The 72,089-nt window shown below is 43.0% G+C and overlaps 1 protein-coding gene across 1 annotated transcript; it reads left to right on the top strand.

Moving 5' to 3' along the window:
• The first annotated feature begins 61,155 nt into the window (after window positions 1-61,155).
• On the top strand, window positions 61,156-64,789 carry EGR1 (early growth response 1). Its single transcript, XM_063447241.1, has 2 exons — window positions 61,156-61,690; window positions 62,443-64,789. The coding sequence occupies exons 1-2, from the start codon at window positions 61,471-61,473 to the stop codon at window positions 63,720-63,722; spliced, it is 1,500 nt and encodes a 499-aa protein (XP_063303311.1). The 5' UTR covers window positions 61,156-61,470; the 3' UTR covers window positions 63,723-64,789.
• Window positions 64,790-72,089: the final 7,300 nt, after the last annotated feature.

Below are 72,089 nucleotides of genomic sequence, written 5' to 3'. Positions count from 1 at the left end.
TCTACTTATATCACAAATATACATTATCACAATTTTATGTCTCGTAAATGGGATAAAATTTATTCTACTCTTCACTGATAATGTATTTTTAAAACATACAAAATAGACAAATAACATTGCCTTCTGCAAAATAAATGGAAAAGATAATGGAGATTTTGTTAAGCTTATAAATGGCTATACATTGATTCACATTTCTTGTTCTCCAGTTTCTGGCTGTTGATGACAATGTACAATGTAATAGAGCAGCGGAAAATGCTAGTAGAATGCTTGGTTGCATAGGGAGAGGTATTAGCAGTAGGAAGAGGGAAATGCTCATGCCATTGTACAGAACACTGGTGGGACCTCACTTAGAGTACTGGATACAGTACTGGAGACCATATCTTCAGAAGGATATGGATACCTTAGAGAGAGTTCAAAGAAGGGCTACTAAACTGGTTCATAGATTGCAGGGTAAAATTCACCAGGAAAGGTTAAAGGATCTTGACAGGTATAGCTTGGTGAAAAGACGAGACAGGGGAAATATGATAAAAGCATTTTTTAAATACATAAAGGGGAAACAACACAGTAAAAGTGGAGACTATATTTAAAAGAAGGAAAAACTACCATAATAAGAGGACATAGTCTCAAAAATAGAGGGACCAAGGTTTAAAAATAATATCAGGAAGTATTACATTACTGAGAGGGTAGTGGATGCATGGAATAGCCTTCCAACTGGAGTGGTAGAGGTTAACTCAGTAGAAGTGTTTTAAGCATGCGTGGGATAGGCATAAGGCTAAGCACTTGCTGCTAGTAACAGATCTAGAATTAATATACTATAATGCCCAAAGTCTCAATTCCTACGCATATGCAATAATAAAATATCTGGGCTTACAACAAAAATTATGTTAGTCAGTCTTTAAACTTGGCTTATTCATTTGTTCAAGAAATCTTGGTTTATTAGAACTTTCTTTTAGTAAATGTTCTTTAAGATAACCCTTCTTTCAGCATGTTATCAATCTTTGTACACAAAGCTAAAAGACACTTGTTACTTATACGTGAAACGATAGACATATATATTCTATCTACATATTAACACAGACACTTTCCTGATATAGGGAAACTAATAGTAGGATAATTTTAGTAATTGTAACTTTTTTGTTCATAATATATGGGAATTAAGGAAGACAGCATGTCTTTAAGATAGGATGAGCATGACACAATACACGGGCATATGACCTCACTGATATGGTAAGGGCAGAGTGAGGGCAGGAGGAGGCGTGGGTACTAAGGACAACCTTCTTTTGTTCTAGGGGCCATTTTCTTTTAGGGCATTTCAGCTGACAAATGAAAGCAATATACATGTAACAGCCCGTGAAGCTTTGAAATAACATGGTGCAAAAATAAAAAAATAAATAAAAATAAATAAATAAATAAACTCACGGAATGCAAACAATATACCTACAGCCATTAATCACTTTTCCTCTTCACAATCTAGCTTAACAACTTTGCATATTCCCTCTATCCACATTGCATAGCAATGCAACAAATCACACTTGCCTTTACATTTTTAACTCGTCCAAATAATTCTCTATTCCTGCATCAGATTCACTTTCCTAACCTTTGTAATAAACACTGAGCTACATCTCTGGCTCCTTATCTTATACAACAGTCTTGGAGAAAATACTTTGTTCCATTGCTAAATCTTATTAGTTTCTGAATAATTTTACTGAACGCTGAACTGAAAAACCAGGAATGTCACCCCTCCCTCTCCCCCCTCGCGTCTCACAGAAGGCAAGGAGAGAGCCAGCATGAAGTTTTTTAACCATGTCAGCGCTGGAAAGACAGTTACGTTACAATTATTGCAAAAGCAAAGGGACACAAAAACACAACATTTAATAATACTCTTTAGTGAAACTCAATACAAAACCCCCACCCTCTACCAGGGTAATGGCTAACACAAAATACAAAAAACAATTATTATAATATACATACATTCTTAACCCTTTGTGATCTAGTTCTTCCTCAACCCTACCTTCGTGCTGAATAGCATTGCTACTCTGTACCAGTAAGCTTGCTTTCTTCTCTGTCAGTAATCTACCACATGAAGGCACAGCAATTTTACACACTTTAGCAATCTCTATCTTCAACTAGATCACACGCGCTAGCCAGCCCTTATTGGGCTTTTCTAACCCTGTTCCATTCCCCTCCTATACAGGCGTCCCAGATATAGGGGGGAAAGGTTTTAAACAGTGTCTACAATGGTGGACTGACACTCGAGAGGGGTGGGTCCCCCCCCAGTGCGTCTTTCCAAAACGTAGACTAGTCACTAATTGGAGGTGAGAAGTGTGTGACCAATCACTTCTCTCACAATAGAAATAGGAGAGGATAGAATAATAATATAGGAAGTATAGAAAAGGGAAAAGGCAAGGAAAAATCCTTAGAGACAGACACAGGAGTTCATGAGACTCCTAATTAAACAGACAAGACAACAATACAATTGAAATACAGTGCATGCATTACAGTTCAAATGAAATCAACAATAATCCCTTTCCTTCTACATGTGCTTACTCCAAAGTCACCTTTCTCAACCTCGTAGTGTCCCCGCTCGGAGAACGACTTTCATAAGTCTCACTACCAGCGGCCACGGAAAACAACTGACACCGGTCCGAGTTCCGTCAGCCTCCCTCTACACAGCAGTCCACAAGAATGTGGCCACCTCTATCCTCACTCCCGTAGTGCCCCTATAAAACCCACTTATAAGTCTCACTACCACGTGATGCGGAAAACAAGCAATGCCTACTTGAATCCCCCCAGGAAACAGAGTCCCCTGCCACAAGACTAAGTCCCCTACCACAAATAAACAGAAAACTGGAATTCCACCAGCCCCAGCGCTCAGGGTTGTGGTTACCAAAGAAAACCGGAATCCCCCCAGCCGAAGCTGTGGGTTACCAAAACCGGACTCCCCCCAGCCGAAGCTGTGGGTTACCAAAACCGGACTCCCCCCAGCCGAAGCTGTGGGTTACCAAAACCGGACTCCCCCCAGCCGAAGCTGTGGGTTACCACGTGCACAAAGAAGCTAGCTAGGCTCTCAAAGTGACACAAGAAGGATCACAGGAAATTATGAGTCTACACAAAATCCACAGTTCCAACAATCCTCTTTTTCCCTACAGCCCCAGCCACGAGGCTCCTAAAAGAGTTAAACAGGAAAAGATGACCCCCAGGAACACATCCACAGGTCAACCCCCCTTTTTCCCTACAACCACAGCACCGTGGTTCCTAAAAGGGGTAAAACAGGCAACAGAAGACCCAGGCAAATCCCCTCAGGTCCACCCCCCTTTATCCCAAAAGGGGTAAAATACAAACAGATAGACAGACACACTGAAGACCCAGGCAAATCCCCTCAGGTCCACCCCCCTTTATCCCAAAAAGGGGAAAACAAGCAAGACAGAACCCCAGGCAAATCCCCTGCAGGTCCACCCCCCCTTTATCTCAAAATGGGGAAACAGGCAAACAATTCAAACACAATTCAAACACACCCAGGCAACAGATAGACTAAAATGCAGGTAAACAAGTGAGTAACGAGACACCGGGCAAGATATTACCTGTCTTTGATGTCCTCCCGGGAAGCAGTCACAGACACGTGGACGGGTCAATCAAAGGGGCCGGAACATACCGGTGGCTCTGCAGAAGTCTCTACCGTGTACTTGGAGGTGATCAGTCTCCCTTCCTACCCCCAGGATTCCCCCGTCCAACAGCATCTTCCTTAGGACGGCTCACCGGCCAGAGGCCATAGCCCGATGCCCCACGTTGGGAGCCAAGTTGTTATGGTACTTTTTGAAAGTAAACCAAAATGTTCAAAGTCTATCTGTTCCTGTCCAAATCTGAGATGATTAAATTGCGTATACGCAGAAGTAAGCTCACACTGACACATGGAGTTCAGGTTGAAAGCACTTCAGAAAATTTAATACAATCTGGTTGGAAAACAGTTGTGCAGATCTTTTTAAAAGCAAAATGACATCATCATTGAATATCAGATAATAACAAATAAACATCATTGATTGGATTAAACATTATGTGACTAACTTCGTGTCCACCCACCAATATTATTAATTGGCTCAGGGGTTTGAGTGACCAGCTAGGTGTCCTCCCACCGGGAGGTGGTATTGTTCTGGACAAGGGTGTGGACAGAAGGCTCAGGCGCCATCTTTCCCAGCATGAGGTTTACTCGGTGGAAAGGGGGGCTTGAGCGTCATTTTACACAGTCAGTGATATCAGGCCTCATGTCCAGGTGCAAGGTCTCTTATGAATAGAACATTTCATTACTACTGTGTTCTCGTGGCCTTCAAACTATACTATCTTACAAGTCTTAAGGAGTAGCCAGCACCTCCTGGTACTTGTCCTTGTAGGAAACACGGTCTTTGTCTACTGTATTAATTGGGTTGAGAAGTTCAGTCACGTAAGGTAGTTTTAAAATGAACAAGTTAAGTCATGAGGACAAAATGGAGGATTTGAAGAAGTCAGGTTAGGAGGACAAAATGGAGGATTTGAAGAAGTCAGGTTAGGAGGACAAAATGGAGTTAGTACAATAATTCAATACAAGTACAATAATAATTTTTAATAATTCCACATCAATACGACTGTCCCTAAGTGTGTAGACAAGTTGCCAAATCTGGTGCGGCAGGGGTTCCAATTCAAGGAGGAGATTACTAGGCCAAGATTCACCTAAAAGTGCTTACATTTTTATTTAAATTTTAAAAACAAATAAGGATAAAATTAAGAAAAAATAAAAAAAAACATACAAAGTAAATAAGATAGTGCAGTCCTTAGGCCTCGATTAAATAGAATTTACTAGGGAGAGGGAACGTGGAATTATCACTTCTCTGGAACGTTTTCTGTTGGTGGAAGCCTGTGGAAGGTTAGTCTTGTATGAAAACACTATATTCACATATATTGTTCATAAATATTATCTCTATAGTTGAATGTCTTGGCTGCATTCACTTGTTTAACTCATCCTCTTTGTATGACCTGTTTCAAATCAATATGACATTTTTTTCTCCTTGATTTCTGTCATGATTAGGCTACATCTTCGAACCCAAAGTAGTGTGTGTGTGTGGTATGCAATGTGTGTGTGAGGGTTGCAATCTATGTGTATGTTAGAGGAGAAATGTGTGTGTGTGTGTGTGTGTGAGGAGTACAATGTGTGTAGGGGTGCAGTGTGTGTGGAGGGGTAGCAGTGTGTGTGAGGGGTGTTGTGTGTGTGAGGGGTGCTGTGTGTGGAGGTGGGTGCAATGTGTGTCTGTGTAAAGGGTGCAATGTGTATAGGGGGAGGGTGCAGTGTGTGAGGGTGCAGTGTGTGTGAGCGGTGCTGTGTATGTGTAAAGAGTGCTGTGCATGTGTGAGGGGTTTAGTGTGTGTGTGTGTGTGAGGGTGCAGTTTGTTTGAGGGCTGCTGTGTGTGAAGGGTGCAGTGTGTGTGTAAGGGTGCAGTGTGTGTGAGGGTTGCTGTATATGTGCAAAAGGATGCTGTGTATGTGTGAGGGGTCCAGTGTGTGTTTTTGGGGTGCAGCGTGTGCGTGTGTGTGTGGTCCATTGTGTGTGTGAGGTGCAGTGTTTGTGTTTAGGGTGCAGTGTGTGCATGTGTGTTGGAACCAGTGTGTGTGTGAGGGGTGCTGTGTGTATGGGGGGTACATTGTGTGTGTGTGTGTGTGTGTGTGTGTGTGTGTGTGTGAGTGTAGAACAGTGTGTATGTGTGTGGTGCAGTGGGTGTGTGAGGGGTGCTGTGTGTGTGTGGAGGGGGTGCAATGTGTGTGGGGGGGGTGCAGTGTGTGTGAGGGGTGCAGTGTGTGACTATGACTTGAGAATATATATGTATTTACATTATTTTTTTATCTAAAATTTAATACAATTAATATTTTTTATTTACATTTTTTTTAAATTAAAAAAAAATAATCTTTGTATCCCTCCTTTCTTCTTACCTATTGACTGGGAGGGAAGACATTACAAGGCAATGCCTGGTGGCCCTAGTGGAGATGCCCTGGTCGTCCGGTGGGGAGCGGACTCTAGCCTGCAGCTCCTGAGGCTAGAGTTCACTCTCGCGAAAACGGAGCATTGTCATGGTAACTACGGCGATGCTCTGCTCTTGTGATAAGAGAACCCCGGAGGAGCTGGATGTAAGAGCTCCTGGGTCCTCTCTCCCTCCCCTGCCGGCTTTCAGCAAAGTGCCTGTGGGCCTAGATTCACTACTGATTGCTACATGCATTAAATTCTATTTAATTTAAAAAAAAAATAATTGTAAAAAAGTAAATTGAGCTTAAATGCTTTGAGTATAAATAATGATAAATAATATTATAAGATATTTTAGTATCATTAACCTCTTCACTAACAAGCTCCTTTTGATTTAAAAATATTAGTATATCATTTATTTGAAGCAAGGGATGAATAGCTAGTATATAAACATATCATAACACAACAATTTTGGGTAGATTGCTATGCAGACAAACATAAAATATTAAATTATGTACATTTACACAATTTTTATTTTTCACTTAGTTCATCCTTTATAAAATATATTTGGGTAATGAAAGACTTCAGACAGTATACAGTGTTCACATAAGGTCTAAAATGTTAGTATAAAAGCAAAAGTGAAATGTTACTGTAGGTGTGACAAACATATATAATTAATTGCAGTCAAATATGTTGCTTATAGGTATTTGTAAGGAGCCTGAAGGCATTACTCAGGGCCGGTGCAAGTATTTTTGCCGCCCTAGGCAAAAGTAAAGTTTGCCGCCGCCCCCCCCCCCCGCCCCCCCCATATGAAATCACAATGCCCCATGTTAACTAACGCAAGTGCTGCAGTGCCGCCGTGTTTACATTAAAAGGCCTGCAGGGACAGGCTATAGACACCAGAACCACTACATTAAGCTGCAGTGGTTCTGGGGACTAAAGTGTCCCTTTAATGTGAGGTAAATTAGAGATTAGTGCCACGAATAATATACTAGATTGACTACTTACAATAAGATGAGGATGGTGATGGGCTCTAGCTGCAGTCTGGCTCCACTCGTCTGGTGTAGAACAGGCTCTCTGGAGGCTGTTTGTGTTCTGGGAGAACGGAAAGCAGCTCCATTTTTTTTAAAGGCCTTTTACACAGCTCATGGTCTGGGCCCCAGGGTCCACCTTCATGTTCCACTGAATAGTTTGTTCACAGGAGTAGGGGATGTCCTGATATGTGTGTAAGGAATGCATTGTGTGAATCTGTGTTTGTATGTGTAAGGGCTGAAATGTGTGTTTCTGTGTATGTACGGGATGCAGTGTGTGCGTCTGTAAGTGGTGCATTGAGTGTGTGTAAGGGGTGCATTGAGTGTGTGTAAGGAATGCATTGTGTGTTTCTTTGTGTGTAAGGGATGCATTGCATGTAAGGGTTGAATTGCTTGTGTGTGTGTGTGTCTGGGTGTGTAATGCATTGTGTGTTTTTCTGTGTGCAAGGGGTGCATTGTGTGTGTGTGATGGACGTCAATCTCTCCCTCCTCCCTTGTCACTCTCTTCTCCCCCTCTCCCTCCCTCGTCACTCTCTTCTCTCCCCCCCTCGTCACTCTCTTCTCCCCTCCCCACTCTCATTCCCCCTCCTAACCCCGTCAATTCCACTCCCTGTCAATTACTTCCCCCCCACCTTGTCAATTTATTTCCCCCCCTTTCAATTTATTCCCCCCACCCTGCCTGTCCATTTATTCCCCCACCCTCCCTGTCCATTTATCCCCCCCCTCCCTGTCCACTTATCCCCCCCTCCCAGTCCATTTATCCCCCCTTCCCTGTCCATTTATTCCCCCCCTGTCCATTTATCCCCCCCCTGTCCATTTATTATCCATGTCCATTTATTCCCTCCATCCCTGTCCATTTATTTCTCCCCCCCTCCCTGTCCATTTATTCCCCCCTCTCCGTTTATTTCTCCTCCCCCCCTCTCCATTTATTTCCCCCCCCTCCCTCCCTCTCCATTTATTTATCCTGCCCCCCCTCCCTCCCTCTCCATTTATTTCCCCCCTCCATTTATTTCTCCCCCCCTCCATTTATTTCTCCCCCCTCCCTCCATCTCCATTTATTTCTCCCCCCCTCCCTCCCTCTCCATTTATTTCTCCCCCCTCCCTCCCTCTCCATTTATTTCTCCCCCCCCTCCCTTTATTCCCCCCACCCTCCCCTACCTATGTTGTAGCGTGGCCGAGCTCTGTACTGTCCGCGGGTACAGGGAGCTTTTGTTTCCTGTACCCGGCTCAGTGTTCACTTCCTGTTAGTCCGTCCGGGTACAGGAGACAAATGCTCCCTGTACCGGCGGATCATACAGGGCTCGGCCACGCTACAGTGAGGGAGTGACAGGAGGGAGCGCTGAGCGCTTCCCTCCTGTCAGCTCCTCTCTTCATGCTGCGCCCGGGCGGTGCGCCCTCATGGACGCACCAGCCCGGGCGAAGCTGCAGCCGCCTGAGGCGCTCTACAGAGCGCTCAGGCGGCTGCAGCATTAGGGGGGCCGGCGCTCCTGGCGGCGCCCCCTCCCAAGGGGCGCCCTAGGCGGCTGCCTAGTCCGCCTTAATGGTAGCGCCGGCCCTGGCATTACTAGCAGTGTAGTGTACTAAAATGTAGAAAGAATGTCTACGTTTCAGTATACTTAAAGTAAATAAAGTTACATAATATATTAACAAAAAAGGTATTTAACATGGCTATATATCTTTACCAATCACTGTACTGTTAATGTATTGCTGACATTGAAATGATACCGTCCACTCACTCCTCCCTGACTGTAGTAATGATATGACCCATTGCAACTTCTTGTACTGTTTGAAAGCAGGGGGTGAGCTTACATTTCAAGCAACTTTATCAGTGACTAGTGGCTTCTGGCAGAAAACTGTTTTCCCCTATGGCTGGCAATCATAACTAGTGTATAATTGAGAGTGAGTGAGGCTCTATGGACTAGATTTACATGTTTACTCAATTTGTGTGTTTAAGTGGTTATAGCGTTATTTCACTACACAGTGAATTATGAAAAAGTTATAAAACTTCTCCAGTTAAGCCATGTTTCCAACTTATTATTATTGCAACAAAAATCTAAAAAGGTGTCTATTTCTGTCCATTGCTTGGTGATGAACGATTTCTGATTATTTGTCAAATTAATTTTAAAAATGACCTTCCGCCAAAAAGAATAATAAATGAATCAAAGGAAGTCCAATAAAATGTCTGCTACCACTAGTGCACAGATATTGGACATTCTAGCATACACAACAATAGTGTAATAATGATAGGGATGGTTGAGACGCCATTAAATTTTTCTTTATTCAACTTATTAATGTTTTATCATTAAACTCAAATGGCAAAATTGAGGATTAAATAGATCATTTTAGCAATTTTAGCCTCAATTTTTTGGGAATCAGAATGAATTTTCTAATATCCAATGTTTATTCAATAAGCCTGACTTAGCTTAAAACTAAACTATTTGGGGTAGTGTTAAGTCCTGTATAAAATTAAAGTCTCCAGATTGTTTTTATTTGCCAGCATATATTATCTGTCCCATGTACATTACGTAAATTAAAATACATAATTTTATTGAAAATAATATCAGTTCATCCTGCCTTTCTAATTTGAATTTAAGTAAAGATCAGGACCCTGCTTAACACAGACTTATGGGAAACCAAAAAAAGCTTAGAGAGGATAGGTCACATTAATATTATTTTCTAAAATCATATATCATATATATATAAAACTAAATAAATTAGCACCTTTAAAATCAACACACTTTCTATGCTAACTATAAATAATGAGAAGGTTATAAAATGCCTAATGATTGGATTACCATAATGTTGAGCCTATACACCAGATTTATGAAGATAGGTTAGAACAGTTTGATAGAATACCATAGATGTTTGTCTGGGTTTTGTCATAACTAATAATGTTGACCTATTTTCAAACATTTAAGTTAGGGAATTATCATATTTTGGATTTATTTGAGATGAACTAAAAACAACTAATTCTACATTTCTCAAGGCATACCATTGGGAAACAAATATAAAAGAAGCAAATGAAGAGGGGCGTGGCCTGAACGGGAATGGAGTAGGTCGCATCTCGAGCCTGCTCCGCGGCCCCAGCTCACACTTGCACCCATCAACGAGCACTTACCGAGCCGGGATGGGTAAATCCCGGAGACCCCACACGCCAGGTCCCTCACAAGCCGCTTCCCCGGGTCGTTAACCTCTATCACTTCAGCTGGAAGGCTATTCCATGCATCCACTACCCTCTCAGTAAAGTAATACTTCCTGATATTATTTTTAAACCTTTGTCCTTCTAATTTTAGACTATGTCCTCTGGTTGTGGTAGTTTTTCTTCTTTTAAATATAGTCTCCTCCTTTACTGTGTTGATTCCCTTTATGTATTTAAATGTTTCTATCATATCCCCCCTGTCTCGTCTTTCCTCCAAGCTATACATGTTAAGATCCTTTAACCTTTCCTGGTAAGTTTTATCCTGCAATCCATGAACCAGTTTAGTAGCCCTTCTTTGAACACTCTCTAAGGTATCAATATCCTTCTGAAGATATGGTCTCCAGTACTGTGTACAGTACTCCAAGTGAGGTCTCACCAGTGTTCTGTACAATGGCATGAGCACTTCCCTCTTTCTACTGCTAATACCTCTCCCTATACAACCAAGCATTCTGCTAGCATTTCCTGCTGCTCTATTACATTGTCTGCCTACCTTTAAGTCCTCAGAAATAATCACCCCTAAATCCCTTTCCTCAGATGTTGAGGTTAGGACTCTATCAAATATTCTGTACTCTGCCCTTGGGTTTTTACGTCCAAGATGCATTATCTTGCACTTATCCACATTAAATGTCAGTTGCCACAACTCTGACCATTTTTCTAGTTTACCTAAATCATTTGCCATTTGGCTTATCCCTCCTGGAACATCAACCCTGTTACATATCTTAGTATCATCCGCAAAAAGACACACCTTACCATCAAGACCTTCTGCAATATCACTAATAAAAATATTAAAGAGAATGGGTCCAAGTACAGATCCCTGAGGTACCCCACTGGTGACAAGCCCAAGCTTCGAATATACTCCATTGACTACAACCCTCTGTTGCCTGTCACTCAGCCACTGCCTTACCCATTCAACAATATTGGAATCCAAACTCAAAGATTGCAGTTTATTGATAAGCCTTCTATGTGCAACAGTGTCAAAAGCCTTACTGAAATCTAGGTAAGCAATGTCTACTGCACCACCCTTATCTATAATTTTAGTTACCCAATCAAAAAAATCAATAAGATTAGTTTGGCATGATCTCCCTGAAGTAAACCCATGTTGTCTCTGATCTTGAAATCCATGTGTTTTTAGATGTTCAACAATCCTATCCTTTAACATGGTTTCCATCACTTTCCCCACTACTGAAGTAAGGCTTACTGGCCTATAGTTGCCCGACTCCTCCCTATTACCTTTCTTGTGAATGGGCACAACATTCGCTAACTTCCAATCTTCTGGGACTACTCCTGTTAACAATGATTGGTTAAATAAATCTGTTAATGGTTTTGCTAGTACACCACTAAGCTCTTTTAATAGCTTTGGGTGTTCTGGGGGACAGAGCCCCGGTAGAATATGGCATCGAACGAGCCCACAGAGCGCTGAGACCTATGTCCACTGAGGGACCACCGAGAGATGTAATCTGCTGCCTGCTCTCCTACGCCTTAAAAGACGACATCATGAGAGCGGCGCGAAATCAACAGCACATCGCTTTCAGAGATGGACAGGTATCGCTCTATCAAGACCTCTCCGCGCTCACGCTGGAGGCCAGGAGGGCGCTACGCCCGCTAACTGCCATCCTCAGAGAACGGAGGATCCCTTACAAATGGGGCTTCCCCTTTAGCCTGCAGGCGAAGGTCGGCTCTACCTGGCACATTATCCGCTGGCCCGCGGACGTACCGCGCTTCATACGAGCCACTGGCCTACCCGCAGTGGCAGTCCCCAACTGGGTCCTGGAGCGACAACCACAGCATCCACGGTCCGCTAACGACAGGCCGGGCACGGGCCTCACAGGCAGCGGGTTTCGGCGGGGCGGCCCGGACAGCCACGAAGAATAATGAAGCCCTACTCTACAGGCCACTAATCACCCTCCCTGCTGCCCCGACCGCTGCCCTGCCCCCACGTCGGTGACCTCCCAGCCACTGCAGGATGAAACCACGAGACGACTCCGGTGGCCTGGCCACCAACCCATGGAAGCACCTGTGGGAGTTGGACGCCTTGCACGGACACTACCCCCCACTGGTCCGACAGAAGCCGCGGCACATCTTGGTATGTACTCTACCCCCTGACCCGCACCCGAAACCCGGGGTTATGGCCCACACTAGGAAGGGGTGGCCTAGCCGCAACCTCACATCCATTGGGGGTACCCCCCATGGGATAGACTCTGCCTGAACATGCCACGCTAAGACTAGCTCAGCCGCCACGGCCCGGGACCACTAGCTAACTTTGGGTGGGGGGTGGAGTGAGGGTGGGATCCGGGGGTCTACCACCAAGCAAAAGTTTTTTGTTGTTTTTTTATTTTTATTTTTTTGCCGGCCCGCCGAGAAGATTTAATAAGATTTAGCCGGTTGGGCCTGTTTGATAACCCGGACTCATGCACCTTCAGGACTGCTATGGGAGTCTCAGGGATGGGGGGTTGTCGCTGGGGTGGGGATACGGGGAGCACACGGGGGTGGTGGGGTTGGGGACCCGCGCTCCACAATTGTTTACTGTACATGTTATATGGTTTTAATATGTTTGTTGATGTTTGCTTAGGCAATGTACGGAATGTTTAGACATAGTAGCACACTGACGTAGACTCGGGGGCCCTTGTCACCTTGGTAGCTCGCCCATGGGTGGCGGAGGGGGGGGATGATTGGAGTGGGTGGGGTTCCCGGGGTCGGGTGCATGCTCGGACAGAATTACCGCCCGACGCGACTGGTGAGCTGGGAGCCAAGGGAAGAGCTCGCCACGACATTTACAGACGACCCAGACCAGAGGGACCACATACCCCACGTAACGGACTCACTTGTACATATACTCGGAGGCCACTGAGGTGACTCTCCCCTTAGGGACCTGACACCGGTAGGCGACAAAACCCGAGACGAGTCAAAGTTGCCCTATTCTCGGACAGACTTTCCCCCTTCCTAGACTTCGGACTAACCCTATCCCTCCTTCCCTCCCCCTATTATCTACGCACATCCACCTGCACACACACTTCACACTACACACCGCCAGCGATGGGTTCCAACTATAGGCCGACGCCACTGACCCTATGGTCCAACAATGTGCGAGGCCTCAATATCCCAGAAAAGAGGTCCCAACTACTCCGCACACTGTGGACTGAACGTGCCTCTGTGGCGTTTCTACAGGAAACCCACTTCCATGGCGCGGACGCTCCGACTGTTAGAAATGGCCGATACCCCACAGGATTTTATGCCAATCACCCAGATGGGAAAAAGGCTGGGGTGGCAATCCTACTCTCCAGCACGGTCCCATTCGTCTGCTTAGAGCAGAAGACAGACCCAGGGGGTAGGTACATCTTTATTAAGGGAACAATCGCACAGACCACATACACTTTTGCCTGCTTGTACACACCTAACAGACGCCAACACGTCTTCCTAGCTAAAACACTTGCCTCACTAAACAAATTCAGGGACGGCCTCCTGATAGTGGCGGGGGATCTCAACATGCCCCTGGACGCTAGGTTAGATACATCCAGAGGTGAAACCTCGATACCAGGCCACTGCATACGCTCAACAGGGAGGGCGCTGGCCCGCTGTGGCTTGGCTGACTGCTGGAGGGTGGCGCACCCGGACACCAGAGACTACACCTTCTATTCGGCTGTCCATCAGCGCTACAGCCGAATTGACTATATCCTAATGGCACAGGAGGCCCTGCCACTGCTCCAGCGAGCCCACATAGGGCTTATAACGGACTCTGACCACGCCCCTGTTTCTGTACGCATCCAGTCCCCCCTACATAAACCCGCGGAACGACAATGGAAGTTGAATGAAACCCTTCTGCTTGACCTGGCGGATAGGGAGCAAGCCAGGCAAGTCCTGACCCAATACTTCGACACCAATAATATACCGGACACCCCCCCCCTCACCATCTGGGAGGCACATAAATGCGTCATTAGTGGCCACTACATTAAAATATGCTCGCAGCGCAAAAAGGAGCTCACACAACAATTGACCAACCTACATGCACAAATCGCCACCTTAGAACAGGCACACAAACAAAACCTGAGGGACGATGAGTTCCACCAACTGACGGAGCTTAGGAGGCGGAGACGGGACATTTTAGCTAAGGGACTCTTGCGCACTCTGAGGAAGTCGGCCCGACACTTCTTTGAGTACTCTAATAAAATCGAGAGTGTGAGGAACTGACTCTGCTGGGTTTCGAACCCTGGTTTACATGCTGCTAAACCTCTTCCTTACCACTACACCACCCTGCCTTTTGCAAATGTACCTGAGATCTGGTATCCTTGACTCTATAAGCATTGGTATCAGTGACAAGTCTCTTCAGCTGTGTCTGGTCATGTGTCTGGTTCTTGGCCTATAAAAGCCACTTCCTGTCTCTGTACCTTTGCCAGATTATTGTGGTTCCTGTACTCTCTAATCAAGCTTGTTCCTGTTTCTCCTACCTGTTGCTGATTTTGGACCGTTTTGACTTTGCTGCTTCTCCTTCCCACTGACCTCGGCTTGCCTCACTACGATTATCATCTCTCTGTTCCAGTCTCCCATCTCTGCTTAAGACCAGAAGGCCACTCAAGGCTCAGGGGCTCAACCACCTGGGTAACGAGTGGCTACCTCTGGCAGAAAACATTGCTGATCTGGCTACTGGACTCCAAAACTTTGTAACATCAATATCATTACAGACAGGCTCCTAGCCAGACAACTCCGGAACAGACGTAGATCCAACCACATACACACACTCAAAACGAGAGACGGAACCGGAATCAGCTTACCTGACGGTATCCAACGTGCCTTTGTGGACTTTTACACCGACTTGTATAACATCCCTCAGCCTGCACCTGGCGCCGCACAGGCCCAACGCCGCAACCGAATAGCCGAGTACTTGGACCAACACATAGTACGACAACTGACCCCCGAGATGGTAGAGGACTTAGAACGACCCCTCACGATAGACGAATTAGCAGCGGCATTAAAAGTCTCCAAAGCCCACAGAGCACCCGGCCCAGATGGCCTCCCGCTGGCATACCTGCGGACGTTCCGTGATATCCTTTTGCCAAACCTCCTACAGGGTCTTAGCACACTACATAACGGGGAGCGGTTTCCCACCGACACTCTAGCGGCCATTGTTATGGTAATCCCCAAAGAAGGCAAAGATCCAACGCTCTGCGCTAGTTACCGCCCCATATCCCTGCTTAATGCCGACCTCAAACTGTTCGCCAAGACCCTGGCCCTCCGAATTGCGAAACACCTGCCGCACCTAGTACACTCGGATCAGGTTGGGTTTATCCCCGGGAGGGAGGGACGAGATAATACCATCAAAGCCCTCAACATTCTGCAAGTAGCCCGGTCGCAACGTCGGGAGCTACTCCTGCTCTCGACGGATGCAGAGAAGGCATTTGACCGCGTAGACTGGGTGTACTTAGAGGAAACGCTCACACATATGGGATTCGGTCCGCACATGCGAGCTTGGGTCCTCTCCCTGTACACGAGCCCGACGGCTCGGATACGGGTGAATGGAGCATTGTCCGCCCCCTTCTCCATTCAAAATGGAACCCGTCAGGGGTGTCCACTGTCCCCCCTCCTGTTTGCCCTCTCCCTGGAACCCTTCCTGGGGGCGGTCAGACGGGATGGGTGTATCACGGGTTTCACTGTCGGTCATCGAGAATACCGGGTGGCCGCGTACGCGGACGACATGTTGTTTTTTCTCACCCTGCCGCGGGTCTCACTCCCTAATCTTCTGGCCGCATTCCACAGGTTTGGCCTTCTATCTAACCTTAAGCTCAACACAGATAAATCGGAGGCCCTCCACCTGCCTGCCCCACAGGACCCACCCTCGACGCTGCATACCCAATTCCGCTTTAAGTGGTGCCCCGCCAAATTGAAATATCTGGGCATCTGGCTACCTAAAGACCTGACCCTATTGTACCATCAAAACTACCACCCGCTGCTGCAAACGATACAGGCAGACATGAGAAAATGGGCCCCACAGTATATCTCTTGGTTTGGACGCATTAATGCAGTCAAAATGAACCTACTGCCCAGATTGCTTTACTTATTCCAGACGGTGCCGATCGCGGTCCCCAGAGCGTTTTTCCCTGATGACCGCCATCCGCAAATTTGTCTGGAATTCACGCCCTACGCGCATCAAAAGAACAACACTGGAACTACCAAAACTGCGGGGGGGAACTGGCCTGCCCTCCATAGAGTCCTATTACCGAGCGGCACACCTACACAGACTCATAGACTGGCACGCACAACATCCCACTAAACAATGGGTCACCCTAGAATTAGAACAGTCGGAGGGGCGTATACCCTCCAAATTATGGTTACACACGGCCACACACGCAGACTTACAAACTAAGAATCCCTTCATAGACGCAACCCTGAGGGTTTGGACGGCTACCCAATACCGTCTCCAACTCACCACTGCAGCCAGCCCCCTAACCCCGCTCACACATAACCCGGACTTGGCAGATACGCTGACGCGCGGAGACCTAGCCGGACTTCAGCCGTCGGACTGGCCATATCTACACCAGTGGCTCAGTACCAACGGTCTCAAAACGCTCGGAGAGCTTTGCCCCGACAGAACACCCTCATTTCTAGAACAGTTCAGGTATTGCCAAATTAAATCATACTACTCCTACTTGCCGGGACGGGGGCACATACACAGACCCCTAACCGACTTCGAGACCCTGTGCGTACACCGCACACACATCACCAGGGGTATCTCAACTCTTTACACACTACTCATGGCCCGGACGACTAGGGATGTCGAGCTTAGGTTTAAAGACCACTGGGAAAGAGATGCGGGAGTGACACTCACTACAAAAGACTGGGACAAGATTTTCACCCTCACGCACAAATGCTCCATTAGCTCAAAATTTCAGGAACTGAACTATAAAGTGCTCACACGTTGGTACAGAACACCAGACACACTGCACCGCATGCACTGCGCCACATCAGACGTATGCTGGCGCTGCGGTACACACCCTGGCACCTACATCCACTTGTGGTGGTCATGCCCAGTAATCGCCCCTTACTGGGAACAAATTAGAAGGGAGATCAACAACATCACAGGCTCCGACATCCCCCTGGCACCCTTACCGATGCTCTTGCATCACACCCGTAGCCCACTAAAAGCATACAAAAAATCCCTGGAATTGTCCCTCCTCAACGCCGCCAAATCCCTCATCCCTAGGATGTGGAAACAGCCAACTGCGCCCACCTTGAGGCAGTGGGTAGCGACGGTAGAAGACATACACACAATGGAGTCCCTGACGGCTGACCTACACGGGAGACCGGAGCAGTGTGCATTGACCTGGTATCCATGGACCACGTACGTGGCTGACAGAACGGTGGCCCTCACACCAACTTAGTTGAAACCTGTAGTACACCACAACACTCACCCTGCCTTTCAAGGACATAGACACCCACCACCTATTCCTCTCTGACAACCGACAGCCTTCCCCGCGACCTAGACTGATAACGAGACGACTTGACTCCCACCTGACCTACTCACCCATATTGCAGGGACCTGGAACTGTCCAGGACTGACAACCTGAATCAACCGGTAGCACAGCACAGGCTTTGAGAAACAGAACCACTAGGTCCCCGGCACATAGCCGGATCCCGATGCTCCCGTGACTTGCCCTACATAGCGCATGCACAGCAGGCAGAATGACACTGCGTAAAACTGAGGCTCTCCCCAGACATTGGGTTACTCAGATGACCTCCCATAAGCCTACCTTGACACGTTTCTCAGAAGTCTGCTGAGGGGAAGGTACACTTTAAGACGACAGGTCCTTATAGGGATGCCGGGAAACTAGATAACCTGGCCCAAACGTTAACTGGACACCCCAAACAGCTCAGTCCACCGGAGGGATAGCCCCTGACGGATAACCACCGCACAGACCTGAGACACTACCCGGACTTCGTTAGAGGGTTGAGAAAATGCGGGCACACACCTCACAAGCTTGGGGACCCAACGGGAAGGCCCTTGCCGCCGGGTCGGTGCTATGTCAGGGGTTCAGCCTTGTACGGGTTGCGCTACCTGCTCATGCAAAATGTATTTTCCCTGACTGACGAAACCCACACTACCTTTTGTACGACAGAAAATACATTTAGAAAAAAAAAAATTATAAAATTTATACCAATCATAATAGTTTAGAATACAAATAAATGTTGATTGTTTAGCGGGCCGATGATTGTCTTTCTGCTAAGCAACGATGCATGACACCACTCTGGAATATACCAGACAGTTACAGTTGTTGTTCTGATGCTCCTACTTTGTTCACCAAATATACCACCTGCGTGTGGATGAAAGCAAACGTTATACTCCTATTGTTATTACCCACCTTGGACATGGAAATGTAACTAAATAAAGATTGTCAAAAAAAAAAAAAGAAGCAAATGAAACCAATGTGGCTTAGTAAAAGAGCCAGTAAAATAATAAATTATAAGAAAAGGGCATTCAAAACATTTAAATCAGAGGGGTCAATAGTATCCTGTAACAAATATAAGCATGCCAACAGGGCTTGCAAAAGATTGATTAAATGGAAATAATAACCTCATAGCCAAATAGAACAAGAACAACCCCAAAAAGCATTTTGTATGTATATTAATGTCAATAAAGGTTAAGAGTGAATGTGTTGGTCCATTGGAATCTGTGATGGGTGTGGTTATTAAAGACGATCAGGACAAGGCAGACATTCTAAATGTTTTTTTCTTCAGTATATTAGGAAGAAGAATCTATGGCTGTAGATTTGAAAATGCCTGTTATGAAAGCCTTATGTCAAACAGGCTTATTCGATAACACAGGAAAAAATGCTACAGCAACTAAATAAAGTTAATGTAAAGAAATCCCTGGAGCCATATGGTATTCACCCACAAGTGCTTATAACACCGTTTTTAATCAGTAATTGTACCAGAGAAAAGATGTAGTGCCTATAATTGAAAAAAGGGTTTAAAAGCTCAACCAGGAAAGTATAGACCTGTGAGCTTAACATCTGTGGTTGGAAAATTACTAGAAGGGTTCTTAAGGGATAGAATTCAAGAATTAATTTTGAACAATAATATCATTAACGGAATCAACATGGTTTTATAAAATGCCAAACTAACCTAAATGAACACCATAGGGTCAGGAACGTGAACATGTATTCCTCCAAAAGCCAGAAGGGACTGACTATACTCACCAGAACAAATACAATAAGCTATAACTGTTCTAGTGACTATAGTGTCACTCTAGTTTGCCTACTTTTTTTGGTGAAAGAACAGTGTGAGAATAGAATAAGTTTAGTGCTCAAGGATTAGAAGAATGAATTAGAACTCTGTACCACTGACTGCACAGCTCTTGATAACACCGCTTCCTCCTTCTGTGTGGAATCTTTGAGATGAAAAAAAAAAATAAGACATTTTACCAAGGCGCCCCAATCCGGAGTTCTATAAGGCCAGTGAATCTTCTTTCATCCTATCTACCACCATGTCCTGCAACCAGCAGTAGTTTGAATTCTGAATTCTGTTCTGTTTCTAGAGAACGCATAGTTTGTGAAAATATGTATATTAATATATTAATATTTTTAACACTGTTGAAAAGTGATGTCACAAACATAAAATTTTCCGTTCGCGAACGACGAACACAAACGTCCGCAAATGTTCGCGAACGGGCGAACCCGGCGAACCGCCTTAGACTTCAATAGGCAGGCGAATTTTAAAACCCACAGGGACTCTTTCTGGCCACAATAGTGATGGAAAAGTTGTTTCAAGGGGACTAACACCTGGACTGTGGCATGCCGGAGGGGGATCCATGGTAAAACTCCCATGGAAAATTACATAGTTGATGCAGAGTCTGGTTTTAATCCATAAAGGGTAGGCATGTGCATGGGGAAAATTTTCGGTTCGGTTCGGCATTCCGAAATTCAGAATTTTCGCAATTCGGGTCTTCGGCAATTCGGCACTTCAACACTTTGGAACTTCGGAACTTCGGCACTTCAGCACTTCGGAACTTCGGCACTTCGGCACATCAGCACTTCGAAACTTCGGCACTTTGGAACTTCGGCACTAAGGCACTTCGATACTTCGGAACTTCGGCACCCTGCAGAGCTCAGTCTGCGCGGAGCCCTCCATGGGTGAAGAAGGATTATTTTTTTTGCGCTTGTTTTTTTTTTTTTTTGCGGCCGTTATTATGTTTTTTTATTTGCCCTTTTTTGGGGCTGAAAAAAGAAGATTTTAGAAGAAAGAAAACATCGAATGGTAATTTGTTTTTGGTTTTTTTTACAGGTTCTTAAGTAAAGGTCCCCCCTCATTATTTTTAGGGTGAGGGGGGTAGGTAGGGGGATCATTTTTTTTGGGGGGGGAGGGGGTGACTAGGGGTTTGGGGACCCCTAGACACCTGGGGGGACACATTTTTTTAGGGCCCCCACCCGCCGCTCAGGTGTGGGGGCCGGGGGTGAGGACAATAGGTCCCCCCCTATTGGTATTTAGGGCCCCCACCCACCGGTCAGGGGTGGGGGCCAGGAGGGAGGACATTAGGTCCCCCCCCCTTTATTAGTAATTAGGGGCCCCACCCGCCTCTCAGGGGTGGGGGCCAGGGGGGAGGACCTTAGGTCCCCCTTATTAGTATTTAGGGCCCCCACCCACTGCTCAGGGGTGGGGGCCAGGGGGGAGGACATTAGGTACCCCCTATTACTATTTAGGGCCCCCACCCACCGCTCAGGGGTGGGGGCCAGGGGGGAGGACATTAGGTCTCCCCCCTATTGGTATTTAGGGCCCCAACCACCGCTCAGGGGTGGGGGCCAGGAGGGAGGACATTAGGTCCCCCCCCTTTATTAGTATTTAGGGCCCCCACCCGCCGCTCAGGGGTGGGGGCCAGGGGGAGAACCTTAGGTCCCCCCCTTTATTAGTATTTAGGGCCCCCACCCACTGCTCAGGGGTGGGGGCCAGGGGGGAGGACATTAGGTCACCCCCCTTATTATAATTTAGGACCCCCACCCACTGCTCAGGGGTGGGGGCCAGGGGGGAGGACATTTTTTTTTTAACAGTGACTGTTTAATAGACATGCCCCTACTCGCGGTATAGCGAGTAGGGGCATAATTTACGAATACTAAGTAATCTTTACTTAGTATTAGTAAATTTGTCTGAAAGACCAATTTAAGTCTTTCAGCCTTTTAGTAGATAGCTCCCTAATACCGTGGGAATTAGGGAGTTATCTACTTATTCATTCCTGTCATTACATTGACTGGCCAAGTAACTTACATTTTATATGAATGTATGTTACTTGATTGTTGTAAGTGTTGCAAATTCTTACAGGTGAATCCTGGCTATGTTTGTATACTTTTTATTTAAAATTGAATACAATGTAACATTTTTCTTCTTTCACTGGGTAAGTATATTAGTACTTAGGCAATACTGTGCTTCGGAACTTCGGCACTTTCACAATTCGGAACTTCGGCAACTTCGGAACTTCAGCACTTCGGCACTTCGACACTTCGGAAATTCGTTAATTTCGGAACTTCGGGACCTCGGCAGTTCGGCACTTCGACAATTCGGCACTTCAGCAATTCGGACATTCCGAAGTACCCAAATGTCCGAATTGCCCGAAATTTGTCCGAATGCATATTCGGACCGAAACGAATTGCACATGTCTAATAAAGGGCATAAGTCACCTAACATTCCTAAATTGTTTGGAATAACGTGCTTTAAAACATCAGGTATGATGTTGTATCGATCAAGTAGTGTAAGGGTTACGCCCACTTCACAGTGACAGACCAAACTCCCCGTTTAACGCACCGCAAACAACCGCAAACAGTCCATTTGCACAACCGCAAACTCCCCATTTGCACAAGTTTGGATACCAAGCTAGCCATGTCCCGTTCCTTGTCCTCACTGATGTCATTGAAGGTCTCTTCCTCCACCCAGCCACGTACAACACCAAGGGTCCCCGAAAGGTGACAACAAGCCCCCTGTATTTTTTTTTTAAATGTACACTACTGTTACACCAGATATGAGTTGCACTGGTGTGACACTGAGCCCTGGCAGGCCCTGAAACGCACACGTGTGAAGAAAACTGACTGCTATTATTTCACAGTCAAATTTCTAGTTTTTTTTTTTTTAATGTACACTACTGTTACACCAGATATGAGTTGCACTGGTGTGACACTGTGCCCTGGAAGGCCCTGAAATGCACACGTGTGAAGGAAACTGACTGCTATTATATTACAGTCAAAAAAGTTCTTTTTTTTTTTTTTAAATGCAAGCTATTGTGACACCAGATATGAGTGGTGGCACTGGGACCACCTTAAAAATATTGGATATCGCTAAAAATCATGCTCTCTATATACTTTCTCTACAAACCTCTAAAACGAACCAAACTACTCATCCATCCGCTATACCTCTTTATCCCACCTAGAACTAGTGCCCAGTTAAAATACTTGACTCTTACTTACCCACACTCAGTCATGCCACACACATTTCACCACTACTCTCACTGAATCCCTCTGACTACGGCTAAATTCATTTTCTACATCAGAACACTACTCCTAAGATTGGCTTGTATCCATGTCTCGGGTCTTTCATTTAGAATAGGGGCAGCTTTGGTCTCCTTCAACACTGACACTCCAGTGCATATTATTAAAAGATTGGGCAGATGGAAATCCTCAGTCTACAACCGATATATTCCTCATCCCGAGAAAGAAATGAGGAAAGCTTTTAAAAGTTTGGCTTTGTAAATTTGATGCAATAAGTGTGTTTTTCTTTAATACCTTTTCACCCTCTTTGCATGAACCCGATTTACATATATTACTAATATGTTTCTGAACATATATTATATTATTCACTCACTCACTCACTCTCTGGGCCGGCCTAAGATATCATGCTGCCTAGGTCCAACAATAAATGACTATGGGGGATAATGTATAATAAACACAGGTTACTGACTATGGGGGGGATAATGTGTAATAAACACAGGTTACTGGCTATGGGAGGGATAATGTATAATAAACACAGGTTACTGGCTATGGGAGGATAATGTATAATAAACACAGGTTACTGGCTATTGGGAGAGATAATGTATAATAAGCACCGGTTACTGGCTATGGGGGGGATAATGTATAATAAGCACAGGTTACTGGCTATGGGAGGATAATGTATAATAAACACAGGTTACTGGCTATGGGGTGATAATGTATAATAAACACAGGTTACTGGTTGTGGGGGATAAACACATGTTACTGGCTATGGGAGGATAATGTATAATAAGCATAGGTTACTGGCTATGAGGGGATAATGTATAATAAACACAGGTTACTGACTATGGGAGGATAATGTATAATAAACACAGGTTACTGGCTATGGGGTGATAATGTATAATAAGCACAGGTTACTGGCTATGGGAGGATAATGTATAATAAACACAGGTTACTGACTATGGGAGGATAATGTATGATAAACACAGGTTACTGGCTATGGTGGGGATAATGTATAATAAACACAGGTTACTGGCTATAGGGGAGATAATGTATAATAAGCACAGGTTACTGGCTATGGGGGGGATAATGTATAATAAACACAGGTTACTGGCTATGGGAGGAAAATGTATAATAAAGGTTACTGGCTAAGGGGGATAATGTATAATAAACACAGGTTACTGGCTATGGGGGGATAATGTATAATAAACACAGGTTACTGGCTATGGGGGATAATGTATAATAAACACAGGTTACTGGCTATGGAGGATAATGTATAATAAACACAAAAAAATAATAATAAAAAAAATAAATAATAATAATAAAAATTAAAAAAAATGAATGCAGCTTCAGAATTAATCTAAATTGTATGCTGTCTAGGAGATGGGAGGGTCTGGGAGGGAGGGTCTGCTGCTGATTGGCTGCAATGTGTCTGCTGACTGTGAGGTACAGGGTCAAAGTTTACTCAATGATGACGAATAGGGGGCGAACGTGAACACGTGATGTTCGCCAGGAACAATTCGCCTGTGAACCGTTCGGGACATCACTACTGTTGAATATTTTAACATTTGCTTACATAACAAATGTACAGTTTACAGGTCACATTTACCTAAATTCATTTTTATTTTAAAAGCACATTTTAGCTCTTGCGCAACAAATTGTCAGCATAATGAAGACTTTTAGATGACCTGACCTTGGTGCGAACTTCTTTTCTGAATCAACTGCATCATACTGGAACCCTGATTCACAAAAAATATCATTCTCCAGAAATACAAGTCCTAGAAGAATTCGCACGACAAAGCAACTAGTTTCTTGGTTTTAAAGAATGACAGTTCCAGTCTGACATCAACTCTCTCTGTATATGTTTTTTAGCCCCGTAGCCTTCATTTCCAAGAGCTATGAATATTTGATGTGTGCTCCAGAGCTTCACTGAGGTAACATACAGTAATAAGCAGTGAGAGAGTATATCACAGAGCTCCAAAATAATAATACTGATACTCAGTATGGTATCATTGCACCACAGTAAATGTTTTGTAAAATTATTTTGTCATTAAGACAATTCTGTGCAGCTCACAAAGTCCCTTAAAAATCTTAGTTCCACTCTAGGACACAACGCCATCAACATCTCATAAAACAACAGTGCCATTCTTTGTTCATTTGTGTTATTAAGTATCTACGAGAACCCCATTTCTTTTTATCTTTTATTCTTTTAATTAAAGCTCGCGTTCTACAGATGAGCAATACAATTATAGTGCACTGTCCATTAGTAGTGACATGTAAAAGACTTATGAACTAAAAATTGTATTACTTACACCAGAACACCTTATACCTCAGCTCATGTTCAAATATCATTCTTCCTCATCCTTTCACCGTAACCAGTGCCTGGCCAAACAACTTCGCAGTCACCGACTACAGGCTCCCTGACGAACATCATCAGCAAAGTATCTAACAAAGCGAGAATTATGATTGGCCTGGCCAACGTTACTCATCCCCTACCCCTCTACCCAGGTTTACAGATGACTATTGCATAGATGTGTCCTAAATAGAAACCAAAATGAGACTTACGAATCACACCACTAAAGAGAAAATACATGTGAGCTAAGACACTTACGCACTAAATGTGCATCTACATGATCTGACAGGCATGCACCCAACACTACCAGATCTTTATTAAGACAGCCCTGTCCCAAACTCTGCCTTTGTAGCATATTCCTCCCCTATCGTGGCCCTTTCCTTCTCCCTCTACAACAATCCAGGACAATGAACTAAGCACAACCAGTACAAAAACTGCTCACACTGCCAGACTTATAGCACTTCATTGAAACCGTATCCTAGTAACGACAGTTTAAAAGTGGCAACGCGGGCAGACATAGTACACCAAAGCAAACACAGATACATCAGGCCCATCAAGGCAACACTCAGACAGAGGTCGGGTCACAGAACCCCATAACAATCTAAGAACTGGTGGTCATTTGGATTCGATACCCCACACTGGTAATTGGAATGTATAAGGCATATGTAATGTTACATTTCTTGACTTCAGCTTACTGAGCAGTAATCATTCAAGAACCTGGCATCACATCCACCTGTTGATCTATCAAGCTGTATATGGAATTATGAACACACTAGAGTATAGTGAAATGTGATAAATATCTATGGCATGTACTATTGTGATTACTATTTTACTGCCTCTACTTGACATCACCATGCTCCTCATGCACCCTCCCCTTTTTCTTTTCTGTATCCCTGTCCTGACTATCATTATAGTCATGAAAAATGTCAATAAAAATCAAACATTGAAAAAAGACAGCCCTGTACTCACTATGATTATCGCACTCTGGTGGTCCACGCTGTATACCTACTCTAAGTCTCTCTCTAGACCACAAATGGTTACCTTCAAACGCAATATGTATGCAGTACATCTTTTACAAATGTTTTTTTCTGTACCTTGTAATACTTGGGGGAAAAAAACAGTAAAAACAGAATGTTTAAAAACAAAAAATAGCATTCTTGCTGTTCTCCATCATGTTTAAGTTTAACTAAATTGTCATGAAATAAGACGTGCAAAGAAATCACACCTTGGACCAAAATATTGACCATAAAAACATTAAACAGATAAAATAATAATAAATAAATGATAAATACAATTACCTCAACAGTACGTATACACATACTGTATTTAAATATACATCAATTTTAAATGACAGTTCATAGCTTGTGCTCTTAAGAAGACATCACTTATATCGAAATGTGTTGGTGGAAGAGGAGGAGCCATGTACTCTCGATAAAGGCTGAGAAATCCTGAGACTTTTTAAAGTTTTCACTGTCCAAGTATTACTTGGCACGGCTGAGTTTATTTTATTGTGGTATAATAATAATTGGTGAAACATATAAAACTAATTCTTTAAAAAAAAATAAAAAAAAAATTTAACACTGGCAGTGTTATTCAATACAGTGTGAGTTGCCAGGAATTCAGAGTGAATTTCACATGTTAGGAAAAAAGTGTTTCCAGTTTAACTATTTAAGCCTGAAATGAAGGTGAATTTCACTTTGAATTAACTTCTTGTCAATTTACATTTTATTGAATAACCGGACGTGTGATTGAAGGCATCTCACGACCATTCTGACTTGCAAGTGGAACTCCTCATGTTCTATAAAGGCTCTATAAAATGTAAATTGAACGTTTGATTATGTTTTTTTCTTCCACCTCAATGACATTACATTGTAATCACTACAAGCGCCAATATCTTCCTTTGTATGTATTTCAACAGTTAATGAGGTTGCAGCCAAACCATCTACAAAAATGTCAGAAAATAGATTTTCTATTTTGCCCTTTAAAAATTGCTAATCATGGACTAAAAGCCAACATGACCACTCTGCACATTTAGTATTGTACTGGTGTATATTGCATTTGACTTTTTAGAGACTCTTGTTACAAAGGAACGAGGTCTCTAATAGAGAGAAAAACGCAGAAATATATTCATTTGATGTATATAGGTGACTGAGGCTTTCTATTTAAACCAAGTAAATGTAAGTATTTTAAGTATTTTCGTCAGTGTTAAATGTTTCCATGGTAACTAAATGTTCTGGAAGATTTTATGATCTTTACCTAATCTGTTTATGTTTCAACTCATTCTATCTAAAGGCTGTATGTTAATCTGTGCTGATTCCTCTTTTGTTCTTTTCAAATATTGCCCATGGAATGATTTTATACAATCTGGTATATTCGTTTGGACTGGATAGAAAATTTAATTTTTTTGTCAATTCCAGTGACAGTTCTACACAAATATCTTTATTCACTAAACAGTAATTTTTAGTGATTAGAACAGCAAATTGCAAAGGGCAGGCAAAAATAGACAAGCCAGCCAAAAGCAACACAATTCTGTGTTTAATGATTAAATCTCAGAATAACTTTTTTTTGGTCTTTTATCTATTGGAAAATAGCTAAAAATGTCATTTTTTTTACAGGGATATCACAATGGAATATCAGGAAAATGATTGAGAAAGATAGTTTCTGCATTATGCTTACCATGTGAATATTCCAATTCAAATTGCACACCCAGAATTATAGCAATTCAATCAAAGTGAGACTAGAGGTTCCCATAAACATTAAAAGAAAACTATAGTGGAGGAATACAAACATGTATTTATGACACTATAGTGCTGGAGTGGCTGTTTAGGTTACCAGCCCCCTTTGATCGCCCTAAAAAGGTGATTTTACACACCTTTTACCCAAGCCACGTCGTTCTCGACCCGCCTCCTTGGCTGGGATCATCAATCTTGATGATCTCAGCCAATCTAATGCTTTCTCATAGAAAGGCATTGGGAGGCGATTGCGCATGCACAACAAAACGCTGCACTGCACCAATCATCATCTCCTCATACACGCCAGGAATCAATGCATCTCTATGGGGGATATACAACACCTACATGCAGGGCCGTGGAGTCATTGAACGTCAGCAGACATTTTAAACCAGTTTGACAGCTTACTATAGTTGGTGACAGGGCACCATAACTATTATATCAAACTGTTGTAGTTATGGTGCTTAGAGTGTTCCTTTAAGCTTTAGTTATCATGATGTGTAAAAAAAAAAAATTTAAATGTCACAGTTCCCCTTTAATATGCTATAAACATGCTGGAATGAGCTATGTACGTGCTGCTAAATGCATATTTCCAAACCTCTTTTCTAAAATTGCAACAATTTTCTTTCATTCTGTGATTATTTTTATACACAGAAGAGATAGTGCCAGATGCATTTAGGCAGCGAATGCCTGTGATTTAAAATGATTAAAAACATGACACACTGTAACTCATCTTTATGCATTTCTTAAAAGCTTAAATAATGTTAAGACTGACAATGCACTGCCTGTTTCACAATAGGGATATAGGGATAATAGCGTCCAAGGCTCTACATGCATGCGGTGGCGATGCTAGGTCCCAGAAACACCTGGGGCTTCAGCCCAAAAGAAAGCTTGATGATCCCTACGCTAACAGAGAGGTGGGGATATGTCATGCTACAACCCACCTTTATACGCCATGCTCTCTCCTCTCTACCCATGAACAGCACTCTCAATTATCTCAATAAAAGCATAGTCAGAAACAAGCACATCCTGCACCGCCAGGTATTCAATGCAATCCCACCACTAAATATCAAATAGAGAGCTGTGCAGCAAAGCGTGGCACTCTAGCAGCCCTTCCTGGTCGTTACCTGGGGCGTACTACCCATTACTCCTATGTTGCGTGGCAAGAGCACTGATCGTTGTTTTTATAATAGGCAGCTGCTTTCATAATGTGCCTGATGGAAAATAAAAATAAACACAAAGCCAACTCCATCAAACTGTAGACAGCTGGGGCTTGACCCCCAAGAGCCCCCACACTAGCAATGCCTATGCATGCATCCTCATTACTGGTAATCATGATGCAGGAGAGGTCTGCGCATGGACGGGTTTGCTACTGTTTCTTTACAGGACTACATGTGTGATCTGCAGAAGTCTTCCATCAATGGTCCCACGACTCCCACCACTGTGAGGAGGAGCAGTGACAGGCGAGGAAGTAAATACATTTGTTTGTGGTTGAGAATTAAGGCATGTATCCAGTACATAAAGACTGGACTTCCAACCCAGTCTGGCTTACGTCACTTATACCTACACTAGCTACAGTATCTATGAAGCCGCCAATACAATGTACTTGCACTTACAATAAATACAAAAATGTGCATCATCACCCCCTGCCCCCCCCACCTAAATTAAACAAATAAAACTCAAAGCTATTTTGCTCCAAGAAATTGAAGAAAAGCTAATTATTTTGTGCAATGCTATTTTGTCTCTGCAAATTGCCAAAGTGCTAATTATTTCAAACATTTCTATAGTAATCAGTAAAATGGGGAAAAAAATACGGAAAATGTCTTGTCCCTTCCACATGTCCAATAGGAAAACTGGAATAAATAAAAAATATAAATATATAATTGACGTTTCATTGTTTGTAGAAAAAAGAAAGGAAATTTGGTTTATTTTGTATTGTGGAAGAATAAACAGTACACAAAAAAAATCTGATCTGGAAGAAATTGCAATTTTCATACCAATAGTGGGTGACAAAATCATACAATTTAGATGCTCGTTGTCTGCAATTTATTTTCAAGTGATTGCATGTTTATTGTCATTCTTGCTCAACCCGAAAACAGCAAATCACAATAACAATGGATATTTACATTATGTGCAATTTTAGCATAATTTCCATTGAGGTCAATACAAAGCCTAATTTTTGTGATGTTTCCAAATGTTTGCAAAATAACACTGTCAGCTGCGCAACATTCTACACCTGCCATATTTGTGCTATTGTACAGCGCCAAAGAATATGTTTGCACTTTATGAAGTATTAATAGTAATAACAGGGTATAGAAGCTGATATGTACACATTGTCCAGACAAGATGCGGTCTGCCTACATGTACATTTAGTATATTTGTATTATTTATAATTATTATATTATTTACATGTTTCAGAATTATTGAAATCATTAATACTTGTTTTCTTCTCATATACCCAGACCACCGGTAACTTTGGAAAAGCTTTCATTGTGCTGTACGTACACTTACATATTTATGATGTCTATGAAAATAAATGAAAATAGAACGAAGTGGTCCAGAAAATATCAAATGTGTACATCAGTCTCCTCCTCAGGCATATCTTTTTTAAAAAGAGGTACTAAATTAATGGCGGTAACTAAAACTACAGACTTTTCAAGTCACAAGGTGGTGTTTGGGACACTCAATTTGTCCCCCAATCACCCAACAGCCCTGTGGTGTCATTGACGTTTTGGAAGGACTGAGAGAATGTATAATGTACATGTGATGACAGTCACTATTTTGGGCCTAAATCTCTCTGTCCCTCTTTTCTATCCTAATGCACCTCTTTTCCAGGAGCTCCATGTTGTTGGTGTGTTTAAAGGGTTTACCAGAGCTCCACAGCAATAATACTCACAATAATGTGTCTTTAAACTACAATAAATGTGTTTGGAAAGCAATCTGTAAGATACATTGTTTTTGTTCTAAATTACATTTTAGCTGCATAAATTGTTATTAGTAAGTCATCTAAAAAGTCTCAGAACAGCCCCACCCCTGGCCACAACTCCACTCACACCCCTCAAATGAATGTGCCCCTCTTTGCCAACTTCAAAATTAGCAAGGTATGAGATTGCCCTGCTGAGCAGCCTGCAAGGCTGGAGTTCATGTGTGTCCATTTGTTGGTGGACATGATGTGCGTGACACTAATAGTGGACAAGTCCACAGGTCAGCCACACCATGACCACCCCCCTCCCTTTCCAGACAGCCAATAGCAGGTGCTGCCTGGGAGTACATCAGCAACTAATCTCAAGCAGGTAGGTATTGCCTTGAGATTAGGTGCCCCACACTGCACAGTGTCATTGATATGATGCTTTAATAAAAGTACAGTGACATCACCCACCAGGCAGAATGGGGTTTGAAAATATGATTTGACAATTGACATAAGGGCAGATCAGCGAATCATGCAATATATACACTGACATATATCTAAATAAGAGGCACAACAGTTGAAAAGAAAACTCTTTTTTATGATGTATTTTGATCACAACTGTTTACTTCCAAACAAATGCCACATGTCAGCAAATTCCTCAGTACTCTTGCAGATAAAATGCTTTTGCTGAGAAAGGCATTTCTGAGTGGAAGTCGACACTACAAAACTGACCCCGAGGATACCAAATCACAAGCTTTGCAGTCAAAGTGTAATGTGTGGAATTCCTATAAATAGCATATTAGTCACCAAAATGCCCCTTTTTAAATACATAAAATATACCCATCGGATTATTGTACCATTCCACTGTGTACGCACATATTGTAAGGCATCCATACAGCTGTTACTGTAACTAAATCTTCCAGAAGCACCAGGGAAGACAATGGGGCTCTATACTCCGAACATGTTCTGCCAACACCAACCACAACAAAATAAAAAATCTCAGCTAAGTTACGCCCACCTCATTTACAGGGAATTCCAATGATATCCAACGTTTCAGTTGCTTTAACTGTGCATAATCCAGAATCGCATGTGGGGGTGTCATCTTATGTAAATAATGATGTAAGAAATAAAGTTTTTTTTTTTAGGCAGATGTTTATTAGTTCTGTAGGGTTTACTCACTAAACAGCCAGTTGTGGTGAACTAAGAAATATATTGCAACATCCAAGCTAAAATTCACAAGCCGTGAGTTACAATTGAGTTATAGGCCAATCTTTCCAAATCTGCTATTTGGCAGAGGTTTAGCAAGGTCATAAGACACCCAGGGGTAGGTCCAGTAGGCCCTAGGCATGTCAAAACTCGGGCAACCCCCACCCCATCTAAATTTGCCCCGCCCCTACCTGTTTAAGACGAACACGCAGTTTGACTGATAGACACACTTTGACAAACCTATTCACTTACAGGCACACAATCTCAGATTCACATACAGTGACATACGTTCACTGACCGACACGCACTGGCAGACACACATGTTCACTGACAGACACACACACTCAGTAACAGATACAGACTCACTAACAGATATACACTGACAGACACACACACTCACACGGACACACAGTGACAGACATGCACACATTCACTGACAGACACACACATTCACTGACGGACAGACAGATGCATTCTTTGACACACACATTCACTGACACACACACACACATTCACTGACAGACACACACACACACACACATTCACTGACAGACACCCTGATACTGACACATTCACACACATATAAAGTGTTATAGATATTTAAAAAATATTAATTTTAATCCACCCAGCCTCCCTACCTTTGGGAGAGCTGGAGTGGATTGTTTCCCCGGGGTCCAGTGGAGCTGGCTTGGCTGGTGGCTGGCTGGGCTGGCTGGGCTGGATGGCTGCTGCTCTTGCTGGGCGGCAGGGCATGCAGGCAGGTGTACAGTTGTGGCAGCGAGGGAGCTGTAATCCTCCTGCTCAGCTCCCTTGTGCGCCGCTCAGTGGATGCTGGGAGCCGAGTGAAGTCATATCCTGGCTCCCAGCATCACTGCGGGCGCGAGGGAGCTGAGCAGAAAGAGTTTTGAGGGCTCCCTCGCATCAACCCCCTTCCCTCCCCCACCACACTAGGAGCATTTTAATGCCTCGGGGGGCCCTGAGGTGGCCAGCTGGCTAGCTCTTGGGCCTCCCATGAAAGAGGCTAACAGGGCATCTGCCAGTGCGCATTGGGGGTGGCTTTTTTTGCCGCCCCGTAAAAGTGCCGCCCAAGGAAAATGCCTTGTTAGCCTTGTGGGAAATACACCACTGATGTGAGGGCATGCTGCCTCTGGTGTTGTATATGATAAGGCTGCTTGTGCTATTGCGTATTTGAAGGAACACAGTTTGTGGGGTTGCGTGTATGTGTTTGGAGACTACTCACGGTGTTATATGTTTGTAGGAAAGCTGTTTGTTTCTCAAACCTAAGACTATATGTAAAATATTTGTGGGGTTGCATGTGTGTGGGACAAACTACTTGCAGTGTTCTGTATGTGGGGTTAAGCTGTCTGTGTTGTTGTGTGTGATGAGGCTGCTTGTGGTATTGCGTATTGCAAGGGATACAATTTGCGAGGTTGCATGTGTATGGAGAATACTTGCGGCGTTGTATATGTGGGAGTAAGCTGCTTGTGATGTTTTCTATGTGTGGGAGGGATGCTTGTAAGTTGCATATTTGCTGGTATGCTGTTTGTGAGGTTTCATGTCTGTCGCAACGCATGTTTGGAGAGATCATGTTTGTCGTGTTGCATGTCTTTGAGGATGCTGCTTGTGGTGTTGTCTGTTTTTGGGATTCTGCTTGTGGTGTTGCTTGCTTGTAGGAATGATGCTTGTGGGTTTGTGTCGGGGCACTGATTGTGGTGTTGTGTGTTTGTGGGGATGCTGCTTGTAGGAATGGTGCTTGTGGGTTTGTGTAGGTGCACTGATTGTGGTGTTGTGTGTTTGTGGGGATGCTGCTTGTAGGAATGATGCTTCTGAGTTTGTGTGGGGGCACTGATTGTGGTGTTGTGTGTTTCTGGGGATGCTGCTTGTAGGATTGATGCTTGTGGGTTTGTGTGGGGGGCACTGATTGTGGTGTTGTGTATTTCTGGGGATGCTGCTTGTAGGAATGATGCTTGTGGGTTTGTGTAGGGGCACTGATTGTGGTGTTTGTTTGTGGGGATACTGCTTGTTGGAATGATGCTTCTGGGTTTGTGTGGGGGCACTGATTGTGGTGTTGTGTGTTTGTGGGGATGCTGCTTGTAGGATTGATGCTTGTGGGTTTGTGTGGGGGGCACTGATTGTGGTGTTGAGCTTGGGGGGGGGGGAGACGGCTAACTAGATTGATTCTGTGGATTTGGCTTTTTGCAGAGGGGGTAGAGCCTTTATTCTGTGTGAAAATAAGGGTATGCTTGTGGGCTGAATAGGGGCGGTGTGAAGTAATAGTGTGATTATTTGGTTATTAGGGGCTTTGGAGTGTTTGTGATTGGGTGGATTGGGGTTGTAATGTGTGAGGGGTAAATTAGGACTGTTATTTAAGGACAGAACCTGTAGTGTAGAGTCTAGATAATAAAGAAAAAATATATATAATTACTAAAAAAAAAAAAAAAAGCCTTCCTTTTCTTTCATTGGGTCAGGGAGAGGGGAGAAAGCTGATCAATCCGTGTTGGTTAAGTGGGTTGTGTATTAGATCTGCATCCCTGGTGTGTGCAGACCACGTGTAATGCTCCTTCCAGCAGGCACTTGATGAAGAATTTGAGTGTTGCCTGTTGCCGTGATGCTCTGATCCGGGAAGCGATACAAACGGTCTGCATCTGCTGGATGTGCAGACCACAAGCTCCCTGGGACACTCCCATAGCGTCTGTGCCCCCCAGACCCAAAGGATCCAGCAGACAGTCTCATGCTGGTGGGGTGCCACATACGATCAGTAATTGCTCCTTCTGTCGTTCACCCTCCCCCCCCTCCCCTACATTTTCTACATTCAATTCAATGCAGTTTACTGTTAAGTGAATAAACCCAAATATTTTTCACAAAGAGAAAATGCACATTGATCAGTCACAAGCAGGGTTGTAGTTAATTTCACTTTACATAGTTACAGACAAGGTTGAACGAAGACTAAAGACCATCAAGTTCAACCCTAAAGTCCATTCTTTTATAATCTTGATCCAAAGCAAGACAAAAAATAATAATTGTAGCCATTTCCAATTATGCCATAAGAAGGGTGGGGGGCACTCCATCTTGGCTCCATAACAGAAATTAGATTTCTCCTTGGATCAACAACCTGTTCACATACATATCAATTATATACTTGAATAATCTGTTTATGAAAAAAAGGGTCCAGGCTTTTAAAAAATATATATCTATAGAATCTGATAAGATAACCTCTTTAAAGGGACACTATAGTCACCTGAAAAACTTTAGCTTAATGAAGCAGTTTTGGTGTATAGAACATACCCCTGCAGCCTCACTGCTCAATCCTCTGCCATTTAGGAGATAAATCCCTTTGTTTATGAACCCTAGTCACACCTCCCTGCATGTGACTTGCACAGCCTTCCATGAACACTTCCTGTAAAGAGAGCCCTATTTAGGCTTTCTTTATTGCAAGTTCTGTTTAATTAAGATTTTCTTATCCCCTGCTATGTTAATAGCTTGCTAGACCCTGCAAGAGCCTCCTGTATGTGATTAAAGTTCAATTTAGAGATTGAGATACAATTATTTAAGGTAAATTACATCTGTTCGAAAGTGAAACCAGTTTTTTTTTTCATGCAGGCTCTGTCAATCATAGCCAGGGGAGGTGTGGCTAGGGCTGCATAAACAGAAACAAAGTTTCTTAAGACCCCTTAAGACCGCAGCCAAATGTACAAGTTGTGATCCAAAAAAACGTAAACAAAACCTGGCATTTGCGCTATATGTCTGTCCAACCATAATTCACCTCTTTCATATTAAATGCACCCCCCATTATTATATATCATTTTATTCAGGGGAAACTGGGCTTTCGTTTAACATCAAATATTTAGGTATGGAACATAATTTAATCTGAAAAAAATATTTAAAAAATGGGAGAAAATAAGAATTTTTTAAATTTTTTTAGTTCTACGTGACATTCTAACTGTGAATGTCATAATACTGTTTGCTTTTACTGCAATACAATACACATATTTGTATTCAGCGATGTCTCGCGTGTAAAACAGTACCCCCTATGTACAGGTTTTATGGTGTTTTGGGAAGTTACAGGGTCAAATATAGCGTGTTACATATTTCAGTTTTTTTACATTGAAATTCGCCAGATTGGTTACGTTGCCTTTGAGACCATATGGTAGCCCAGAAATAAGAATTACCCCCATGATGGCATACCATTTGCAAAAGTAGACAACCTAAGGTATTGCAAATTGAGTATGTCCAGTCTTTTTTAGTAGCCACTTGGTCACAAACACTGGCCAAAGTTAGTGTTAATATTTGAAAATGCAAAAAACGAATTTGAACGCAAATTTTGGCCAGTGTTTGTGACTAAGTGGCTACTAAAAAAACTGAACATACCCTATTTGCAATACCCTGGGTTGTCTACTATTGCAAATAGTATGCCATCATGGGGATAATTTTCATTCCTGGGCTACCATACGGTCTCAAAGGCAACCTGGCGAATTTTAATGTGAAAAAACTGAAACGCAAACCTTATATTTGACTCTGTAACTTTTGAAAACACCATAAAACCTGTACATGAGGGGTACTGTTATACTCAGGAGATCGCCGGCGACCGGGTAAGTACATAAGATCGCAGGACGTACTATGCCGTCCTGCGGCTTTTAGAGCCACCAAAATAAGGACGGCATAGTACGTCCTGCGGTCTTAAGGGGTTAACTCCTAAATGACATTGAATTGAGCCGTGAAATTGCAGGGGAATGATCTATACACTAGAACTGCTTTATTTAGCTAAAGTAATTTAGGTGACTATAGTGTTCCTTTAACCCCTTAAGGACACATGACATGTGTGACATGTCATGATTCCCTTTTATTACAGAAGTTTGGTCCTTAAGGGGTTAAGCTTCCTTTAGAGCAGCTGTGACTATAGCTGGGAAGAATTTTTTAATTTGTCATAATTCCAAAACTCACAAAAACTACTTTAATGCCATACTGTAGAGAATTAAAATCCGAATTGGAAAACTGTAGGCAGAAAGTGTAGATTTGGAAAAAAATTCTACAACATAATTTTAGTAACAGTTTGGCTATTTTATCCTTTTGCAATGTGCGGCGATCTGGTGTTTAGTGAATAAATCCCATTCCATATTAATATCTTATGTTGTTTATTAGCAATGAAAGGATTTCTATTTTGTCTGTGTGATGCTGCGTTTCTCAAACCCAAGACTATATGTAAAATATTTATCACATGCACTACACGTATTACGGTAACATTCCAGATACCGTATCCGGACTTTGGACTTCATTCTAACTAGTATCTTTTAGTACTTCGTCATATAGCATTAAAATCATATTTACATTAAAATAAATAGAACAGTATAGCAATATATTTGAATGGGAATAGAGCAGGTCAGTCAGATTAACATTATTTTTTTTTTAATCTGGATTTTAATGGAAATTGTAACCATTTTAAAACCTCTTGTGTGCACTTTATACAACTGTTCATTTTACATATATTTTATGTTTTTGTTGATTGTACTGTGCTCATTGCAGGGTTTTCTGAGTTCAGCCCTGCAGCTGACCCATAGGTGTCCATGGCAGGCTGTGCTGAGGTTGCCCTGTGTATATTGTCTATAAATAGTGTTGGAGGGTCTCCCCTAGAGCCAGGGCTGTGCTCTCTCTACAGAAGGCCTCCTTGCTGAATATGGGAATCCACATGTGGCCACTAACAGGAGCTCGAGGAAGCCCAGGTAGTTTGTTACTTGGATGGAAAGTGACGCCGCTTGCATTATGTAAGGAGATCAGCTATCCTCCCCAGACTGCGGGGGATTCACACAGACAGCGAGCATGGGAGAGAGAGAGAGAGAGGGGAAGTCTGGAGGAGGGGGAGCGAGCAGGACGCATGCGCACTGCGATCTCAATGCGTCTTGCCTGGGCTGGATGGGGGCCAAGTTCAGCCCTAACTGTCCTCAGATCAGCACCTTTAATGTGCCGCACTGCTAGCAAAGGCACAGGGCAACAGCAATCCTGGCTGAGGAAACTAACTTCAAATACTTTATCTTTAAACCTGTGAATTAAAAAAATAATAATAATAAAAAAAAAAAGCACCATATATTGTAATTATTTTTTTTTGTCATTCAACTATGCTGTTCTACCTAAAAAAACAAAAACAAAAAAAAAGGCTAACCTAATCACCCTAGGTGTGCCAGCATGAACCTCATTTGGCTGAGCATGATAGGTGTGGTCCAGGCACTTCTGGGCTGGAAAGGTAATTAAAAAAATAAAAATATTCTATATTTTAAAACTACTGGGATGTAAAGAGAAAGTATGCAAGGGAGGGCGATGAAGGGGTTAATCAGAGCCACATGCATTTTGTTTCTGTTGGTGATTAAGCTGCAAGCCCATTGAGATTTACACCCACCCAGATCCAGATCAAAGACCCCCATCCTAGTTCTGTATGTTCCCTGAGCTGGTCAGTGGAGGAGCAGAGTCCCTGGACACTGTAGCAGTCCCTGTATCCAGATCAGAGAGGGAGGGGGCAGCAGAGAGCTGAGATTCCTGGCTTCTTGTATCATCAGGAATTTCCCTTTCAAAGCACAATGCAGTCATTTAGACTCCCACAATGAATGAGATGAAAGGCAAAAAACAGGTCACATAACAGAGCAGTGCCAGCACTATCCTACTACCAATGATTACATTATCTTTGTTATTGATGTTCAGGGAGCCTTCACAATATTGGCATCCCCTGTCATGGCGGAGCTGATGTTAGTATAAATATGTAGATTAACATGTGGAAGAGCTTGTTTTTCTATTAGCTACTGCCGCTGTTGGGTAATAGACAGACGAGTCCATCATGTCCTGCACGTAGAAGGTTTTAAACCACAATGACACAGGGAATAATATGTCATTAAGTGGACATAAGCTTTTTCTATGACAAGCGTCTGTGATTCTGCAATATGAGCAACAACCCAGGGGACGCAAATTTCCTTTGGGATTTGACAAGTGCTAAAACTGATTGTTGGGAATTTAAAGTGAATTTAAATGTTTTTTGTTTTTTTTGTAAAATAAGTAGCCAAACTGAAAACATAGCTCACTTGTTGATTTTTTCCCCTCAATTCGGCTATTTTGGCCTAAATTACAAAGTCACTCTGAATTCCTGACAGTTCACGCAATAATGAGTAACTGTGAATAGTTGTTACCAGGCCCTGCACCCCTGCTCTGTTTTACTCATTGCTTTAGGCTTATTCAATAAAATGGGAGCTGTGAAGAGTTGACTAGGCGTAGGGATAGGCAACCTTTGGCACTCCAGATGCTGTGGACTACATCCCACATAATGCTCTGACACCCATAATGCTGGCAAAGCATCATGGGAGGTGTAGTCAAAAACTCCTGGAGTGTTGAAGGTTGCCTATGCCTGGACTAGGGAATTGCTAATTTCAGGACAAAGTAACAAGGTTGGAAAGATTTTCCAAGTTTGCTATTCACCCAGCTCGATCTAATTATTTGCCATTTCCTTCTCTGTGCTTTGTTATTCCTGGTTCAGTGAGTTTCCATGTCTTCTCTATCAATCCTTATTCCCATATATTTTTATTAAAGGTCCAATAAAGGCAGTGAAGTGGTCTGGGAGCAGTGGCCCTGTCGTCTTAAGAAGTTCAATGTAAAATTATAATGTTATGTAGAAACTCAATTTTTTTACATTAACCCTTTAAGGACCAAACTTCTGGAATAAAAGGGAATCATGACATGTCACACATGTCATGTGTCCTTAAGGGGTTATAGAGTTAAATGCACCTTTAAATGGCTTCCTGTCCTCCTGACAGCCACTTAAGGCACTTCCACCTCCAGAACGGAGTCAGATTTAGTTCTTTAAAGCATCACTATAGTGTCAGGAAAACAAACCCATTTTCCCAACACTATGTCATCCTTGGGGGAGCCTCACCCTCAGGGTCCCCTTCCTGTGGCGCTGAAGGCTTTAAAATCCCTTCAGCAGCTTACCTTAATCCTGCGCCGGGCTCTCTCGGCACTGGTGACCTCTCCTCCCCTGCCGACGTCAGCTCCCGAGTGGAGTGGAATGCACATGCACGGCAAGAGCCGCGCATGCATTCTAACAGTCCATAGGAAAGCATTTCTCAATGCTTTCCTATGGACGTTCTGCACGCTGGATGCGTATTTCGCATCCAGCGTAGCAGAAACGCCTCTAGCGGCTGTCAGGAAGACAGTCACTAGAGGTTGGATTAACCCTGCTATGTAAACATAGCAGTTTCCCTGGCACCCAGACCACTTCATTGAGCTGAAGTGGTCTGGGTGACTATAGTGTCCCTTTACTCAAACAACACGTATAGAGAGCATTTGATTAAAGGAATGTGGCATTTTTCCATGCATGAGTTTCTCGTCCCCAATGCTTCTCTATGAGAAACATTGGATTGGACGAAATTGTGGAAGACATCAACAAACAAAGGTGGAGCAGCCGTCAGCAGTGGAGGGGCTTTGACTCTGAAAATGAATTAAGTAAACCTTGTTTAACTGAACTTTTTACCAGCAGTGGGTGAGTAGTTAAAGGAACCCATCTCAATGAAGTGGCCTGGGTGCAATTTGTACCCCCGTTTAGCTGTGAAGCTGAACGGCAATGTTTACATTGCAGGACGGACTGGCAGCTGCTTAGGGCCAACTCAGAAGACTAGAAGGCTAGGGATTTGCAGACAGCCCAATACAAAGAGGATGTTCCAGGACCCAGGGCATTACTAATGCTGAGAGGGGGGCATCCACCTACATCTAGAAGGGGAGGAAATCACTGATTGGAATGGAAGGTGAGGGAGGAGGGGCATCTGACTCACAGCAGCAGCAATAGTTGTATGTAGCCAGTAACTGACACCTCCCGCTGCATCTTCTGGATCCCAACTAAACTGTGACAGGATTAATTCGATTTTAAGGTTCTGTTTGCTTCTTCCTTTATAATTCCTCTACAAACCTTATCAAAGACCAAAACACCTAATACCCTTCCACTGCCAACTCTACTCCAACTCCCACCATCCTCCCACTGCCAACTCTTCTCCAACTCCCACCATCCTGCCACTGCCAACTCTACTCCAACTCCCACCATCCTCCCACTGCCAACTCTACTCCAACTCCCACTATCCTGCAAACTCTACTCCAACTCCCACCATACTGCAAACTCTACTCCAACTCCCACCATACTGCAAACTCTACTCCAACTCCCACCATACTGCAAACTCTACTCCAACTCCCAACATCCTCCCACTGCCAACTCTATTCCAACTCCCACTGTCCTGCCACTGCCAGTTTCCTATAGCATGCACTGCTTATTTTCCCAGCATTGCCAAAGAAGAAGTAAACACTTTTTGCACTGACACATGGCAAAACGAGACCCCTGCATACACTCACAAGAACAGATCCCTGCATTTGTACGTAAAACTGCAAACTTTTTCATTTGTGGTGGCAAGTAATTTCTAAGCCTGGCTTGAAATTTTAAGCAATGAAACGATGGTTGCCCGTCTGTATGTATCAGAATATGGATCTCACAGTGTATATGTTTAGGAGTGCATGGATCTCATGTAAGTAGCCACACATGCCTTCCTTTGCGTTGCTGTGGAAAATAAGTGGATTGGTTGAGATCATCGATCCTAATGATCGCAGCCAAAGAGGTGGAGCTACACAGAGGAGACCAGCATGGAGAGGGAGAAAGGTAACCATGGCAGCAGGGGCCAGTGACCTAAATGGTGACTTTGGTACTATAGGGTTAGGAATACACATTTGTATTTTATAGTGTTTCTTTAAGAAATTCTTATTTCTGTATATTTAAATTGAAACTAGTTGATTTCATGGACATCACAGATTATATAGCACTTTATAGGCAATACTGTTGCAGCAGAATTGTGGTAAAACAAATGCTGGCTAGTGATGTCGCGAACATAAAATTTTCCGTTCGCGAATGGCGAACACGAACTTCCGCAAATTTTCGCAAATGGGCGATCCCGGCGAACCGCCGTAGACTTCAATAGGCAGGTGAATTTTAAAACCCACAGGGACTCTTTCTGGCCACAATAGTGATGGACTGTGGCATGCCGGAGGGGGATCCATGGCAAAACTCCCATGGAAAATTACATAGTTGATGCAGAGTCTGGTTTTAATCCATAAAGGGCATAAATCACCTAACATTCCTAAATTGTTTGGAATAACGTGCTTTAAAACATCAGGTATGATGTTGTATCGATCAGGTAGTGTAAGGGTTACGCCCGCTTCACAGTGACAGACCAAACTCCCCGTTCAACGCACCGCAAACAACCGCAAACAGTCCATTTGCACAACCGCAAACTCCCCATTTGCACAAGGTTGGATACCAAGCTAGCCATGTCCCGTTCCTTGTCCTCACTGATGTCATTGAAGGTCTCTTCCTCCACCCAGCCACGTACAACAAGGGTCCCCGAAAGGTGACAACAAGCCCCCTGTATTTTTTTTTTAAATGTACACTACTGTTACACCAGATAGGAGTTGCAATGGTGTGACACTGTGCCCTGGCAGGCCCTGAAACGCACACGTGTGAAGGAAACTGACTGCTATTATTTCACAGTCAAATTTCTAGGTTTTTTTTTAATGTACACTACTGTTACACCAGATATGAGTTGCACTGGTGTGACACTGTGCCCTGGCAGGCCCTGAAATGCACACGTGTGAAGGAAACTTACTGCTATTATATTACAGTCAAAAAAGTTGTTGTTTTTTTTTAAATGCAAGCTATTGTGACACCAGATATGAGTGGTGGCACTGGGCGGAGCCTGACACACACGCTGGCAGGCAGGCAACTGCAATTAGATTACACAGTAAAAAATAAATAAAGCAGACTGATGTTCTAGCCCTAAAAAGGGCTTTTTGGGGTGCTGTCCTTACAGCAGAGATCACATGAGTCCTTCAGGACTGTAGTGGACACTGAATACACTAGCCTAGCTATCGATTTCCCTATTAAATCAGCAGCAGCTACACTGTCCCTCCTCTCACTAAGAATGCAGCTTCCGGGGGGTGGGGCCTAGCTGTCATGGAGGAAAGACGCACTTCGTGTGAGCTCCCTCAATATCTCACTTTAAGCAGCTATCAACAAGCGAATTTCACCCCAGAAGGGGATGACCCAGCAATGTTGCTCCTACCTGACCGACCCGACATGCTTAATAGCGGTCAGGTAGATAGTAATCAGTCACACGGGCAAACAAGACAGGAAAGGGTTAAAGATAAATTCAGAGTCAAGAACAAAGCCATGGTCAATACCAAAATAAACAAAATAGATCAAGGAACGCACTAAAGGGTACTGACACAGAAACCACTATAGGACAAAGTGTATAGGGCTAGGGAAGTTTAAATATCCTTTAACATTTGATTGGCCCACGTCATGCCTACGCCCCAAAAACGTTCGTGTGTGGGGGTGCTGGAATGACGTGGGCCAATGGGAGCCTGAATCAACTTTTGGCTCCCTCTGCCCCTTTAAGAGCGAGCTCGTGACTCGAGCCGTGCTCCTAGTGCCAGGCGGGCCACGTGACCGATCACTGCGGTCAGTGCACGCGGCTAAGTCAGAAGAGAAGATCAAGCCGCATGCGGCTCGTGTGGAGGCAGGAGTGATCCAGCCACACGCGGCTCAAGCTTAGGAGCCAGGTCGGTCCCAGGATAAGGTAAATACAGCCACAACCACTTATCCCAATCACACACCTTTCTTAACGTCCTATCCCATTAAAAGCATATTACCGCGTACTTAATAAAACAGATAGATCCCCTACTTCATCCAGGTTACCGATCGATGGTTCGATATTCTGAGGCCTCTCTGATTTACTGTACACGACTATTCGATATTCCCACAAATTTTATATAGCATTTTATGTTTGTTTGAGACCACCTTAAAAATATTGGATATCGCTAAAAATAGATCAGGAACTGTACTAAACTCAATTACCTCCAGGCACAGAAACATTTTCAATTTTACAACACCCCAAAAGTACCCCCAAAATACATGGAAACCCCACAAGCCCTCACATTCCCAGATAGCTGGGATCTGGGCGAACAAAATATCCAAAAATCACCCAGATCCGTTTGGCAGTTTTGGATTGCCATCGCGGGGAAGTTATGACCACGGATACCACGTGGAGTAAAACCAAAAAAGTTCCAGGGAAGTTGTGGCTAGAGCCAGTCACCGTTTGAGGGGTTTTTTACGAAAACCACACCAGTTAGACGAAAGCAGATTAGTAGTACCATTCATGTAGGTGAAGGGAAACAGGGACGGGCAGCGGGTCCATGATGACCGGGGTTCACGGGAGTGTCTGGACCAAGTCCCGCTACCCACGTTTGGGAGACAAAACGGCTGCCATCCATTGTTCGGATGCACAAAATGGCGGCCACCCAGTGGATCATTTAATTAGTTCGTTCGTTGTGGTTTTCGTATTTGATACTTAACGTTCCATGTTTTAATGGGTCTCTGGGGTGGTCTCAGTTCGGGAACCAAACAAAATATACTAAATAAAATAGGGCACGAATCCAGCCAACAAAAGTGAAGGGGTTATTCCTTCACAATATAGTTAATACAATGTTAAACAAAAATCTGCACACCAGTCAAGCCATAAGACTTGCTTTTCCCACAGAAATCACAATTTTGCAGTGATGTTACTACCGCAAAGGATTCTGGGTGGGCATATACAAATTAGTTTAACAAAGAATCACATTTTTTGCCTCATTGCATTTTAAACATGGATTCCTTTGAGTCTGTGTTTGCTGTATACAACAGCTTTGAAACACAATTTAGGAAAGGATGCAAAGCCAGTGAACCACTCGTGGACAGTTGTTTCCTTGTTAATGCAAATCATCAGCATGAGGTTGGTTGCAGGTTTTCTTGTTGAGGCTTGGTAGTACTTGGGAAGCAAAAAACAAAAAGGTTATGCTAGGAAAAATTGTGATTGAAAACCCTTGAGATATATATATATATATATATATATATATATATATATATATATATATATATATTTGTGTGAAGGGCTCATGATGGCAAAGAGAAATAAGACCTAATAAGTGTAGACCTAATGGTATAAAAGTAGCAAGTCGGTTGTGGTGTGCCGAAACCGACGATGAGGTAGGCCTGAAAATAAAGAGGGCCCACCAAGAAGAAATGTAAGAAAAAGGAGTTGATAAAGAGGTGTGGGTGGGAGGGTGATGCAACGCTGACCTCGAAGGTATGGAGCCAGGTAAGTGGTGTCCCTTAAGTAGGGAAGGGGTGTGTCATACGCCCCTCCCACAAACACAGGCCAAAAGGCCTTACTACTTGTGTGAAGGGCTCATGATGGCAAAGAGAAATAAGACCTAATAAGTGTAGGATGGTATAAAAGTAGCAAGTCGGTTGTGGTGTGCCGAAACCGACGATGAGGTAGGCCTGAAAATAAAGAGGGCAAAAATAGAAATTTCAATATTTAATACAAACTACCAATATACATACTTTTAACAAGACATGTTCTGAAAAGCATTTCTTACTTCTTGTACAGGGTTAGGAATGTATCGTGTGTAAGCGGATGATTTCCAGCGCCCCAGTGTCTTGATAACATGAACCGGTATGTTAACACTGGAGGCTGTGGAGGCCGCTCCTATGCGGAAGGAGTGGCCTGAATAGTTAGCTGGCTTGAGTCCCAGCTGTGTTAGTAATGACCTAACGTGGGTCATGAAGTTGGTAGTAGTGAGAACTGAACCTCGTAGAACAAAAAGTGGTTGTGATGGTGGTGCCTTGAGACTCTCTGTATAAGAGTCCAGTATTTGGACGGGGCACCATCTGTTGTGAGTCGGATAGTATTTAACCTCTACGGGTGGAGCGTGTTGACTGTTTTTGGAATGAGGTAGTGTCAGGATATAATAGTCCATGTGTTTGGTTAAGTGCGAATGAAGCAGTAGGTGAGTGGATTGTGTTGTATTGATGGCGGTAAACTCTCTAGGTCTCAGAAACCCATAAAAAGCCACGTAAATAGCTGTTTTGATGACTAGAGTTGTGTTGAAGGAGAAGGGTTTTAGATCTAGTAGTTGTGATAATTTCTTAAGGATATGAAAATCTATAGGAAGCCTCTGTGCTGTATGCGGGGGTTCGGATCTTTGTATACCCCTAAGGATGTTCTTGATTTGGTATGATGACATGAAACTTGAGTTGTTGGGTTGTAATGTCAGCATGTGATGTTGGATGCCTGTATAGTTTGATTGTGTTGTAAGAAAGTTTGAGTTTGATGTGGCAAAAAGAGGCAAAACCTAAAAAAGATGTCATGATGAATGGTTGTAATATGTTGTGTTCCAAAAGGAATCTTTTGAATAAACTGAAAGCTCTGTTGTAGGTTTTCCTGGTATTTGTAGATAGAGCTAGTTGGGACAAAGTTCTGCAATGTTGCATGATAACGTCTAGTCCATTGTTAGCTGATGGAACAGTGGAGTGGCCGTGGCTGTGAGCGCGGCTGATGGGAGAAGTTGATGAAAGGCCTGGAATTTAAAACGAGACAAATTATCAGCTGCCTCGTTACAAATACCTGGAATATGAACACAATGCAAGAAAAAATTATGACATGCTGCCAACCAAGTGAGTTTCCTCAAAAATCTCATGATAGTAAGGGAGTTGGAGCGACCTTTGTTGATAATGGAACAGGTTGCTTGGTTGTCTGAGTAACACCTGACTGATGAACCTGTCCATAGATGTCCCCATGCCACGGCAGCCGCCACGATGGGATATATCTCGAAAAGAGCTGAGGTAGAGAAAAAACACTCCAGGTCCTGCACCTCTGAAGGCCAGCTACCCCAAAGCCATTCGTTCCCAAAAATCGCTGCAAAACCTGTGGTAGACGCCGCGTCTGTCCAAACAGTAGGAGAAGTGTCAGACAATTGAGGGAGGAACATGCTTTTTCCGTTCCAGGAGTTTAAAAAGTTTCTCCACATGAGAAGGTCTGCCGTGGCTTGGGTATCTAGGGGTAATCTGTGTGCATCATATAGAAACCGTGGGAACATGCTGAGGAGACGTGATATGAAAGCACGGCCTTGAGGTATAATACGCATGGCAAAATTGAGTGACCCCAGTAAAGATTGTAATTCTTTGCGGTTGCAAGTGCGTAGTTGTATATAGAGGTTGATGTTTGTCAGGATGTTTTCTACCTTGGTGCGTGGTAGGCTAGCTTGCATGTTGGCTGAGTCTAGCATGATGCCCAGGAAAGTGATGATGGTATCTGGGGCTTCGGTCTTGGTAGGGGAGACTGGGACCCCCAACTGGTTGAATAGGCTGACAGTTTCTTTGAGGCTACTGGGAGGGGAAGAATTCTCCTCGACCATTAGGAAATCGTCCAGATAATGTATGACTGTAGGGCATCTGAATATATTGAGTAGTAACCAGCATAGGATTTCGGCAAATGTGTCAAATATGGCTGGACTACTTTTAGAACCAAAAGTTAGTCGTGAGAAAAAGTAGTAGTTCCCTTCCCACTTGATGCCATGTAGGTGCCACAGTGTGGGGTGGATTGGTAGTAGTTTGAATGCATTTGTTATGTCGGTCTTACTGAGCCATGCACCGACTCCTGCCTGTAAGATAGCCGTAATGGCGTGGTCTATAGTGGAATATTGCAGGGAGAATTCCTCCGATGGTATTAGGGAGTTGAGGCTAGGAGTGGTAGAGGTGTGTGGTGCCGACAAATCGATAATAAGTCTCTGCTTGTTGGAAGATTTTCCTGTGACAACCCCGATAGGGTTTGTCCTCCATGTAGTGAAAGGAGGGGATTGAAAAGGTCCCAATAAGAAACCTTCTGACACTTCTTTAGCTATGAGTGTGTCAACAGCTGTAGGGTTGTGTTGGGCAGATTGTAGATTTGGACATTCCAGGATTCCTGAAGGCATATGTATGATACCTGTGTGGAATCCTTCTGATAGACCAGAGATTATGAAATCTACTAAATGTGTAGATGGATGCTGTGACAGAAATGTCGCAAGTAGGGATATGTTGATAGACGTTAGGTACTGTTTGGGATACATTTTATTGGGACACATGATTTTTGCATGTGCCCTGAAACATTTTGAGCATATATGCAATAAACGACAACCGCTGTAATTACATGTACCAACATTAAAGTTATTACATATCTGGGATTTGCCCAGAAACTTGATAGGTCTACCCAGTTTGTCTTTAGCTATTTTCTCCGTAGGACCAGCGGAGCTAGGTCCTTGCACGTGGGTATGCTCGTTAGCAGTGGTGGGACAAAAATTTGCCGAATGAGACATGGAGGAGCAGTATGCACAAGCCGGCGTCCTTAGCCCTGCAAAGTGTCTGCAGAAAATCACTGTGTCTATCTTACTCCAGTTGGACCTTGTCCCATACTGTGAGAAGGCGCCTGACACTTTTGCAGAAAAAGATCTATGGTAATCATATAATGCCGATCCACCATATTTATTGCCCAGGTCCACCAGCTTGTGCATATACATGTCAAATTCCTCACGCCTGTGTGGGTAAACGGCACATATGACATCCCGGTAGATGCCAAAAGCCAACACAAATTCCGGGATGGTGAGTTTCCTGTTTAGGCGTGCATCCCTGGACTTGACCACCACAGAAATATCCTCATACGCATAAGTTTTATGCTCCACCACATCCTGGGAGGCAATTAGTAGTGCAGCTAAGTTGACATTTTTACCTTCCAGGATGTCTTTCTGTCAGGGTCTTACCTGAGTTGGGAGTCTGTAGCGCAGATATGTCGCTCACCCTTGCAGATAGCCACAGGCCGAGGTGGTCAGGTAAGAATTCACCTGGCCTGTGGGTCTGTGCACGGGGGCTGTGCAGGATGCAGTGCCAAATTCGCAGGACAGGCAAGGACAGAACCAGCAGGATAGTCGAGGGATAGCCGAGGTCAAAGGATGCCAGAGGTTAGAATAAACGTAGTCACAAGCCGAGGTCAAATATACGAAGCAGAATAAACAGGAACACTGGTACGACACAGGAACACAGATCAAAGACTTGACAATGAGTGCAGGGCGAGGCTGGGTTTAAATACCCTGCTAATGAAGATCAGAGTCAGGTGAGAAGCAGGCAAGTCATGGTGCAGCCCCCGGTGTAGTAGCCAAGCCAGAATGAACAAGGCCGGAATCAGAAGTCTCTGGTAAAGCTGCTGTGGCTCAGAGGCAGAGAGCAGGACTGGGATAGATAAGTACCCCGGTTCAAGTCCCCTGTTGGGAATTCCAGGAGCGACCACGTCTTGCCGTCTGTCTCACAGGTGAGTACCCTGACAGTACCTCCCTCTTCAAAAACGACCTCTGGGCGTAAGCAGGCTCCTCATCGAAGTAATCCGTCTCACCAGAGTCACTCTCAGAATCCGTCGAGTCCCCATAGTGAAAGTCCTCAGTATGGGATCCCTGATTAGTTCGGGATTTCCCAGTACCAGCTTCTGGTACAGCTGACGATCGGTCTAGGTTCCGGGTAGGGGTGACAAAAACTTCCACCACTTCGGGAGGGACAGTGCTCGCAGCTAGCAGTGCTTTTTCGAACACTTCCAGGTCTTTTTTACAGACTGTAGTGCCATTAGAAGCAATGACACAATCCTTAGGTAAATCCTTTTCAAGTGGGTAGGAAGTAGTGGTGGTAATACAGGAAGCAACTTTGGTAGTAAAGGCAGACGACTCTGGAGCAGGAGGTCTAGGAGGGCGAACAGGACAAAGCGTGATGAAGTGTCCACCTTCTCCACAGTAAAAGCACAGACCATGGCTTCTCCTTCGGTCCCTCTCTCCCGGTGTGACTTTGCAGTGGACACGTCCAATTTGCATAGGCTCCTCAGGATCAAGTTGAACACAGGGCCCCTCTGGAGTTCTCCTGGGAACTGGATCATAAGAGGGTATCACTGGGGTGTGGTGACGTAGACTCCGCGATTTTTTAGTAGGTGGAGCTGGCTTGGGCTTAGTGATCCTGCACTGTGAGTCCAAGGCAATAATAAAGGACTCCCAGCTGACAAGGACAGGACTCTTCCTCTGCAACATTTGGTAAGACCAAGCTTTAATGCGTCCAGACAACAGGTTGATAGCCGCTCTGACCCTGATGAAATCCGTGGCGTAAGTTCGAGGCTTTAAAGAGAACAATACCTCGCAATCCATCCTGAATGACTGGAAGGACGTGTAGTTACCATCAAATCTGTCGGGCATGATGACAAAGGGTTCCGGAGCTGGATGTACTGCGCCTTTAAGAGATAAAAGTTCCTGCTGCAACTCCGAAACAATCTGGGCCAGGCTGGACACTTGCTGGAGTGAGGGTGAGCACATTTCTGCGGACTCCATATTGGTCAAGTCTTTTGTCAGGGTCTTACCTGAGTTGGGAGTCTGTAGCGCAGATATGTCGCTCACCCTTGCAGATAGCCACAGGCCGAGGTGGTCAGGTAAGAATTCACCTGGCCTGTGGGTCTGTGCACGGGGGCTGTGCAGGATGCAGTGCCAAATTCGCAGGACAGGCAAGGACAGAACCAGCAGGATAGTCGAGGGATAGCCGAGGTCAAAGGATGCCAGAGGTTAGAATAAACGTAGTCACAAGCCGAGGTCAAATATACGAAGCAGAATAAACAGGAACACTGGTACGACACAGGAACACAGATCAAAGACTTGACAATGAGTGCAGGGCGAGGCTGGGTTTAAATACCCTGCTAATGAAGATCAGAGTCAGGTGAGAAGCAGGCAAGTCATGGTGCAGCCCCCGGTGTAGTAGCCAAGCCAGAATGAACAAGGCCGGAATCAGAAGTCTCTGGTAAAGCTGCTGTGGCTCAGAGGCAGAGAGCAGGACTGGGATAGATAAGTACCCCGGTTCAAGTCCCCTGTTGGGAATTCCAGGAGCGACCACGTCTTGCCGTCTGTCTCACAGGTGAGTACCCTGACACTTTCTTAAGGTGCTCAGGTATCATATGGGCAGGGTTAACCTCCTGCTCGTCAGAGGTGGTGGCTGGAGAAACTAGTGGCAACTCGACCAGTGGCGGAGGGGTCACAGTGGCTGACCCAGCCAAGGTAAGGGCTGTGGTGACCGATTCCAGTTTCTCCAGCCTGGAGTTTACATTGCCCATGGATGACATGAGGGATGTAAGCATGCCATGTATATCTGTCGGGTTAGACTGGCTAGTCCCTTCCCCTGCATCAGAGTTATCAGTTGAGGTGTGCAACAGTTTGTATAGTTCCGCTTTCCTGGCAGTAGCGGGGAAAGGAATGTGTCGCCTCCTGAGTTCGCTAGTTATGCGAGGGATTGTCCAGGACCTGAATGATGCAGGACTAGCCATGTCTTCTTCCGGTGGTGGGGAGTTTGGTCTAGCCGGAGTGCTCGGGATGGAGAAATCCTCTACCCCTTCTTGAGACATACTAGATGAGAAAATATACCGTTAGTGTTGAAACCCAGGGGATGTACTGGCGGGCTAATTATGCCGTGTGAGGCGAAAAAATTAATCTTGTCCTTTGGTGACAGGTGAGGCCCTGCTATTTGCCAAGTGGCTATGAGAGGCTCTATCTATGCGTTGGCGCGAGGGAATATTGAGGCCACCCATGTAGTGGCAGGAATTCGTAGGCCTCTCGATGACAATAAAAGAAAAACAGGGGAAGGGAGTGACAGGTGACGCCCTCTCTAAACTTTGCGAGGCGGCTAACTAACGTGTGGCTCGAGGGGTGTTTGCCTCCGAAACGTTTGAGGCAGGGTGTTGGCCTCGTGGACTTCTAAACTATAGGCGGTATGCCAAGAGGGGAGATACCTATTTGGGCCTATACCCCTAACTTGCCAGTACACTATGTCCTATTTAGGGAGAACGTATGTGACACGTGAGCAGGCTTACGTACCTGATAGTATGTATACGTATATGGTGCGTAAGGTATAGAAAACCTGGATAAACCTAAAAGGGTAGCAATAGATATGATAGTATGAGAAATGGATCCTGTGATACTAACGTAGACTACATATGCTGTGGTTGATTTTATTAACCGTATGTGTTGAAGGGGAACAATTAGAGTAAGGAAGTACCCCGCCTGATTTGTTATGGAGAAAAACCGTAACGCAGGATTAGCTTGTAGTGGCTACGTATAATGTGTATACATGGTGACCAAATTTAAAATATATATATGGCCGTGCTACTGTAGTAATCATAGTGCAGGGAGTATGAGTTAAAATATGAAAATTGACCATATGCAGAAAAAGTTGACGTATGAGAGGTTAAACCAAAAGTGTGATTCAATCCTGAAAGTGTGAGATGTTGGGACCGTGTTCTGTATACACGATATATCGTTTGAGTATATGCAGAAAGGTCAGGAAATGTACGTGCCATGTAATCGGGTGTACATGGTAGTGACAACGTAATATACACAAATAATTTAGAGAAACCTTATCACATATATATACATTATACCTTTTCCTGATTAATTATCTGAGTTCTTGTGTATGTAATTTGAGTACATAAAGAAAAAGTCAACATATGAAAACGTGCCATGTAATAGAAGTGTACATGGTGTGTTGCAACAGGAACAAAAACCCGTTGTTACAAACAAAAATTCTCTAAGTGCTGGTGTAAGGTACACAAAATAATGTAAAGTTTAATCAAGCAAGACTATGTATATGTATACCAAGATTAATATCAAGATCTAATAATACAGAGAGCCCTAACCTAAGTATAATTGATGAATATGAAAGCACAAATTGGAAGTGTATGCTCTGAACATCATATGTATATAAAATACAGACTGTGTACTCAATGAACTATAAACAGCATATTTAAAACGGATAATACTAATATCAGACACTAAAAAGTCTTATAACATGGTAAAAAGCAAAACTGAAGTGAAGGAGGGAAAAGCAAAGCATCCGAATGCTACATACTCAGTACATTGGTTTCCGGAAACCGGAGGGTTAAATTCGCCTGAGACTTGGCCGTAAAGCGTGTGGCCGTAAAGTAAGGCTGAATAATGATTGCGACGCCGTGGGAATTAATCCGGGCGACGGACTTACGTTTCAGAAGTCCTGGGGACTCAATCAGCGAAGAAGACCGGGTTTTTGTGCGTGGCTGGCCGTGGAAAGACCTGTAAGGAGTTCCTGGACACAGCTAACACTGAAGAAAAACGCGGAGTTTCCGAAAGCAAGATGGCGCCGTCCGTGAACCGGAAGTGGATTCAGGATGCAACGCTGACCTCGAAGGTATGGAGCCAGGTAAGGGGTGTCCCTTAAGTAGGGAAGGGGTGTGTCATACGCCCCTCCCACAAACACAGGCCAAAAGGCCTTACTACATATATATATATATATAAAATCTCAAACATGTATATATGGCTATTAAAATATATATTTTTTAAATAATAACTATACAAGTTTATCCAAAAATATGAAATAATTTGAAATGCTTATCCAAAACTATCAAATCCAAGCAATTGTTTGGCCACATTGCTGCATAGTGTGCATCATGTGCCCCATTCTAACTATTACACGGAGTCCAACAAACTAACAGTGAACCTGCAATAACAAAGAAAAGCATGGCTTCCTAAATCCGGTACATTGCAGTAACCTGCTGGTGGATATTGTAAACTCCAATTGGAATAAAGCAGGTGATACAGGTTGCCTGCCGGTGAGCAAGCATGGCAATGTTTGTTGGGCATGGTTCAAGCAATTTGCTGTATCAAAGGAATGTCAAAGGTTCCTTTAACTATTTGTTTACCCACTGTATTTTCTGTATGTTATGCAGGTTCACAGTCATTCTACTGCAGCTGGTATCACCCTGGGTACACTGACAGCCACCTTTGTATTTAGAAGCAGGGTGATAAATAAGCTGCCGGTAGTTTCCTTGTACCTGCCTGACTGGTAACGTGACCACACTGCATCATTGCAGCAAAACAAGAAAATGGATCAGGGACGGACATGCTATTCAATATGAAATGTCAATGCCATTAGTAAGAAACACAAAACAGTTATTTCCCCTGGGCAAAATTGAAGTGAGCCAACTCTGCTGCAACTGAGGATCATTCAGTACCATCAGGACCAGATTAAGAGCCTAGTAGGCCTGGTGCTGACAATTATGATGGGGCCTAATTACGGAATCTTATCAACCAAAAACACTAAAACAGTCATACCTTTTAAGCGTCATGTATCTGATGGAGTTGGTGTTGGAGGGAAACTCAAAGGATGCAGCTATAAGAAAACACATACCCTATGCTAATCTCTCTCTAATTTATGCTTTCATCTTTCAAGTAAATCCATACCCCCTAACAGCAGCGTCCAGTGAAGCAGGAAGTCAATGGGCGGGGTAAAAGGGTGGGTCACTGACGCGAATCACGTGACCAGAACTGCCAAAAGGGGCTTACATGCCCAAAAAGGGGGCATGTCTGTCCAAAGGATTGGAAGGCCAGCCTGACATCAGTGTCCCTATGTATCACAGTGTCAGTGTCCCCATGTCGCCCAGTCCCCTAGTCTCCTAGTGTCTGTGTCCCCATTTCTTCCAGTGTCCCTATGTCTCAGTGTGTCCTGTGTCACTAGGATACTAGGGGACACAGAGACATGGGGACACTGAGAGACCAAGGGACACAGACACTTGGGAACACTGGGAGACATGGGTGTCTGAGACACTTTGGGACACTGAGACAATTGGGGACACTGGGAGACATGGGGTCACTTGTGGATACAGACATGGGGACACTGGGAGACATGGAGACACAGACATTTGGGGGCACTGGGAGAAATGGGGTCACAGACACTAGGGACACAGAGACATGGGGACAAATACACTGTGAGACATGGGGACACAGACATTTGGGGGAAACTAAGACATTAGGGACACTGGCTGGGAGGCATGGGGACACAGACACTTGGAGACACTGGGAGACAGGTGAGCACTTGTGGACATAGATATGGGGACACTGGGAGACATGGAGACACTGGGAGACATGGGGGTACTGCGACAATGGCTGGGAGACATGTGGACACTGGGAGACATGGGGACACAGACATTTGGGGACACTGGGAGACATTGGGACACTGAGAGACATGGAGGCACACACACTGGGAGACTAGGGGACACTGGCTGGGAGACATGGGGACACTGGGACACATGGAGACACTGTGTCCCTAGTGTCTCCGTGTCCCAATGTGTCTACCTATGTCTCACAGCGTCCCCATGTGTCTCAGCGTCCCCATGTCTCACAGTGTCCCCTAGTGTCTCAGTGTCCCCATGTCTCCCTGCTGCCTTTCCCCCAATCCTTCACATATCTGAGCTAGAGTCTGTCTCTGCAGGCTGGGAGCGGCTGTCTAGACTTTGTGCTGTGTAGCTGCTCCCCCGCGGATCAGTGAGTAGAGAGAGGCAGGGAGATGCTGTAACTTCCTATCCCTGACTCTCTCCATACACAGTGACCCCTACTGGCCGGTGCTGGTATTGCAGAGTAATCTCTGTTTATACTGAGAAAAATATTTGCATTTGTATTTCCGGTATTACTGCAATACCATCACGGCCAGGCAGCCTCAAATACCGGCTGTCCTTTAAAATACCAGTCAGGTGGCAAACCTGAGAGTAGTGTGTAAAAAAACTAAACATTTTTTTTTTTTACATTTTTTAAAATGGGCCTATTCCATGGGCCTGGGCCTGGGCCTGGAGCTGCAGCTCCATCAGCCCCTATGTTAATCCGGCCCTGAGTACCATTCCCAGTTCCTAAGAAACATAAACTTATCATTGTTCAATTTGGGGTTCCATCCTATTCATCTGACAAGTTGTCATGCTTTAAAAATCAATCTGGTGCTCATGGGGTTAATTCTTTGTCAGGGTTATTTGCTAAACTGTAAATTTTCCAGAAATTCATAAATTGCTAAAGCACCTGCTATGGAAACTTGTGTAACGCCACGCTCTATAAAAGAGAAATTGGGCACATTTTTTTATTTTATTTAAATTCTTTATTTATAAGTTCATGTAGTTATAGTGACAAACAGCAGAGATAGACAAATACATATTGTGTTGGTACGATCTTATAGCCCTTAAACATTTGAAACAACGCGATAGATCACCTACCCTTCAGTAGGCATTACAATTAGCTAATACCATACAACAATACAGTGCAGTGACATTGTCTCCTTTAAAAGTGATATTTATGGCCACATTGATGTCTTGTCTCAATTTTGAAAATGGGTGTTTTTTTATATAGAAAAAAATCCTTTTGAAATACTCATATTGACTGTATTGGAACTTCACTAAAAAAATTCCAACCCAGTCAAAAAGATATACTGCGACTCCTGGCCCGAGAGGATGGTGGTGCCCTCGAGGGACAGGTTCAGGTAAGTTTAACTCACCTTTGCCTGCCACCCACGACCCCCAGCGGCGAAGTCACAAACGGGAGTATTTGCTAATTATGCAAAAAAACCCAGGCAGTGACAGTTCTGCTTTAATGAAAAGGTGTAAAAGGAATTACATTATTCTTCTGAACATTTTGTCAGTTTTGGTAGAAAAGTCATTAAAACAGTTCTTAATAGTTTTTTGGTGATGAGATAAGGCAGTTAGATAACTGCCTTATCTCATCACCATAAGTATCTATAGGGGTTATTCGCTGAAGTGAGAATTAATAGTGAATTTCAAATTTAAGGTCAAAATTTCCAAACTGGAAAAATCGAAAATGTCCGCTATGATTCCAGTTTGGCTACTTTGGCCCCCTTTAAATTCTCACTTTAGTGAATAACCCTGTAAAACGTTATCCAAGCCTCAACTCCCTTAATCCTAAAAAAAAAGGCTACCCTAACTCTATGCTCCCCAACCCTTACCTTAACAGCATCACTGCCCTGTAAGATTTTTTTGCTGTAATTGTTGCGGAGGTCAAATGAAAGCAGGGTCTTTATAGGAGACATTTAAAATGCTCTCTTTTAATGGTAATGTTTTAAATGTATACTGAGAGCAGAGCAGTTTGTCGTTATCACTTTAACTTGTCTGACGCAACTGAAGCCAGATCAGTGCTGTGAGTGATGGGAGTTATTTTTCAGCTTAAGCTGAATGGCCTATCAACACTATTCAGTGACATGAAATAAACCCCAAAACAGACTTTGTAGATGTATGCCATAGATAACAATGCTGGGATATAGAACTTTTTTTTTTAACACAGGGCATTTTGCCCTAGAAATGAAAAAGGTGTCTTTTGAATCAATCACAATTCACTGTTTAGCAAATCGCCCCCTTCGACTTGTTCCAGAGCACCACATTCTGAACCAGATGTGCCATTGCTGGTAAGCAAATAAAAAAAGAGGCCTTTCTCTGTAAAGATAACATTCAATCGAAGGACTCAAGGTCCAGTTGGCAGTGTGTAGCTTCCGCTGCTATTTAACAACCTTTCTTATGAAGCTTTGACATGAAGCACAATAGTTTTAGAGTGGAGCATTATTGCCAGCCAATCCACTGCTATCAAAGGAGAAAAATAACATGTGAACCTATTGCAAGGAACATATGGCTTGATGCATACTATATAGCTGGTTTCTAATAGCAACAGAAAAAAAGAACTAGAGTGGAAAATATCCTTTAGAAAATCGCATTTTTTAATCAATAGTCAATTCTAAGGTCTTCATGGTCGCAGTTTGATCATTATAGAGTTTATTTATCAATGCTAAAAGGGCAATAATTGGTTCGAATACAATTCAAAGCAATTGAGGAATTATATATTGTTATATGTTGAATAAATAGATAGACTAATATAGGAAATATTTGAAAAGCAAAACATATATTTTTTTTAAATTTAATTTGTGTGTGTGTTTTTTTTTTAATGATTGTAGTTTTAATGTAATAAGTATCAAAATTATTATTTATTACTTAAATTTTCACTGCTTTTATATGGAAACCTGAATCACGTACATAGATTATAACCCATCCCCTGCTATATTGCTGCTTTTTCTCTCGCTAGATATGTAGTATAGCCTGAAATACTTATTTTTAAACTCTCGCTTAGCAACCACTTGGCAACATACAATGGGAGAGACGGTTATAAAGCTAATAACATGCAATGGACTAGGATGCTGCTTCTCCAGCTGTTGCACTACGACTCCCATAAACTTTGGGACCTATTTACTAAACACCGATTTTGCCTCATGTTGAGGAGTATCCTATCTTTAATGCATTTTATTAAAGTGCCAGTTTTTATGAAACAACTGACACCTCCATGGATGACAGACAGCCAGGATGGTTCTTTTCCTTGTTCCGTTAGCTCACCTAAGCTAATGGAGGTAGCAAGTGTGACTGTCACTGCAAGTCCCCAAAAAATTGACCTCTTCTTCAGGATGTGTGTGTGGGGAGACTGTGATTTACAAACAGTGGAGGTGTGGCTAGGTAGCATAAACAAAGTGTTTTAAAGGGATTCTATAGTGACAGGAAAACAAACTCGTTTTCTTGGCACTATAGATTTCCCCTTTGTCAAGGCCCCCTCCCGCGGCACTGAAGGGGTTACGAACCCCTTCAGTCACTTACCTGGGTCCAGCGCCAATGTCCCTCGGCGGCGCTGGCTCAACTCCGCCCACGCTCCTTCCCTGCCGATGTCCGCCAGCAGGAGAGATCTAATGCACATGCACGGTAATGGCCACACTAGCATTAGTATCTCACCATCGGAAAGCATTATTGAATGCTTTCCTATGGGGAAAAACTGACGCTGGAAGTTCTCATGCATAACGTGAGGACGTCCAGCGTCAGGTAATGGACCAAAAGTCAGTTTTAATTCCGGAAGTCCCTCTAGTGGCTGTCTGGTAGACAGCCACTAGATGAGGAGTTAATCCTCAGAGGTAATTATTGCAGTTGATAAAAACTGCAATAATTACCACTGCACGGTTAAGGGTGATGTGAGTTTGCACCCAGACCACTTCAATGAGCTTAAGTGGTCTTAGTGCCTACAGTGTCCCTTTAACTCTAAAGGCAGGGAATTGAGCAGTGAGACTGCTGGGGCATGATCTATACAACAAAACCACTTAATCGAGCTCAAGTGGTTTTGGAGCTTAGAGTGTGCTTTTTTTTTTTTTTTTTTTTTTTAAAAGGGAATGGAAGTAGCATTAGAGAGAGTTTGTTACAATACCCCGCTCTGTATCAGTGTAAAATTTCACCATTGAGTTATGGAGATTTGGATAATTTCAGCAAATAACCAAAAAGCTAAATGGAGCCACAAATTGGTTATAATCTGTGATACCCAAACAATGGTTCGATGGATCACTTGAAGGTGGCAATTGAGACTGAGAATGTAAATATGTTAGAGGATGACCACACCACTTCTCGCTCCTGCTTTCATCTCTTGCTTTCCTTTCCCTCTCTGCTTAGTGGTTATGGTGCTTAATGTATCCCTTTAATTGCTCACAACAAGCTCTCTAAACCCCTATAAATTGTAAGCTCACAGCCCAACCTGCTAAAGTAAACAGTTTGTGTAATAGTGCAAGACTTACTATTATACTAAAGTCATGGGTAAGGCTCTTTATTCTTCATATATGTCATATATTATATAGGGTAAAACCGCTCACCTTTGCAGAATTACAAACATATCTAAAAAGGCTAAAGATATTTGGGTCTGGTCACTTTGTAATATAGCTCTGTTCAAGGTCATTTTCAATTTTATTGGGAAAGTAACATTTTCCAAACAAATATTAAATTAAATATGTTGTTTTTAGAATTGGTATTTTTCTTGTGATCATTTTATAAATCTATAATATTTTTGCAACTGCCTTATTATAATATTTTGGCTCATACAGTCAGACATTCAGTCAGTCATTTTCCCACAAATCTCACACAATTTTATTTCAGATCTTTTTAGATTTATGTCACATACATCGCCCCTGCAACTTTGTTTTGTTAATTTCACCATGCATACAAAATACAGTGACAGCAATGGCTGACAGAAGCTGCAAGTATAAAAATAGCAGTGGCTGCAGTATTGAACGTATGCAACAAGCCTAACACTGACATAGTGGTATATATCTAGAGACTGTAAAATTGGCTATTGCTGTTCTTGGTATGCCTCCAGTAGTGGGTATAATAATTGATTCTGGGATGCCCCCAGCAGGGGGTATAATACTCCTAAAAAGCCCTCAGTAAGGGGTATCATTGCTACTAGGATGCCCCAGCAATGATTATTATTCCTAAAATGCCCCCAGCAGGAGGTATTAATGCTCCTGGGGTGCCATTAGTAGGGGGTATTAATGCTCCTGGCATTTTCTAGCAGGTGTTATTAATGCTCCTGGGATGCCCCCAGGAGGGGGTGTTAGTTCTCCTGGGATGCCCCTAGTGGGGGGTATTAATAATCCTGGGATGCCCCCAGTAGGGGGTATTAATAATCCTGGTATGCCCCCAGTAGGGGGTATTAATAATCCTGGGATGCCCCCAGCAGGGGGTATTAATAATCCTGGGATATCCTTAGTAGGGGGTATTAATAATCCGGGGATGCCCCTAGCAGGGGTTATTAATGCTTCTGGGGTGCCCCTAGTAGGGGGTATTAATGCTCCTGGCATTTCCCTAGCAGGTGGAATTAATGCTCATGGGAAGCCCCCAGTAGGGGGTATTAATAATCCTAAAATGCCCCCAGTAGGAGGTATTAATAATCCTGGGATGCCCCTAGTAGGGGGTATAAAGAATCCTGGGATGCCCCCAGTAGGGGGTATTAAGAAGCCTGGGATGCCCCCAGCAGGGGGTATTAATAATCCTGGGGTGCCCCCAGCAGGGGGTATTAATAATCCTGGGGTGCCCCCACTAAGAGGTATTAATAATCCTGGGGTGCCCCCACTAAGAGGTATTAATAATCCTGGGATGCCCCCAGTAGGGGGTATTAATAATCCTGGGATGCCCCCAGTAGGGGGTATTAATAATCCTGGGATGCCCCCAGTAGGGGGTATTAATAATCCTGGGATGCCCTCTCTGCTTGCAGGGAGCTCTGCAGCCTGATGGCTCCCTGGCTGCTGTTTCCAGGCTCCAGCACCTCATCAGCACTTTTTTTCCGTGTGAAAGAGAAAGGGAGAGGGAGCTGAGCCGGAAAGTCCTTAAAAGGAGCAGGAAGGAACCCCGCCGGAACCTGCCATACATGGCCATCGCCTTACATGGACTGACCGGCCGGGGTTTCCGGAAGGTGGCGGGGGAGGCGGAGAGAAGGTGGTGCCCGTGTGCCCGCTGCCGGGGATGTGCAGGCCGGGCCCGGGTACCCTGGGCCCGTTTCCCTGACTGGACGCCGGGTACTATTCTAGCAGAAAGTCCCGGGTTCCAGCCTTGCCGCCGCAGAGATACACGGAGTTCCACGCTCAGTGTTTCCCGTTCCAATGCGACGTCACGGGTCCTCCAGCTCCCTCCAAATAAGGGCTTCCTGCACTCCATATATGGCCATGTACGTCACGAATCGGGGCGGGGCCTGCCGTCTACGAACCCTTTAAATAGGAGCGGATCCCAGGGAGCCGCGAGAGATTCCAGCGGGCAGGACTGGGGGAGCCGTGCGGGGGCAGCGATAGCACAAACCGGCGACAACCCCAGCAGCAGCCACCGCGGCTCCGAGCACATCTAACAGCACAACAAGCACCTGTTTACCATTAATATCACAGTCACACACAGTGTCCCCATCACCCTCAGCCCCACAGTGCAGGGACAGGGTGCATGCCACACAGCTGGCCACACACCATTCTCCTGGCAGCCGCAAGGACCACATGGCATCAGCCAAAACAGAAATGCTCATCTCACCTCTGCAAATCTCTGACCCCTTCGGCTCTTTCCCACATTCCCCCACCATGGATAACTACCCCAAACTGGAAGAAATAATGCTCCTCAACCCAGGGGGATCTCAGTTCCTGGGAGCTACAGTCCCCGAGGGCAACGGATTCAACTCCCCAGGGGATGGAGCTGACCATTTCGACCAGCTAGCTGCAGGTAAGCATCCTCTAACCCTCCTGTGAAATGTATTTATTCAATCCTAAATCAGCATCCTCTAACCCTTATCTGTAATGTATCCATTAGATCAGCACCCTATCACCCTCTGTATTGTATGCATTTAATCAGTTCCCTGTCACCCTCATCTGTGATGTACTATTAATTAAATCGGCACCATCTAACCCTCTTCTGTAGTGTATCTATTAAATCAGCACCCTATCACCCTCTTCTTAAATGCATCTTTAATCCCCCATGGCTGTCTCTGCATCCTGCATGATAATGAGGTCACCTGCTACCCAGCTTCTTCATGGGTGCACCTGTAATACCTGTTCCTCTTAGAATAAAGCATGAGTGTTGATGGTATGCTACTGTATTGCATGCTGTTTTGGATGGATGTCATGTCAGAATCTGTCAATGTAATCTAGATTCTGTATGTAAATAAGACAGAAGACAGCGTGATGCTTGTACTGTATTGGAGAATGGGTCCATGTTTCTGCACAGCGATAGGATGTGCACATTGGTTGTGAAAGGAATACTAATGAAGGATGTAGCTAGGGATTCTCTGTTTGCGTCAGATTTTGCTTGATGTGAGATTTGTGCCATTACTCTTCCAGGAATGTGCAGGGTGTTCGTATGAGATGCACAGCAGATATCTATAAATAGCCATGTAATATTTCTGCATAACAAATGATATTGGGCTGGTTGCTTTGTTTATTTACAAGTTGTAACCCATGCTTTTGATCTGTTTGTAGATGCCTTCTCTGAAATGTCACTGAGCAACGACAAGACAGGGATTGAAACCAGCTATGCCAACCAGAACAACAGGTTGCCATCCCTGACATACACTGGTCGCTTCACCCTGGAGCCTGCACCTAACAGCAGTAATACCCTGTGGCCTGAACCTCTATTCAGCCTGGTCAGTGGACTGGTAGGGATGGCCAACACACCCACCTCTTCAGCTGCTTCTTCTTCACCATCTTCTTCCTCGTCTTCATCCCAGAGCCCTCCTCTGAGCTGTTCAGTGCAGTCAAATGAAAGCAGCCCTATCTACTCGGCAGCACCGACATTTTCCAATTCTAGCTCTGACCTATTCTCAGACCAGTCATCTCAGAATTTTCAAAACAATTCTGGTACTTCACTTCAGTACCCACCTCCAGCCTACCCTGTCACAAAGACCAGCTTTCAGGTGCCAATGATCCCAGACTATCTGTTTCCACAGCAACAGGGAGATGTCAATCTGGTGTCTCCAGATCAAAAACCTTTCCAGGCTATGGAAACCAGAACCCACCCACCTTCCCTTACCCCACTGTCCACCATTAAGGCCTTTGCTACACAGACTGTTTCACAAGACCTCAAGACTATCAACAGTTCATATCAATCTCAGCTTGTCAAGCCAAGCAGGATGCGGAAATACCCCAACAGGCCTAGCAAGACCCCTCCTCATGAGAGACCCTATGCATGTCCAGTTGAGTCCTGTGACAGGCGGTTTTCCAGATCTGATGAACTCACAAGGCACATCAGGATCCACACTGGGCAGAAACCCTTCCAGTGCCGTATATGCATGCGGAATTTTAGCAGGAGCGATCACTTGACCACTCATATCCGCACACACACTGGGGAGAAGCCATTTGCTTGTGACATTTGTGGTAGGAAGTTTGCAAGAAGTGACGAGAGAAAGAGGCACACAAAAATTCACCTGAGACAAAAGGACAAAAAATCTGACAAAGCAACTCCAGTCTCTGTTGCTTCCCCCATTTCCTCCTATTCACCAAACGCATCAACTTCCTACCCCTCACCTGTGCCAACCTCATATTCATCTCCAGTGTCCTCTTCCTACCCATCACCTGTTCACAGTTCCTTCCCATCTCCTTCCACAGCAGTTACATATCCATCTGTTACCTCCACCTTCAATAGCCAATGCATTACCAGTTTCCCCTCTTCAATAGTCACCAATTCCTTCAGCTCACCTGTGACCTCTGCCCTGTCTGACATGTCCGTAACCTATTCTCCACGGACAATTGAGATCTGCTAAGATTCTGATATGACAGGTGCACAAAATTGCATAGGCACAACGTGAAGACTTCCAAAGTATGGTCTCATAGATGGGGAGATTGATGACCAACAGACTTACATTATACAGCAAGGCCATTATAAACTGATAAGCTTCAAATGCCTAAGAAACTGCCATTTTAAGTTCCCATTGTTTTCAAAAGACTTGATTTGCATGTATGACTGAAATAATTTCAACACGATCCATTTAAAGATCAACTTTTATTTGCATAAAGGGATTTTTACTATATACATAATGTATATTGTACATGTGCAAGGTATTTTGTTTTGTTTTTTGTTAGAAATTTTTTTTAAACTTTTTTTTGTACTCTTGATGTGAATTTATTTTCCCCCCTTGCATATTCATATGGTATTATTTGAAATTAATAGGGACGCCGTCTGTACATGGTTTCTAGTGATAATGCTAGCATACATTTAAAAACAAAAAACTTATTTTAAGGAAAAGCACTTCTGTATTCAAGCATGTGTAAGGGTAATTTCATAATTATTTTAATTTTGTTTCTTTTTGTAAATATCATCAGATGGTACTTTTCACATATGTCAAAAAAAAAAAGAAAAGTTTTGTTTTCTGGGTTCCGTAACTTGGTGCCTTTTTGTGAAGCCTTGCTGATGTTTTGAAATGTGCATTTGCGTAAATCGATGCATTGCATCTAGCCTTAAGGTGAAAGGGAATTCTTCAAGGAATGTATAAAAGACCTCAAAAGGTACAGAGGGAGCGACAGAGAGAGAGAGCATTTCTGTTTTGAATGTAAGCAAAAACACAAAAGTATATTTTTGTAATTGAAATGTAAATTTATAAATATATATTCAAGAGTTGGAATGTTGTAGTTACCTACTGAGTAGGCATGGATTTTGTATGTTCTGAACATGCGGTTCATTATTTTGTGGTCCTCATTTTTACTTTGTATTTGTGTTTTGTTTAAACAAAGTGACTGTTTGGCTTAAAACACATTGGATGCGCTTTACTGCCAATAGGATATTTGGTGTACAACATATCCTGCGAAAAAATAAAATCTCTAAAATATTTTACATTTTGTAGTCCTATTAGTTTTTGTGTCACATTCTCTTTCGAACCCTTGGTAAAATATCTCGAAGTGTCTACAGGTTGCCTACCCTGTCCTAAAATAAAAGACCTAAGAGCATCTAAGAGTAATATATCGTTCTGCTTAGGTAGCTGATGTTTAGTGTCTACTCACCAGGAATAGAAATGTATCTGGTACTTGACAAATGTTTCCAAATTCCGATATGCTACACAAAATACCTTAAACCAGAAATCAATTGGTTCAACCATTATGTAGAAACTTCGTAAAACACTTGCAAAATTTGGGCAAAAATATCAGTAAAAAAACAAACAAAAACATTTCTTAAATTTGGAGATTAGTCACATCTGCTCTTTGCCCTTAAGTTTCAAAGTTTGTCTTCAACTCAACACAACTATAGATTTAGTGTATAGACCACTCTAGACCTGCAGTCTATTGGAGGCTGTGTAGACACATACTAAGTAGTATACACAATACACAGTATGTCAGCTGAAAAGTATTAACATACAATATGCAATGGTTCGGGGCAATCGACAAAACCTATATAGTTAAAATAAAATCAATTTCTGTAAAGCATTTGCTAATACAGAAGTATTAACCGTATGAGGAACCGCAGTCTGAAAAGGTTCACAACACCTGCACTAAAATGGATTGACAGGTCCATATTATCTGATCTAAACCAGGAATATATGGTGTGAGAGGTATGCAGAATCTACAATGGGTACTATGAAATGAACAGGACAATATTTATTCTCTGCCCCTGTTTGCCAAGCACTGTCAAGAGATTGCTGCCTGTAAAGTTATATAAATTCAGATTTTTATTTTATTTGGGGAGTAATGTAAACAAGTCATAACTGGACGAACTGACATTTATACTTGAATAGGCTACTTACCGAGCCATACACGAGCCATGGTAGGCCTCTGGCTCACAGAAGGAAATGGAGAGTTGTAATTCAACAAAAATATTCTTACTGTGATTTAACCATCAGAACTATACAATAAGCCCTACTCTACGACTCATAAAATTATATTAAAGTCTCTAATGCCAGTAATTCACTAAAGCTGGGATGTGTTAGCACAACTGGAAATATAATTTACAATTTAACTGGGATAAGGATTACTTTCAAAAGGGGTTAATTTTGGTTTGAATTTTACAAATGATTTTCACAGTTCATCTCTGCCCTGTTGTTTATAGGCAATTCATAGTTGTACAAGGTCACAAAATGAAAGCCTCTTTGGTTTAGTTTATATCAATAGATCATATCAGTATACCGAGAACTAAATACATATTTTTAAAGGGATACAATTGATATGTGTAGGGTGTTTACATTCTACCATATTAAATCTATATTAAGAGCAGCTAATGCAAGTATTAAATTATATATAATGTTAACACCGTATTTTTCAAGAGCTTTAAATTAAAAAAAAATATATAAAATCCTACAAATATCCAGGGTATATATGATTGCTACTGCAGCTAACGTTTTTTTGAGTAATCTGAGCTTCAGGAGGTTCTATTTCTATACCCCAAAAAAGATTCATATTGCAGGAGATAAATTTACATAAAAATGTCAAAGTGGTCAATAAGATGCAATTGTCATGAAATCCAATGGAACAGCAATGTTTCGGGGAGATTTATCAAGGCAAAAACTGGGTGCTATTTTGAGAAAAAGTGCTAAATATAAGGATCAGTTGAGCTGACTTGCACGGTTATTCCTCTTTAGTAATTTATTTTCTTAGTTTAATGGGAATCATTAGGCTGTTTCAACTTCACAAGAAAAAACAGGTAAGCTCAGGATAAGTACGTAAGTAATCATGTAGGTTTTTCTGTTGTAGGTATTCAGAGGTAAAATTGTTCCTACCCACAAAGTCTTATCTCCAAAACGCTTTCACTGTTTGACAAAAAAAAATAACAAAAATTCAACATGTAGTTTCCTCAATTTAAACAAGACAAAAACATTGTGTCCACTTGTCCACTTCTATAGTGTTAGGAATACAATCATGTTTTCCTAATGCTACTATAGTGTTGTAGTCCCTATTTAGATTCAGCCGCCTTCCACCCCCAAGTGCAATACCTATTTTCCAGCAGCAAGACTCACTTGGTGCTGCTGTCTACTCGCCTCCCACGGAGTCATCCGGCTGGTGTTGCTTTGTTGGCTTATCGTTCAATGCTTCTCATAGAAATTCATCGAGGATGAGAAGCACAAGAGAAACAAACCAAGCAAATTGCAAAATGTAAACTAAAACTGTTTAAAATAGCTAAATTTTAAAATGTTGCCATATCTACAATTGTAGCCCAAGATGTGCAATTTCTTTGTGAGTTCTACCCAGTTTGGTGCACAATAACATTAGGATAAATCAGTAGCTGTCAGTGTGTCAGCATACTCTGTCAAATATTTAAAGTGAATTTGACATTTTACGCCAATATAGCTAAACTGAAAACATGGCTGACTTGGTCGGAGGCTGCTGGCCATTTTAAAGCCAGGGGCAAGTTCACACATTATGCCCATTTTGTGAACCAAACCAGTTTTTCATCCCTATAATATTTTATATAACTTTTAATGCATTTAACCCCTTAAGGACACATGACGTGTGTGACACGTCATGATTCCCTTTTATTCCAGAAGTTTGGTCCTTAAGGGGTTAAAGCATTAAATTAAACTGAATGATATGAAGACACAATAAATACATATATATATATTTTTTATTTTAATAGCAATTAAAAAGATTTGCATTATATCATGTTTGCCGATGACACAAAACTTTGTAAAGTAGTAAAATGTGAGCAGGATATTGCTTTGCTGCGGAGGGATTTGATAGATTGGGGGACTGGGCACTAAAATGGCAGATGAAATTTAACGTAGAGAAATGCAAAGTTATGCACTTCGGGGTCAAAAATGCACAAGCAAATTATACCCTAAATGGTAGTGAATTAGGGTTAACCACACACGAGTAGGATTTGGGAATTGTTATAGACAACAAATTAGCCAGCAAATTAGCCAGCAATAAGCCAGTAAGGTTTTGTCATGTATAAATAGGGGCATAAATTCTCAGGATGATAATATAATTTTGCCTCTTTATAAATTGCTGGTAAGACCACACCTTGAATATGCTGTGCAATTTTGGGCACCTGTTCTAAAGAAGGATATAATGGCACTAGAAAAAGCACAGATATGAGCTACAAAATTGATTAAAGGAATGGAGCACTTTAGTTACGAAGAAAGGTTAAAAAATGTAAATCTCTTTAGTTTGGAAAAATGACGCCTCAGCAGGGATTTTATAACATTATCCAAATATATTTGGGACCAGTACAAACCATTATCTGGAAATCTATTCATAAACTGGGCTATACATAGGACACAAGGTCACGCATTTAGGCTGGAAGAAAGGAGATTTAATTTAAGGCAAAGAAAAGGTTTGTTTACAGTAAGTGCAATAAGGATATGGAATTCTCTGCCTGAAGAGGTGGTTTTATCAGAGTCCATACAGATGTTTAAACTGCAATTGGATAAATACTTGCAAAAACATAACATACACAGATATCATTTCTAATTAGTGGGGTAATAGCTGCTTGAACCAAGGAGACACCTGACAGCTATTTTGAGGTCAAGAAGGAATTTTTCCTAGTTTGTTGCAAAATTGGAAGCGCTTCAGACTGGGTTTTTTGCCTTTGGATCAACAGCAAAAACATATGTGAGGAAGGCTGAACTTGATGGACGCAAGTCTCTTTTCAGCTATGTAACGTTATTATTATTATTATTATTATTATTGCCATTTATATAGCGCCAACAGATTCCGTAGCGCTTTACAATATTTTGAGAGGGGGGGATGTAACAATAAATAAGACAATTACAAGAAAACTTACAGGAATGATAGGTTGAAGAGGACCCTGCTCAAATGAGCTTACAGTCTATAGGAGGTGGGGTATTAGAAACATTAGGATAGGAAATATCAAGTAGTTGTAACTATATTATCATTGTACTAATAATTACCCTGAATTTACCAAATTAAACTGATGCCCATTAATTGTGAAAAATTTACAAAACAAATTAAAGAATATAGGGAAATGTAGTCGATATGAAAATATTTTCTTGACTTAAAATTTGCAATTCCTTGATTAAGTGTAGATACTGCAGTTCTCCATAGGGCTAGTTCAACCCTGAGCTAGTCCAACCCTGGAGAGCATTGATGCCCATCGTTCACCAACCCAAGCAGAAAAGAGTTGTACATAAATCCATTAAGTGATGGACTGCTACATTCCCTGCAATAGTCCTTGTTGTCCCTTCTCTTTTGTGCCAATAGACTTAGCGATGTGGCTGAAGGATTGATCTTTGAGGCTGCAACCTATAACGCCAGTATGTTTGTGTCCGGGGGGCAGTAGCCCACAGACCAGTTCACTCTTTTATCAAACGGGCTATTTACACCGATCAGCAGGATCTGCTATCCTATGGGTTGGCTCACAGTGCTATCACTGCACTCTCTCTTTAAAAAATATATCAAAGTTGTGATGGTGTTTGCAGTCATCCTTTAAGTCTATAGTGTTTCTAAGTCTTATTTCATCTAATATTTCAAGGCACAATTTTCAGAATCCCTGATAACAATTCACAGTTAAGTGAATAACTCTGAGAGGGAGAATTATGAAGACAAAAACAGATGCTAGTCTTGGGCATGGTGCTAAATAAGGCGTAATCACAAATGCGAACTTTTGAAAGTTTTTACAGCAGTTAGCACTTTCCCCAGAATATTTGTTTTACATTGCTAAATCTCCACTGTAGTACTGAGCCTATACATTATACTGTCAAATAATGTCTAGCGTTATGGAAAAAGAATTGTGTGTTGAAGTGATTCACAATTCAAACCGAATGCTTTTAATTTATATTAAACTCTGGCAGTGTAGTTGGATTCAACACTCTTGCTGTTTCAGTCTGTTAAGATTGTGCCAGATTTAAGGAAACGTCACACAGTTATTGCACGTAAGAAAATATCTTTATGCCACATTGAAAGGCCTGACACACATGCCAGTCCCACCGGAGGTGAGGTAGCCCAAGTAGAGCAGAGGCCATCCATCACTAACATAACAGAGAGTACAGGAATTCTACATTCCTTTGTCAGGGATGCACTGTACCATTTATACGTATCATGGCTTTCTTGACTTGTTAGTCATGCAAATGACTCATTTGAAATCAAAACAGAGCAGCGGTGATAAAAGATTTATTTTGCAGACACCTGTTATTTTCACAAACTGGCTGGAGTCGAATCCCTTGTTTTTAATGCATTATTTATATAATGAAGTAAAAAACAGAAATGCAAAATAAACAGTAAAAAAAAAAAAAAAGATAAAATACTCACATCTTCCTATTTCCATTGTTTGCTTCATATCTGCAGGTACAACATGGATGAGGAAGTGGTGAGCGTTCTTAGTTAATCATTGGGAGCAATTTGCTTATCCCATAAATCCCAAGCCCTGTGGTTAAATGATTACTCCAAACACCATGGCCACTTCTTCTTTTAGACATGTTATAGGAGGAAGGAATGTGTCTTTGCGGTGTTTCAGCTTTAAACACTGCATAGCCAGAGTTATTTGCCCTTGTGTGCAGGGGGCTAGTTGAAGCCCTAAGACTCTTAATTTTGGGAGCCCGGAGCTCTGTTCCAAGCTGTGTAATGTCAATTCTGTGCATATTTTACGTCTTTCGTCAGCACACACAGCACGCTGGCAACAGAGATAATTCTGATTTTGAGTCTTGTGTCTCCTCTTCCTCCCTTCCTGCATTCCTCCTGCCCCCCTATCCTATTGTTTCATTTTTTTAGGATCCCACCCTATCTCCCTCTGTACTCCTTCTTCCCTTTTCCTTGTCGGCTCAGAGTGCACTCACGCTCTTTGCTAGCTAAATGCCCAGTTAAAGGCTTCTCTATGAGAAACACTGGATTTCATGTAAGTAATAAGTTATTGTATTCTTTTTTTTTTTTCTTTTTGCGCTTGGGAGAAGAAGACCTAAAGAATGATTCCAAATACGGCATTATTCATTTCGAAAAATAGTTATAAGAGTTTCTGCTAATGACATAGAGTAACCCTTTAGTAGTAGTTTAATTTGTGAAAAGCCACGCGTGAAACTACTATTCTGACCAACTTCACAAAATCTCTAAACAGACACTCCATAGCAATTAATGAACATAAGGAAAGAAATGCATGAAAAGAAATGATTGGGGTTCCCCCCACCCCCCCCATCCCTCCCTCCCATCCCTCCCTCCACTCCCTCCCTCCACTCCTCTCTGACTATACATCTGAATATACATTGTTCAATTTTATTAACATGTATATTTTTATTCCATTTTATCCACTTGGTTGATGGCAGCATGTTGTTTTTGGAAAAGAGTTGTCGCCAAGTTGTGTATGGTAAAGTCGTGAATTGTAATTTTGGTGCGTATTTTGTGATTTACCCTGAAATTGTATTCAGTGAAGACTATATGTCATTAGCAGAAATTGAACCACAACAGGTGAACATACATTTTCTGTTTATTTGCCATTAAAGCTAAACTCACTATAGTTGATAGTTTGCCCACCTCCAACAATACTAAATGTAAAGTCAAACTATTTAGGAACAATTTGATATAAATCAGGATTCTTCTTGGTGCCTTGAAACAGTCCCGTAAACAGTCATATTGATAATACTGAATTAGTACATCTGCATTATCAGTATATATGTATTTCAACTTGGATGGCTGTGATTGGCTAAAGTGCTAGGATACATCCCTTTCCCCCCAGCACTCTCAGCCAAATACCACCATCCAATCTTTAATTGATATAGGTAATTTGAAAATATAAATATGGCTTTATCAGTGTGGCCCAGGGCAGGGCAATTACTGGGAGCATGACAGAATATTAAATATAGGAACAGCACCCACAGATTCTAGGCAGTGTAACCACTACTGAAAGTTTAGTAATAATGTTGCTTACAGTGGCCATTTAAAGGAATACTCACACCACCTCTGTGAAGTTGTTATGGTGGCAGCAGTGCCTGAGCACCTTAACTTCAGAGGTCAAACCATTTTCAAACAGCATCTCAAAACAGAATGAAAAGTGTTAATCTGTAACATGTCACATTCCCATAGTACAGAAAAGAAATGACTTAAGTCTTAGATAATCAATGTGTGTCCAGTGAGCAGTCTCTCTGATTAAATAACTAAATCCCAGCTCTGAAGCATATGGATTGTACAAACTGAATGTACATCAGAAAATATATTTTAAAATGTATCCATTTAACATTTTCATCCGGTAACACTAACACACA

This window comes from Pelobates fuscus, chromosome 3 (genome assembly GCF_036172605.1).
Source record: "Pelobates fuscus isolate aPelFus1 chromosome 3, aPelFus1.pri, whole genome shotgun sequence".
In the NCBI taxonomy this organism is placed as follows: Eukaryota; Metazoa; Chordata; class Amphibia; order Anura; family Pelobatidae; genus Pelobates; species Pelobates fuscus.
This window is presented reverse-complemented; position numbering and strand designations above follow the sequence as displayed.

Excerpts from the sequence above, each read along its gene's own strand:
- EGR1 (XM_063447241.1), top strand. The coding sequence starts at position 61,471 with ATGGCATCAGCCAAAACAGAAATGCTCATCTCACCTCTGCAAATCTCT. Across the intron at positions 61,691-62,442 it reads TTTCGACCAGCTAGCTGCAG|ATGCCTTCTCTGAAATGTCA; the intron begins GTAAGCATCCTC and ends ATCTGTTTGTAG.